The sequence below is a fragment of the Pristiophorus japonicus genome, chromosome 9 (genome assembly GCF_044704955.1).
Source record: "Pristiophorus japonicus isolate sPriJap1 chromosome 9, sPriJap1.hap1, whole genome shotgun sequence".
In the NCBI taxonomy this organism is placed as follows: domain Eukaryota; kingdom Metazoa; phylum Chordata; class Chondrichthyes; family Pristiophoridae; genus Pristiophorus; species Pristiophorus japonicus.
Window position 1 is genome coordinate 116,461,353 of NC_091985.1, and position 72,089 is coordinate 116,533,441.

At 45.4% G+C, this 72,089-nt stretch overlaps 2 protein-coding genes across 3 annotated transcripts; one reads left to right on the top strand and one right to left on the bottom strand.

Moving 5' to 3' along the window:
* Positions 1–2,311: 2,311 nt before the first annotated feature.
* Positions 2,312–13,783, top strand: pdcd2 (programmed cell death 2). Its single transcript, XM_070889730.1, has 5 exons — positions 2,312–2,839; positions 4,357–4,494; positions 8,007–8,122; positions 12,645–12,758; positions 13,310–13,783. The coding sequence occupies exons 1-5, from the start codon at positions 2,332–2,334 to the stop codon at positions 13,469–13,471; spliced, it is 1,038 nt and encodes a 345-aa protein (XP_070745831.1). The 5' UTR covers positions 2,312–2,331; the 3' UTR covers positions 13,472–13,783.
* Positions 13,784–14,170: 387 nt separating this feature from the next.
* nup133 (nucleoporin 133) lies at positions 14,171–53,860 on the bottom strand. Of its 2 annotated transcripts, none has more exons than XM_070889732.1 (26): positions 53,568–53,860; positions 49,658–49,776; positions 47,755–47,855; positions 44,495–44,593; positions 42,583–42,714; positions 41,800–41,970; positions 41,418–41,573; positions 40,484–40,554; positions 38,409–38,556; positions 36,781–36,928; positions 35,400–35,557; positions 34,875–34,966; positions 32,501–32,664; positions 30,633–30,727; positions 29,733–29,957; positions 28,589–28,711; positions 26,608–26,707; positions 25,250–25,501; positions 22,570–22,703; positions 21,520–21,678; positions 20,634–20,769; positions 19,379–19,497; positions 18,230–18,310; positions 15,517–15,593; positions 14,813–14,898; positions 14,171–14,452 (listed from the first exon to the last, which is right to left on the bottom strand). In XM_070889732.1, exons 1-26 carry the CDS (start codon positions 53,732–53,734, stop codon positions 14,316–14,318), a joined length of 3,450 nt encoding a protein of 1,149 aa, XP_070745833.1. In that variant the 5' UTR covers positions 53,735–53,860; the 3' UTR covers positions 14,171–14,315. The 2 variants fall into 2 exon arrangements, with proteins under 2 accessions (XP_070745833.1, XP_070745832.1); XM_070889731.1 differs by having other exon boundaries at positions 47,755–47,858.
* Positions 53,861–72,089: the final 18,229 nt, after the last annotated feature.

Consider the following 72,089-nt stretch of genomic DNA (forward strand, 5'->3'; position numbering starts at 1 on the left):
AAATACTGCGATACCTGCTCAAATCGGGGTCCATGAGGTGATCGAAGACTGGGTCACCGCTGCCATTGCAATGCTACACTCTCCTGCGGTAGAAAAAGCCATAAGACAGCTTAAGAACAACAAGGCTACGAGAGCGGATGGAATCCCTGCTGAGGCACTTAAGTATGGCGGAGAGGCGATGTTGGTGCGAATACATGACCTCTTTCTCACCTGGAAGGAGGAGAGCATGCTGAGGGATCTCAGCGATGCAGTGATCGTGATCATCTTTAAAAAAGGGGACCAGTCCGACTGCGGCAACTACAGAGGAATCTCCCTGCTATTAGCCACTGGGAAAGTTGTCGCTCGAGTCCTGCTCAACCGTCTTCTCCCTGTGGCCGAGGAGCTCCTCCCGGAGTCACAGTGCGGATTTCGACCCCTCCGGCACAACGGACATGATTTTTACAGAGCGACAGCTGCAGGAAAAATGCAGGGAACAGCGCCAGCCCTTATACATCGCCTTCTTCGCCCTTACAAAGGCCTTTGACGCTCAACTGAGAGGGTCTATGGAGCATCCTCCTCTGTTTCAGATGTCCCCAAAAGTTTGTCAATATCCTCCGCCAGCTCCACAACGACATGCAGGCCATGATCCTTACCAACGGATCTATCACAGACCCAATCCATGTCCGGACCGGGGTCAAACAGGGCTGCGTCATCGCCCCAACCCTCTTCTCAATCTTCCTCGCTGCCATGCTCCACTGCACAGTCAACAAGCTGGTGTGGAACTAAACTACAGAACCAGTGGGAACCTGTTCAACCATCGCCGTCTCCAGGCCAGGTCTAAAACCACCCCAACAGATGCCCGTGTCTGCACACATACAGAGGCTGAACTCCAGGACATAATCTACATATTTACTGAGGCGTACGAAAGCATAGGCCTTACGCTAAACATCCGTAAGACAAAGGTCCTCCACCAGCCTGTCCTCACCGCACAGAACTGCCCCCCCAGTCATCAAGATCCACGGCGCGGCCCTGGACAACGTGGACCATTTCCCATACCTCGGAAGCCTCTTATCAACGAGAGCAGACATTGATGATGAGATTCAACACCACCTCCAGTGCACCAGTGCAACCTTCGGCTACCTGAGGAAAAGAGTGTTTGAAGACCAGGCCCTCAAATCTGCCACCAAGCTCATTGTCTACAGGGCTGTACTAATACCCGCCCTCCTGTATGGCTCAGAGACATGGACCATGTACAGTAGACACCTCAAGTCGCTGGAGAAAAACCACCGATGTCTCCGCAAGATCCTACAAATCCCCTGGGAGGACACACGCACCAACATTAGCGTCCTTGACCAGGCCAACATTCCCAGCATTGAAGCACTGACTACACTTGATCAGCTCTGCTGGGCAGGCCACATTGTCCGCATGCCAGACACAAGACTCCCAAAGCAAGCGCTCTATGCAGAACTCCTTCACGGCAAACGAGCCAAAGGTGGGCAGAGGAAACGTTACAGGGACACCCTCAAAGCCTCCCTAAAAAAGTGCAACATCCTCACCGACACCTGGGAGTCCCTGGCCAAAGACCGCCCTAAGTGAGGAAGTGCAGCCAGGAAGGCGCTAAGCATCACGAGTCTTATTGCTGAGAGCATGCAGAAATCAAACGCAGGCAGCGGAAATAGCGTGCGACAAACCTGTCCCACCCATCCTCAACGATTATCTGTCCCACCTGTGACAAGAACTGTGGCTCTCGTATTGGACTGTTCAGCCACCCAAGGACTCATTTTAAGAGTGGAAGCAAGTCTTCCTCGTGCCGAGGGTCTGCCTGTGACACTCTGCTGAGGATCCCGTTGTGCTGAACTGCAAATCCACCGCAATTAAATTATTCATCACTTTTTAGAGCTGTGCTGAGAGGCGGAGGTGGGTGAGTTTCTCGAATACAAAGTCTGATCATCAAACACCCTGAAACACAGCAGGTCAGTCAGCATCTGTGGAGAGAACAGTTGAAGGATGAAATGTTAAATCCTCTGCTCTCCACAGTTGTTGACCAACTGACTTGTTGAATGTCTCCAACAGTTGCAGATAGCTGTGACCAGATAGATGGTTTATTAGCACCAGTAAACGAAATGTCGAAACTGAAGTTGAGCCCATTCCCCTTTGGTCAGAGGTTGAGGGACAGGACAGTGAATGAGCGGACCCCGGCCCGGGGACTCAGTGGATGGTGTTTCAACCGAAGGTCACCTCCTCGGAAGAAACGCATAGAAGGGCTGGGCAGAAGTGACGTAGATAAACGGGGCGAACGATACAATCACGGACAGGCGGAAGTGACGTACAATAACAGAGCCGGGCCCAGCGATGGCAGCGGGCGGCGAGGCCTCGAGCTCGGTTGAGTTGGGGTTCGCGGAGCGGGCGGCCCCGGCGCGGCTGGTGAGCTCGCAGTTCCCCAGCAAGGTGGGCGGCCGGCCGGCCTGGCTGAGCCTGCAGCTCCCGGGCCCCGAGCTGCTGCGGTGCGGCGGGTGCGCGCAGCCGCTGCTTTTCCTGCTGCAGGTGTACGCGCCGCGGGGCCGCGCCTTCCACCGCGCGCTCCTGCTCTTCTGCTGCGCGCTCCCGGCCTGCTCGAGCCGCCGCTTCGCCGTGTTCCGGAGCCAGCTGGGGCGGACCAACGACTTCTACCCGGCCGACCCCCCGCCCGAGCCCGGGTCCGAGCCCGGGCCTGCTTCCAGCCCCGGCCCCCGGCTGTGCTGCGTGTGCGGCGCCTCCGGCCCCAAGAGCTGCTCCCGTTGTCGCCGAGCCCATTACTGCGGGAAGGAGCACCAGAGCGCGGACTGGAGAGCGGGGCATCGAGCGGAGTGCGGCCGGCCGGGTGAGTGAGGGAGCGGCGTAGACCGACACCCGAGCCAGCGGATCACCGCCGCCAACCAGCAGCAAGTCACTAACTCACCGATAGCCTACCAGTAACTAGCGGTAATCCGCTGACCCGGAGATTTGCCCCCGCCCCCCGTGTGTCGCTCGGGACTGGCTGTTTCAGCGGTCCAGGTTTCCCAATACCGGGGGACCGTTTCCCCGAGTTGCCAACAGCTGTGCCTTGAGACCTTTGGCCCATTCCGGTAGACTCCCGCCCACAGCGGGAGGGTTGGAAACCCGAGTTCCCTCTTCTCTCTCTCCACCCCCAGGCTGCGGCCGGTTCTCCCTCCCCCCTTCCCCTTCTGCCAGAATAAGGGGCAGCCCATTTAAAACTGAGATGAGGAGGAATTTCTTCTCTCAGAGGGTTGTAAATCTGTGGAATTTGCTGGGATATTGAATAAATTTAAGACAGTGATAGACAACTTCTTAACTAATAAGGGAATAAAGGGTTTATGGGGAGCAGGCAGGAAAGTGGATCTGAGTTTATGATCGGATCAGCCATGATCGTATTAAATGTCGGAGCAGGTTCGAGGAGCCAAATGGCTTACTCCTTATCCTATTTCTTATGTTCTTATAACAACTGCACGGACAATTTTGTATCATCTGCAAACTTCTTAATCATGCCCCCTACATGATGTATACCACAAAAAGCAAGGGACCGAGTACTGAGCCCTCTGGAACCCCACTGGAAATAGCCTTCCAGTCACAAAACATTCACCGACCATTACCCTTTGCTTGCTGCCACTGAGCCAATTTTGGATCAAACTTACCACTTTCACTTGGATCCCATGGGCTTTTATTTTTCTGACCAGTCTACCATGTGAGGCCTTGCTAAAATCCATGTCAACTAGATCAAACGCGCTACCCTCATCACCTCCTGAAAAAATGTAATCTAACAAATCCACACTGACTGGCCTTGATTAATCCGTGCCTTTCTAAATGAAGATTTATCCTGTTCCTTAGAATTTTTTCCAACAATTTGCCCACTACCGAGGTTAGGCTGACTGACCTGTAATTACTCGGTTTATCCCTTTCTCTCTTTTTGAACAGCTGTGCAACGTTAGCAGTCCTCCAGTGGTTTTTTGGTTAAGTTAACCAATAAGGGGCTATGGAGAGCAGGCAGGGAAGTGGACCTGAGGCCATGATCGTATTGAATGGCAGAGCAGGCTTGAGGGGCCGTATAGAAACATAGAAAATAGGTGCAGGAGTAAGCCATTCGGCCCTTCGAGCCTGCACCACCATTCAACAAGATCATGGCTGATCACCCACCCCAGCACCTCCCCCCCCCCCCCCCCAGCCGCAAGGACCACACCCAACTCCCTCCCGAACACATCCAATGAACTGGCATCAACAACTCTCCGCGGCAGGGAACCTCACAGGCCAACAACTCCCCGAGTAAAGAAGTCTCTCCCAATTCCAGCCCCAAACAGCATGGCTTGCTCCTATTTCTTATGTCTTCCGGCCTTGTTTCTGCAGGTGATGCAGGCGGCAGTTTGTTGTCTCTCAACATCCTTTTCCCGGAGTTGGAGTTGGTGATGGAACTCGAGGACTCAGAGGGACAAAAGCTGGAAGATCTTACAGAGTGCTTGGAATCCTTGTCCGCAGCAGACAGTGGTAAGGACTGGATTAATAGCTAACTTGTATTAACTAATTCGTTTTGTACTTCTGTACTGTGCCAAGTTAATTATTTGAGTGCAGAATTATAAAGAATCCCACGCAAATCCTTTAAAATCAAAGATGGGAAACAGAAGTTAAGAAAACTTCAAGATTGGTTTCGCTGTAGTTGACTTGTGTTCTGAAGTCTCCAATCTATCTCTGACGATCATTCACTTTTCAGTGGCTGCTCCACTCCTTCGCGGAGTTTGCCAGCGTATGTAGTACAGGTTATTATTATTTACAATTTGCTCTCGATTGGTGCAGGTTTATGATTGAAATCCCAGCTCTCGCTTAACATGTTACGGCGGAACATGTAACTGACTAAGGATAAAACCAGTCAGGTGTAGATTCAAGAATGGGACAAAAATAAAAGGACAGTTATTCCCCTTTGCCCAAAACCTTCATACAAGAAACCCTAACATTCTTCTCCAAGCCCTGGGCAGCAAAGTAACTGCTCAGCTGGATTGTTTCTGTACAGAAGAAATAGGAGCAGGAGTAGGCCATTTGGCCCCTCGAGCCCACTCAGCCATTCAATAAGATTATGGCTGATCTGATCTTGGGCTCAACTCCACTTCGCTGCCCGCTCCCCATACCCCTTGACTCCCTTAACTTTCAAAAATCTGTCTATCACCACCTTGAATATATTCAATGACCCAGCCTCCACAGCTCTCTGGGGAAGAGAATTCCAAAGATTCACAACCCTCTGAAAGAAGAAGTTCCTCCTCATTTCCATGTTAAATGGGCAACCCCTTATTCTGAAACTATGCCCCCTAGTTCTAGATTCCCCCATGAGGGGAAACATCCTCTCTACATCTGCCCTGTCAAGCCCCCTCAGAAACTTAGAGGTTTCACTAAGATCACCTCTCATTCTCCTAAACTCCAATGAGTATAGGACCAACCTTCTCAACCTGCCTTCATAAGACAACTCCTTCATCTCCGGAATCAACCTAGAGAACCTTCTCTGAACTGTCTCCAATGCAAGTATATCCCTCCTTAAATGAGACCAAAACTGTACGCAGTACTCCAGGTGTGGTCTCACCAAAGCCTACAGTTGTAGCAGGACTTCCCTACTTTTATACTCCATCCCCCTTGCAATAAAGGCCAAAATTCCATTTGCCTTCCTAATTACTTGCTGTACCTGCATGCTAACTTTGTGTTTCATGTACAAGGACCCCCAGATCCCTCTGTACACCAGCATTTTGTAATCTCTCTCCATTTAAATTATTTACTTTTTTTATTTTTCCTACCAAAGTGGATAACCTCACATTTTTCCACGTTATTCTCCATCCGCCAAATCTTTGCCCACTCACTTAGCCTATCTATATCCCTTAGCAGATTCTTTGTGTCCTCCTCACAACTTGCTTTCCCACCTATCTTTGTATCATCAGCAAATTTGGCTACATTACACTCGGTCCCTTCATTCAAGTAATTAATATAGATTGTAAATAGTTGAGGTCCCAGCACTGATCCCTGTGGCACCACTAGTTAGTTTGCTAACCTGAAAATAACCCATTAATCCTGACTCTCTCTTCTGTTAGTTAGCCAATCCTCTATCCATGCTAATATAGTAACCCCACCCCCGTAACCTTTCATGTGGCGCCTTATCGAATACCGTCTGGAAATCTAAACACAATACATCTACTGGATCCCCTTTATCAACCCTGCTCGTTACATCTTCAAATAAATCCAGCAAATTTGTCAAACATGACTTTCCTTTCATAAAACCATGCCGACTCTGCTTGACTGCATTATGATTTTCTAAATGTTACTACTTTCTTAATAATGGACTCCAGCATTTTCTCAATGACATATCAGGCTAACTGGTCTATAGTTTCCTGCTTTCGGTCTCCCTCCTTTCTTAAATAGGGGAGTTATAATTGCGGTTTTCCATTCTGCTGTGACCTCTCCAGAATCCAGGGAATTTTGGTAGATTACAACCAATGCATCCACTATCTTTGCAGCCACTTCTTTTAAGACCCAAGGATGCTGGCCATCAGGTCCAGGGGACTTGTCCACCTTTAGTCCCATTAGTTTGCCTAGTACTTTTTCTCTAGTGACAGTGATTGATTCAAGTTTCCCCCCTCCCAATAGCCCCTTGATTATCCATTATTGGGATGCTTTGGTAGTGTCTTCTACCATGAAGAACAATACAAAATATTTGTTTAAAGTCTCTGCCATTTCCCTGTTTCCCATTATTAATTCCCCAGCATCATCTTGTAAAAGATCAATGTTTACTTTCGCTACTCTCTTCCTTTTTATATACCCGTAGAAGCTCTTACTATCTGTTTCATATTTCTTATAAATTATCTTCTCGTTCTATTCTTTTTTTTTATATAAAGTTGTCCTTTGCTGGTTTCTAAAATATTCCTAATCTTCTGGCCTTCCATTATTCTTCGCAACATTGTATGCCTTTGTTTTCAATTTGATACCACCCTTTACTTCCTCAGTTAACCACGGATGATTCATCCTTCTCTTAGTCTTTTTTTCTCACTGGAATGTATCTTTGCTGAGAGTTATGAAATAGCCCCTTAAATGTTTGCCACTGCTTACCTTTTAATCTATTTTCCCAGTCCACTTTAGCCAACTCTGCTTTGTAAAGACCTTTGTAATTGTCTTTAAGTTCAGGACACTAGTTTGAGACCTAGCTTTCTCCCCCCGCCCCCCCCCCCCAAAACTGAATTTGAAATTCTACCATGCTATGATCACTCTTCCCAAGAGGATCCTTTAGTATGAGATCATTAATTAATTAATCCAGACTCATTACCAGATCTAAAATAGTCTGCTCCCTGGTTAGTTCCACAATGTATTCTAAGAAACCATCCCGAATTCTATGAACTCTTTTTCAAGGCTACCTTTGTCAATTTGATTTGTCCAATCAATACGAAGATTAAAATTCCCCATGATTATTGCCGTACCGTTCTTGCAAGCCTCCATTATTTCTTGATATAGTGTGGCTACTGTTAGGGGGCTAATAGAAGGGTAGCGGGAAAGACTTGGATTTATATAACGCCTTTCATGACCACCGCACGTCCCAAAGCATTTTACAGACAATTAAGTACTTTTGGAGTGTAATCACTGTTGCAATGTAGGGAACACGGCAGCCAATTTGCACACAAGCAAGTTCCCACAAACAGCAGTGTGATAATGCCCAGATAACTTTTTAAATGTTTGATTGAGGGATAAATATTGGCCAGGACACCAGGGATAACTCCCCTGCTCTTCGAAATGGGATCTTTTACATCCACCTGAGAGAGCAGACGGGGCCTCGGTTTAACGTCTCATCTGAAAGACAACACCTCCGATAATGCAGCACTCCCCTGGAGTGTCAGCCTAGACTGTACTTCCTTTCTAGTTGTGATCTGGTGTTTGACAGTGTGCAGAAGTGCCTTACTGCACAGCTATGCTCTGCAGCACTTCAGGATGGAGGGTCGATGAGTTCTAGTAACAACTCACGTAGGTGTTGTGTTCAGATTGCGTGACTGAGGCCTTGGACGAGCAGGAATTGGAGGCCATGGCAAAACATGAGACGAAAGAAGACCGGATCTTCGCTCATTTCAAGAGGAGGATAGCACTGGCACCCGATCAGGTACATGACACGCCTGGGGGATGTGGTGGGGTAGGTAACCATCCTTAAAGGTTATGTGAACCATTTGGTTTTCTATGATAATCAGTTTTCATTGTGCATGCTGTTTTTCCTGTGACAGCCCACAAATTACCAATTTATTAAAATCAATTTCACAACTTGCCCTCATGGGATTTGAACTCATGACCTCTGGATTGCGAGTACAGAATCACTAGGTTCCTGTTCCTTGAATAATTTCACCGATCCTGACCAACCAATCCTGCAACCAGTAACTACTAAGCATGAAGGGTGAGTGGATTATCTGTTTCCCCATCTCGGTGATTAGTTGAATATTCACCACTGCCACGAAGTCAATAATTTGAATTATGCCATGTTTATGTGCACTAGCAATAGAATTAACTGACTTCTCCTATAATATGGGTGACAGATGACCTGTAACATTGTCAAAATTACTTCCAGGCTAAAAGTAACTACCGACTTTTATGATGCATGTGATGTTAGGATTTCGATGGATTTTGGGGGGGGGGAGGGGGGGGGGAAAGGGGGAGAGAAAGAGGAGAAAGGTGAGGAAGAGGTAGGTCATGCCTAACAAACCTGATTGAATTTTTTGAACAAAGTAGTGGACAGGGGATTGTCTATGGATGTTATTGATATGGATATCCGGAAGGCATTTGATGAAACCCACGGAATTGAGGGCAAATTATTGACCTGGTTAGGAAAGTGGCTGAGCAGTAGGAGACACAATAGGGATAATGGGTACGTACTCAAATTGCCAGGATGTGACCAGTGGTTTCCTGCATGATCTGTGTTGGGGCCTCAACTCTTCGCAATATTTATTAAGGACTTAGATGATGGCATAGAAAGTCATATCCAAATTTGCTGATGACAAAGATAGGGGGCAGTATAAATGAAAACATTACATTATAAAGGGATGTTGACAGATTGTGGCAAATGGATTTCAATGCAAGGTCATCCACTTTGGACCTAAAAAAACCCAGTACTTTCTAAATGGTGAAAAGCCAAAAACAGTGGGAGTCCAAAGAGACTTGATGTTGAGGTACATAGATCATTAAAAATGTCATGAACAGGTACAGAACATAATAAAAACAAGGCTAAGGGGATGCTGGCCTTTATATCTAGAGTACAAGGGGGTAGAAGTTATGCTGCAGCTGTACAAAACCCTGGTTAGACCACACCTGGAATACTGTGAGCAATTCTGGGCACCACACTACAGGAAGGATATATTGGCCTTGGAAGAAGTGGGTTTACCAGAATGATACCTGGACTTCAAGGGTTAAATTACGAGGAGAGATTACACAAATTAAGGTTATATTCCCTCGAATTTAGAAGGTTAAGGGATGATCTGATCAAAGTTTTCAGCATATTAAGGGGAACAGTTAGGGTAGACAGAAACTATTTCCACTGGTTGGGAATTCCAAGACAAGGGGGCATAGTCTAAAAATTAGGAAACACTTCTATGCACAAAGGGTGGTAGAAGTTTGGAACTTGGAATTGCAAATGTTACACCCCTGAAGGATAAACCAGCAACTATAGGCCAGTCAGTTTAACCTCGGTAGTGGGAAAGCTTTTAGAAACATTAATCAGGGACAAAATTGTCACTTGGACAAGTGTGAATTAATCAAGGAAAGCCAGCACAGATTTGTTAAAGGCAAATCATGTTTAACTAACGATGAGTTTTTTTGATGAGGGCAGTATGGTTGATGTGGTGTATATGGACTTCCAAAAGGTGTTTGATAATAGGCTTGCCAACAAAATTGAAGCCTATGGAATAAAATGGATAGTGGCAGGATGGTCACGAAATTGGCTAAGTGACAGGAAACAGTAGTGGTGAACGATTGTTTTTCAGACTGGAGGAAGGTATACAGTGGTGTTCCCCAGGGGTCAATAGTAGGACCACTGCTTTTCTTGATGTGGATCAGCGACATGTACTTGGGTGTACAGGGCACTATTTCAAAATTTGCAGACAACACACACAAACATGGAAGTATAGTGAACAGTGAGGAGGAGAGTGATAGACTTCAAGGGGACATAGACAGGCTGGTGGAATTGGCAGACACATGGCAGATGAAATTTTACACAGAAAAGTGCGAAGTGATGCATTTTGGTAGGAAGAATGAGATGCAATATGAACTAGAGGGTACAATCCAAAAGGGGGTGCATGAACATAGAGACCTGAGGGTGTATGTGCACAAATGTTGAAGGTGACAGGGCAGGTTGAGAAAGCAGTTAAAAAAGCATATGGGATCCTGGGCTTCATAAATAGTCAAGAGTACAAACGCAAGGAAATTATGATGAACCTTTATAAAACGCTGGTTCAGCCTCAACTGGAGTATTGTCCAATTCTGGGCACCGCACTTTAGAAAGGGCGCAGAAAAGATTTAGGAGAATGATTCCTGGGATGAGACTTCAGTTATGTGGATAGACTAGAGAAGCTGGGTTTGTTCTCAGAGCAGAGAAGGTTGAGAGGAGATTTAAAGAGGTGTTCAAAATCATGAAGGATCTGGACAGAGTAGATAGAGAGAGAAACTGTTCCCATTGGCCAGAGGGTCAAGAACCAGAGGACACAGATTTACGGTGATTGGCAGAAGAACCAAAGGCGACATGAGGAAACACACTTTTTTTTTTTAAACGCAGCAAGTGGTTAGGATCTGGAATTCACTGTCTAAAAGAATGGTGAAGACAGACTCAATCATGGCTTTTAAAAGGGAATTGGTTAAGTACCTGAGCAAATAAATTTGCAGGGCTATGGGGAAAGGGCAGGGAAGTGGGACTAGCTGAAGTGCTCTTGCAGAGAGCCAGCATGGGCTGAATGGCTTCCTCCTGTGCTGTAACCATTCTATAATTCTATCTTCCGTAAATGGCAATTGATGCAAGATCAGTTCATTTTAAATCGGTGATTGATAGCATTGTGTTAATTAAAGGATATGGCCCAAAGATTATGCAGTTAGATCAGCCATGATCTCATTGAATGGCCTACTCCTGTTCCTGTGTTCCTCTGAGCAAGGTGGAGAGGTCTTTATGGCAATTGAACAGCACAGAAGGGGTATTCAGCCCGTCATGTCTGAAATAGCTATCCAATAAGTCCCACTCCCCTGCTTTTTCCCCAAATAATGGTCACCATTTATTGCTGGTTCAAAATAAATAGAATATTTCATTTAGATTTTGGTAATTGCTTTTGGAATGTCACGGTGCTTCAAATGTTATCCTTATTTCTTACTGCAGAATTGATGTTTAGTCGTGCTTGACTAACTTGATTGAATTTTTCGAGGAGGTACCAGAGGGCAGTGCGTATGACATGCAAATGAATTTTAGCAAAGCTTTTGATAAGTTCCCACATGGCTGACTGGTCACAAAAGTAATAGCCCATGGGATCCAAAATTGGCTCAGAGGCAGGAAGCAAAGGGTAATGGTTGATGGGTGTTTTTGTGACTGGAAGGCTGTATCCAGTGGGGTTGCGCAGGGCTCAGTGCTGGGACCCTTGCTTTTTGTGATATATCAATGACTTGGACTTGAATGTTGGGGGTATGATTAAGAAGTTTGCAGATGACACTCAAATAGGCTGCGTGGTTGATAATTAAGAAGAAAGCTGCGGACTGCAGGAAGATTAACTGGTCAGGTGGGCAGAACAGTGGAAAATGGAATTCAATCCGGATAAATGTGATGTAATACAAGGCAAGGGATTACACATTAAATGGTACAACACTGAAGTGTAGAGGAATCAAGGGACCTTGGAGTGCAGGTCCACAGATCCCTGAAGGTAGAAGACGGTTAAGAAGACATATGGAATACTTGTCTTTATTAGTCGAAGCATGGAATACAAGAGCAAGGAGATTATGCTTGAACTGTATAAAACACTGGTTAGCAACAGCTGGAGTACTGCGTGCAGTACTGGGCACCGCATTACAGAAAAGATGTAAATCTCCTCTGCACCCTTTCCAGTGCAATCACAAGAATGTTGCTTGGATTGGAGAATTTTGGCTATGAGGAAAGATTGGAGATACTGGGTCTGTTTTCTTTGGAATAGAGGAGGCTAAGGGGAGACCCGATTGAGGTGTATAAAATTATGAGGGGCCTGGATAGAGTGGATCAGAAGGACCTGTTTCCTTTGGCAAAGGGGTCAACAACCAGTGGGCATAGATATAAAGTAATTGGAGGGAGTTATAGAGGAGATGAGGGGAAATGTTTTCACCCAGAGGGTGGTGGGGGTCTGGGACTCACTGCCTGAAAGGGTGGTAGAGGCAGAAAACCTCACCACATATAAAAAGTACTTGGATGTGCACTTAAAGTGCCGTAACCTACAGGGCTACGGACCAAGAGCTGGAAAGTGGGATTAGGCTGGATAGCTCTTGGTCGGCCGAAATGGCCTTCCGTGCTGTAAATTTCTATGAAATGGCATTTGCTCCAACATCTGTAAGTAGCTGTTCAGTAAATGTTAGGTTTGATATGAAGCTTTGTGTAGTGTGTGTGTGTGTATTCTGTACTCTCTCTACGGTTCTTCTTGTAGGTGCTGCGTTACTGCAGAGGAGGAAGCCCATTGTGGGTGTCTGGGGAGAACATTCCCTTGGATATAGATATTCCCAACTGCTCCTGTGGGGCCATGCGTGAATTTGAATTTCAGGTATGAATTATTCTCAGTTTAACTATAACTATAGCTGGATCAGAGTGCACAAGTTAATGGCCAACAAGTCAGTTGCAGCTCATTAAAGGCTCAGGAGTTTGTCTCTTGTACATCACAAGGATATAATGAAGGTTCTGCTCCAGAGAAAATTGTTACGGTTTATATTTTAAAACTAATTTTGTGCTCGTACCAAATAGACAGACTTGTGGCTTACGGTCTAATCTAGTCAGTAATAGTTTTTTGGGATGGTGATTTCACACAACTCAAACTCTATGCCCCAAACATGATTAATTTCTCATTGCCTTGCATACTATACAATCAAGCTTAACTAAACAATAAGGAGATATTGATTATAAGCTATATATAATGTTTCCTTTTATACAGGATTATTGCTGAACAGGGAATTTGTATCAGAAAAGGAGATATGCCTAATTTAAGTTTGCAGCATCTGTATGGCTAAAATCTACTAGAGGAAAAACTACAAAAAGCTTTATTGTGGATTGTTTGATCCAGTTGAATATTTGACGATGACCAAGTGGTTTTTATTTCAGGTGATGCCACAGTTGCTTAACCAACTGAAAGTGGATCGCCTTGGAGAGAGTTTGGACTGGGGAACACTTGTTGTGTACACCTGTGAACAAAGCTGTGACCATGGCAACGAGTACAGTCCAGAATTTCTCTGGAAACAGGATTTCTCTGCAGATCAGCTATAATTGTTCAAAAGGATTGACAAATGTTACAGCAATACCACAATTTTCAGACAGAAAATAGTTACTGCTGATTGGGGAGAGAGCTGGTATGGTGGAAGTGATCTCACTGGCCTTTTGCCCACATCTTACAATTTTATACTACAAGTTCTTTTCGCAATTCCTGCTGATTGAAATGTAAATATTCGATCCAAAGGGAACATTATTATCCTTTTAAGATCAATGAAGTTGACATTTACTATCTTGTAAAAAGCTGTGTTGAGAAAGGAAATTGTAAGATACTGTACAGACAAATAAATAAGTAACGTACTAATACAATTTGCTATGTCTTTTTAACCTCCGGTATTGTTGTTTTACGGGGATGTAGAGCGAGAAAGAAAACTACATTTTAAGTGGAGGGAACAGCCCTGTGCTTGGGGAAGGACGATAGGTCACAAGCTGCTCCCCCCGGAATGGACACTGGAGTGCAGTAGCAATGTGTCAAACAAAGATCAGCACTTTCAGGAGAGTAGCAGAGAACATTGTTGGGAAACAGAAAGGGCAATTACTTATCCACACATTACAGGTTATTCCCATTTATAGGGCATCTTTGTGAGCAGAGGGAAAGTTTTTTTGGTTAGAGTTTCTGCATGAAGTTGTGCACACAGGGCTGGTTACACCATACCAGAATCTGTGTCAAATCACCTACTGGTCAGCCAGGAAGCAGACAGTTCACTTAATTACTTTTATTGGAAACACAAGTTAATTCAGAACATTTTTATACAAAAGTTTAAACATTGCAGGTGGTGTATCTGAACTGCTGAGTGAAGGATCTTGAAAGGCAGCAGAATATGGAGAAACACAAAGGGAATCAGGATTGTGCTTTTAAGTAATGTTCGTAGTTTGCTTGCAGGAGGAATTCGAAGTATGAATTGGAGCTCAGGGTTACGAGATAATCTGACAGCAGCAAGTCTTTCACTTCTGGCAAATAGTATTTCAGCTGAACTTCTAAAGTGAAAGACATTTAAAAATAGTCAATGTAAGCACCAGTCACCTGACTACCAAGATCAATAAGTGGAGCAGGTGGGACGAGGAACAGTACTGCATCTCCTCCCCGTCATTCAGGACCCTGGCTAATTCGGTCAGTGCGTCATTAGAAAATTCAGTCATGGATTCAAGCCCCATTCGGGACACCTAATCCATACACACTCCTGTGTGGAAAGGGTGAGAAGGAATGTGCTCACATGTACTGTTTTATAATTCAGAGAGATTAATAAATAGTTAGGCAGGATCCTCAATAAAGCACACTGAGGAAAACAGGTCAAAGATCAGCATACGATCCAGCATTTTGCACCAGGCAACACTCACCTTCATCCATGAGCTTTACGATGACCTTTATCAGTATGGTCCCCTTCGCAGCTTCAACGGGATCATCCTTTGCGTCGAAAGACCAACTGAACAAACATAAGCGGAACATTCTCCAGTGAGTTTTTGTTTGAGTTCAGGAATCCCGCAGCATAGGCACCGATTGGCAAAGGGAATAAGTGGCCTGGTCCAACAGCCAGTGTGGGGACAATTGACCCCCTCACACCCATGAGGGACAGGTACAACCAGAGAGAGTCCAGTTTGTGCAAACTTAGCACATGTGTAAATCTATAAAAAAGTTGCATTTGAACCCTCTCTTTTCCCCCCTCCCCCACAATATATCACTTGGGGCAAGAAAGTCAGGTGCTACATTCCTTGACGGTCAGTTTCACGGAGAATGGGGCAACTTGCAGTAAAACCAACAGCCATGAAACAGGTGACTGGGACATTAAAGGTGCTATATAAATACAAGTTGTTGGTGGGGGAGGGAAGAGTGAGCAAGGTTATAAGATCAAAACTGGAAGACTAATATCCGCTTAAATTTAAAAGGCTTTTGTTGTATAATCTGATGCAAGGGTGGCTTTACACAACAGTGCAGGTGATGTTAGTTGTTATACTTGTGAATAGATAACCTTTCGTGTGTGTGTGTGTGTGTGTGTGTGTGTGGGGGGGGGGGGGGTAGGATAGAGAATCCAAACTGCACATACTCATCTCTTTGAATAGCTCGGCAGAAGATTTCCAGTTTCAGTGCATCGATGTCAATATCAGCGTTGCAATCCTCTTCCTTTAGAGCAACAGATAAAAAAACACTCAGCCTCCAAAATAATTTAACCAGAGACCGTTGTGAACTTGACTGGCCGCACGGTGCTGTGCTGGTGTTCATCCTCCACACCAGCAGTATCCTAATTTCATGTGCTAGCCCTATTCCAGTTTCTGCCTCGGGCACTAACTCAAGTACTGCATTTCATGGACTCATAACCCTAGTGTTAAGACACGGAGCAATATAAACTTATTTTAAGTCTCAATACATTTAATGTTATATCTCTACACCCTTCAACTGCTAGAATCAGTCTGTTTCTATTTACCCAGTCATTATTATTATAAACACCATTATTAAATTATCTTGCAATCAAAGACAACTTGAACTGAGGAAAATCATAGTTTGCTAAGTTTTCAACTTTCTAAAAGCACAGAATGTAAAACGGTGGTACATTAATGAGCAAGGACTTCTCCATTGGTAGGAGATGGGCACTGTGGCCAGGACTTGCCTCAGGACCCACAGTGTCGAGCAAAGAGGAAGCACATCCTCAGAGGGGGAAACAAACAGAGGGCAAGTTATCTGGTGCTGGGAATCATGAAACAAACTATGGGGAAAGTAGGAAGAGGTACAGATTGTATTCTACAGCATTACGATTGAGTACTGCTTCAAAAGAGGACTTTCAACTCATCAATGTCTGTAGTGTATGGGGATTACAGAACAAGGTGAGCAGCTGCAGGTTTGCATCAATTCAGGAAATCGCGGCCTTGTTTTCTCCCCTAAAGACACCCACACATAGTGTTGCAGTTCCCTGAGCACAGCCTCCCCTCTTCCCTATTACCTCAGTGACCATTCTTCACAAAAGTCTACACAGTAAACATGAGTACGGGGCCACCAGATCCTGCTCAGGCCTAAAAACTGAAATCAACTGTAAAGACAACCTAACTTGAACATGAGGCGTTTTGTTTTGTTGCAGTGAAACTTTTTTTTAATAAAGAGTTTCAATAAACCTAAGATGCATTTATGAAAAGCTATGAGGTCATGGCAAAGGACGAGTGAGATTCTGGGTAATGATTGGGTGAGCTCCAGGCAGCCCCAACCTCGATCACCTCAGAAGGGAATTTTAGACAGGTTTCCTCAATTGGCTGTGCGATTTCCCAGTGTCTGTCCCGGAAGTGGGAGGGAGAGACACAGGCGAGTTCAGTAAAGAAGTGGGGCAAATGCCTATGGACCTGATGCCTTTTCTGGTTCAGAGTGCATAACAAAATATTTTTGTGGTAGTATTACAAAAAACAGATACAATCAGCTACAAGGAAATACAGAATCTTTGTATCCAGAACACTAAGTTTAATTAGGGCAAAATCGGCTAAATAATTCTGGAAAGGACAAAACAAAATAAATGCTTACAGCTAACATTTTGGAATTAATCATCTTTTGGAAAGAGCAATTATCAGATTTAACCCTAAAATATAGAGCAAATATTACATTGTGAAATATCAACGAACGCTCATTATGGGCCCAAGTTTCCCCCCCCAAGGTTAGAACTGCACATCTCCGTGTGGTGTGCCGACTTTTTAAGAACAGAAACGGCACCTATTATTTACCTTGGTATTCTCTCCTCTGTCCGGTCGATCCAGGCCCTTGGTGCAGCACAGCAGAACACGCGGCGGGCGGAGCCAGGTCCCGGCGCTGAAAACAGTGCCAGGACCTCTGCACATGCACACTAGCTCCTCGCCCCCGAGGCTGCGTGGGAGGAGCCCGAAGCACACTGCCCCCAAGCCCTGGCCGAATGGGCTCACCGGGGCGGCGAAGATCTGACTCGGGCCTCCCTCCCTCCCGTTCGGCTCCTTTTGCCCCCTCCTCCCTTCCTCCAGTTCAGTCGTTCCTCCTCCCTCCTCCCCCTCGGCGGGGCTTGCCCACCATCTTGCTGGGGGTGGACCTCACCCAAAGTCTTCCTCTCGTCGGCGGGGCCCGTTCAGCCTCCCCATCTCCCCCCCCCGCCTTCCTCCCTTCTCTTTTTCCTCCCTCCCCCTCCTCTCCCTTTCCCCTCTCCAACCCTCCCTGTCCTCCTCCCACCTCTCCCTCTTCCTCCCCCCCTCTATCCTCCTCCCCCCTGCTCATCAGAAACACAGACACTGGCAGAGAGAAAGAGACAGACACTGGGGGGGGGGGGGGGTCCGTCCGAGCACGCTGTTGGAGGGCTCCCGGTGCTGCAGTCGGTGAGTAGAAACTTAATTTTTTATTGATTTATCATTTATTGATTTATCATTTATTATTGATGATGGCTCTTTATTTGTAAAAGTGAAGTGTTTAATGTTTGTAAACTCTTGCGCCCCCCCACTTACTCCATTCTAAGTTATTTTGGAGTAAGTTTTCGCTGCCTAAACTTGCAAAACAGGTGTAAGTGGCCGGACACGCCCCCTTTTGGAAAAAAAAAAAATCGGTTCTAAAATGGAACTAATCTAACTGACTAGAACTGGAGCAAACTAAATGCCGAGAATTGTAATTTCTAAGATGCTCCATTCTAAACTATTTGCTCAAAAAAAATAGGAGCAACTCAGGCCGAAACTTGAGCCCAAAGTTTCTACTCAGTTGCAACACTTGTGATTTGGTGTTGGCGTGCAAGGAAGTTTCAGTTCCAGTAATTGGAGTTTCCCCCGTACCTTCTCAACAAAGTTCAGTAGATCAAGCGCCTTCTTGAAATCGTATTCATTCGCGCTCCTGTTGTCATCACTGATGTAAAGCTGCAGAAATTGGATATTAATCTGAATTAATTACCGTTGAATTGCAAATTCTACCCAGGTGAAATGGAGGAGTATCGGCTTGGCTCAGTGGAAGCATTCTCACCCGAGTCAGCAAGTCATGTGTTCAAGCCCCAATCCAGGGCAGTACTGAGGGAGCACTGCTCTGTCGGAGGGGCAGTACTGAGGGAGCGCTGCACTGTCGGTGGGGCAGTACTGAGGGAGCGCTGCACTGTCGGAGGGGCAGTACTGAGGGAGCGCTGCACTGTCGGAGGGGCAGTACTGAGGGAGCGCTGCACTGTCGGAGGGGCAGTACTGAGGGAGCGCTGCACTGTCGGAGGGGTCTGTCAGATAAACGTTAAACAGTGGCTCTGTTCAGGCGGATACAAAAGATCCCACGGCAGGGAACTCTCCCAATGTCCTGGCCAACATTGCGCCAATAACCAACACCATGATAAACAGATTATTCTGGTCATTTGTCTCATTTACTGTTTGTGAGACCTTGTGCACAGATTCACTAATGAAACAGGGACTGCGCTTCAAAGTGCTTCATTGATTGTGAGGAGCTTTGGGACATCCTGAGGACCTTGATAAGTTCACATTCTTTCTCGCAGACAGACAAAACCTAACTGCAACCCCCAGCTGTTTTTATTCAAATTTAATTAACAGTGCATTCTATCTGTATTTAAACTTTATGTTACAAAGCATTCCATGCAATCCCCTGCATAAAAATAAAGATCTTTCTCCTAGTATCTTTCCTCACTACCAATTGATGACTCCCTGTCACTGACTCTGCAACCAGAAGAAATGATCTTTCCCTATACACGCGAGCAAAAACCGTAACATTTAAAAAATCTCTATTTATTCTCCTCTTACCTTTCTCAGCTCCAGTTCAAATAGTCCCAGTATCCATGTCACTCCCCATAACTAGTTTCCTATCCTCGTCACACTGCGCTATCTCCATAGTTTTAATGTCCTTTCTATAATTCCTTATGACATGTTACATATTCATGATTTTGGACATTTGTAGCAGTGTCACAGCCTCATGTACAAGCTGTCCACTGTACTTACACTAATCAGTTGTGAAGCAGCTAACACAGGCATGGTGTCTATGTTGAGCTGTTTCTTATCCAGCAACTCCATTGGCAGGGTCTCCTGGTGAAGAAGGTATCGCTCTTGCGCAGTCAGCTCTATAATAAAATGAGCACAATAAACTCTGCTTTAGAAAGAGGTGCAAGGCATCGGGAACATGAAAAGCTTTGTCAAACACCAATAACCAGCATCACTGCTGTGACCCAGACGCGATCTGCTTTTTGCAGCTTTATATTAGTGATAAATGTTTGTGCTGCAGAGGGTGAGCAGTCAGTTCTGGGCAATGAAACATTTCTAATTTTACTCTGTTAATGTCAAACAGTCCCAGATCAGGTGTAGCACAGTAAATATTTGCATTGCTACTTCAGACCCTACATTCAGCACGGCTTCATTCATTGACACCCTCATATACTTCCAGCCATGTTAGCGGGAGGGCCAGGGCGAGGAAACTAAAGCCATAGAAACTTGCAGCGCAGAAGGGGGCCATTCGGCCATTGTTGGCTCTAAGAGAGCTGTTCAATTTAGTCCCCACACCACAGCCTTTTCCCCCATAAACTTGCTAATTAGTCCTCCAAGTACACGTCCAATTGCCTTTTAAAAGTTCCTATGCAATCTGCTTCCATCACCCTTTCAATTGGTGCACTCCAGATCTTAACAAGCATCTGTGTGAAGACATTCCTCCTCATGCAGTAAGTTGGAATAGGAAAAGGAGAACTCCCCTAATGACAGTGAGTAACACCAACTCACATGGTACAAAGTCAAGGACCAGAAAGGCACAGATTTGACTCCCAGTTTAGACGGAGTTATTTGATCCCAGCAAAGATCTTACAGTGGGCTCCTGTATCCCAATAGGGTGGGAATGGGGGACTGCACCGAGAGAGAGAGAGAGAGACTGTACCCTGAGAGCGAGCGAGAGATTGTACCCCGAGTGAGAGAGAGAGAGAGAGAGAGAGACACAGAGACTGTGCCCCGAGAGAGAGGGGGGCTGCACCGAGAGAGAGAGAGGAAGGTGGGGTCGGTCTCAGCGATGGTTTCCGTTCCAGATTTGGTGTGTACATCCCGCTGGGCCCTCCGGATTGGAGAGTCCGCCCTTGGGACCCGAAGCTGCGTGGAGATGGCAAATGCAGCAAAGAGCTTGACCCTTGGCTACGAGAAACTCTGGTGTCTGCGAGAAACCACCACAAATCAACGGGAGAATGACAAAACAAGACAGGAATATTTAAGGGACATTTACCCTCCATCCTCTCTTGCAGAAGGTCCTCAGGGAGATCGGAAGCACACGCAGACAGTTTACTGAGGCTCAGGAGAGTTTTCTTCTTTGCAAAATATCGTGTCTCCAGGTTTGCCAGATTGAGTAATGTCCCGTGAGCCTGCAACAAGTGAAAATGATTCAGACTCTGGTACATGCAAGTGTGGACTGAATAATGGGCCGCAAACAACTCCAGCGTCAAAAGCAAAATGAAAGTTTGTTTTTAAATAGTCTTGTGTCGTTTCCTTCCCAATTCCCCCTTGGTTTTCCTCAAGACCATGAAATAGCCATGGCCAAGCGTGTAGACAAATCCAGAGCTACTCTCAGCCACTTGGTCGAGGTGCTGATTAGCAGCCTGGGGATAGTGCATTGGTGTCAAACAGAAATTGCTGGAAAAATACGGCGGGTCTATCAGCATCTGGAAAGAGCAAAGCTGGTTAACATTTTGGGCGTAAAACCTCACCATGCTCTCAGCCAGCACCGCGCAGCCCCATAACTTACACCAGCGAGAAGGACACAGCCCACAAGATCAGGCTAACACCTACAAGACACAGCTGCTGGTTAATATCCTGGAACCCTCCCCTCCCCAGCACCATCGAAGAGCGTTATCACATGACCCAGCACCACCATCTCAGGGCAACTAGAGACGGAAAATAAATGCCAAGCTTGCCAGCGACACCCACACCCTAAGAAAAAATAACCTGAGGGTCCCAATGAAGGATTTACACCTAAAATATTAACTTTTTCTGTTTCGGCCCCTATTCCCAGGCTTTACAGATTTTTCTTTCTAATTCTAAGATATCACATTAGTACATCTAAACAATGCAAGCTTCAAAATTAGAGAGCCACAAGACAAAACGAAATCCGGTACCTTTTCAAAGTTCTGCACGTTGATTTCATGAAGCCAGCTGAGGTGTTCGTGAGCCTGCAGGAAGCTGGCCAGCTGTGCATGCTGGGACACTGGCGGTGACAGAAGTTTCCCCCTTTTGCCCTTTTCCATGTACCAGCGGAACAGGAAGTCGGAAAAGTTCTGTTAAATAAAACAAGTGTTTGGATCAGTCTTTCCCCTTCTCGAGTAACCGATCTGGCTCGTATCGAACACAAGCAGGTTTTGGTTTTAAAGAAAATCTGTGACAGCCGTGGCTCAGTGGGTAGCACTCTCACCTCAGAGGCAAAAGATAGTGGGTTCAAGCCCCACGCCAAAGCCTTGAGCACATAATCGAGGCTAAGACTGCAGTGCTGCACTGTTGGAGCTGCCATCTTTTGGATGAGACATTAAACATAGGCCCCCTATGCCCAGCACTATTCAAAAAGTAGGAGAGTTCTCCCTGGTGTCCTGGCCAATATTTATCCCTCAACCAACATCACAAAAACAGATTATCTGTTCATGTATTTTACTGCTGTTTGTGGGAGTTTGCTGTGCGTAAATTGGCTGCTGCTTTTCCTACATTTACAACAGTGATTGCACTTCAAAAGTACTTTTGTTGACTGTAAAGTGCTTTGAGATGTCCTGAGGTCATGAAAGGAGCTATAGAAATGCAAGTTATTCCTTTATAGCAAAGTTACGAGTTTTGTTTTTAAAATATACAACTTAGAGGGTTGTATCTATGGAATTCTCTGCCCCAGAGAGCTGTGGAGGCTGAGTGATTGAATATATGTAAGGCGAAGATACAGATTTTTGAGTGATAAGGGAATAAAGGTTTATGGAGAGCGGGGAGGGACGTGGAGCCGAGTCCATGATCAGATCAGCCATGATCTTATTGAATGGCGGAGCAGGCTCGAGGAGCCAGGTGGCCTACTATTGTTTTTCTATTTCTTATGCTCTTAAAGAAATGTTGATGTTTCAAGAGGGCACAAATCAGAAACCAATCTATATGGACCATAATTCTATAGAACAGGAACACTGGTAGAAAGGTCCAACCTGATCTGCAAACTGGTTCAGGTAGCGCTGTAGCCTGGTCTGGTTGTCAGTCTGTTCACACAGTTGTATCAGGATGTCGAAGTCACAGTATTTCTCTGCCAGTGAAGCAGTCAACTGGTGCTGCCCAAGAGAAACTAAAAGCATAAACATTAAGGTCACACATTTTTCAAACAGTCTCCAAGCCCCGCATATCACATTTCTTCAAAATCTACCGCACAAGTCACACTTTCTCACAGGATACCACCTGAAAATGTGGGGCTGTGAATTGGGGAGAGCCATGGTTTGATAGAGTAGTCAGCCTCCGGTTAACTTGGCGCCCCTATTTCAGGGTTGGAGGGAAACTGCAAGGGTTAAATTAACAGCCAGTCGAGGTCTAAGACAATTACTTTGGAATTTGGGGGAGTGGGAGCCTCACTGATTACGGTATTCCCGTAACTGAAAAATTAAGCAACTGACCTTTATAAGGAAGTAATTCACACCCACCTTTTTGCCGCTCATATAAGTAGGGAAAATAAAGTTTACTGACTGAAGGGAATAAGATACTGAAATATTCTGTTTTCAATCGAAGGAGCTGAAGACACAAGAACATAGAAATAGGAGCAGGAGTAGGCCATATGGCCCCTTGAGCCTGCTCCGCCATTCGATAAGATCGTGGCTGATCTGATCCTGGCCTCAACTCCACTTCCCCGCCCGCTTGCCATAACCCTTATCGCTCAAAAATCTGTCTATCTCCACCTTAAATACAGGACTGGACAGGTTAGATGCAGGAAGAATGTTCCTAATGTTGGGAAAGTCCAGAACCAGGGGACACAGTCTTAGGATAAGGGGTAGGCCATTTAGGACAGGGATGAGGAGAAACTTCTTCACTCAAAGAGTTGTTAACCTGTGGAATTCCCTGCCGCAGAGAGTTGTTGATGCCAGTTCGTTGGATATATTCAAGAGGGAGTTAGATATGGCCCTTACGGCTAAAGGGATCAAGGGGTATGGAGAGAACGGAGGAAAGGGGTACTGAGGGAATGATCAGCCATGATCTTATTGAATGGTGGTGCAGGCTCAAAGGGCCGAATGGCCTACTCCTGCACCTATTTGCTATGTTTCAATGACCCAGCCACCACAGCTTTCTGAGGTAGAAAATTCCAAAGATTCACAACCCTCAGAGAAGAAATACCTCCTGATTTCTGTGTTAAATGGGTGACCCCTTATTCTGAAACTATGTCCCTAGTTCTAGATTTCCCCAAAAGGGGAAACAGCCTCTCTGCATATACCCTGTCAAGCCCAACCTGCTCAACCTTTCTTCATATGACAACCCCTTCATCTCAGGAATCAACCTCATGAACCTGCTCTGAACTGCCTCCAGTGCAAGTATATCCTTCCTTAAATAAGCAGACCAAAACTGTACGCAGTACGCAGTAATATCTGTACATTTTTCGAATCTAAAAATCTTAAGCATTGAAAATAATTCATCCTGCAACAGTCACTGACCATTTCACAAAGATCATTCTTTCAGTGCATCATATTGTGACAACATATTCAATGTTCATTGCAGATAGTTGAGAAGACTGTAGTCTTGTTGCAATCTTATTTCATACAGGAAGGGGTCTTACCAACACCCTTTACAGTTGTAGCAGGATTTCCCTACTTTTATACTCCATCCCCCTTGCTATAAAGGCCAACATACCATCTGCCTTCCTAACTACTTGCTGTACCTGCATGCTAACTTTGTGTTTCATGTACAAGGACCTCCAGATCCCTCTGTACCACAGCATTTTGTAATCTCTCCCCATTTAAATAATAATTTGGTATTTTTCCTACCAAAGTAGATAATTTCACATTTTCCCACATTATACTCCATTTGCCAAATTTTTGCCCACACATTTAGCCTATCTATATCCCTTTGTAGATTCTTTGCATTCTCTTCACAACTTACTTTCCCATCCATCTTTGTATCATCAGCAAGTTTGGTTACATTACACTCGGTCCCTTCATCCAAGTCATTAATATAAATTGTAAATAGTTGAGGCTCCAGCACTGATCCCTGTGGCACCCCACTACTTCTAGTTTGCCAACCTGCAAATGACCCATTTATGCTGACTCTCTGCTTTCTGTTAGCCAATCCTCTATCCATGCTAATATATAACCCCCAACCCCATGAGCTCTTATCTTGTGCAATAACCTTTTATATGGCACCTTACTGAATGCTTTCTGGAAATCCAAATAGACTACATCGACTGGTTCCCCTTTACCCACCCTGCTCGTTGCATCCTCAAAAAACTCCATCAAATTTGTCAAACATGATTTCCCTTTCAGAAAACCATGCTGACTCTGCTTGATTGAATCATGCTTTTCCAAATATCCTGCTACGGCTTCCTTAATGATGGACTCCAACATTTTCCCAATGACTGATGTTAGGCTAACTGGTCTATAGTTTCCTGCTTTCTGTCTATCTCTTTTCTTAAGTAGGGGCGTTACATTTGTAGTTTTCTAGTCCACTGGGACCTTTCCAGAAAACAGGGAATTTTGGTAGATTACAACCAATGCATCCACTATCTCTGCAGTCACCTCTTTTAAGACCCTAGAATGCAGGCCATCAGGTCCACGGGAGCTGTGGAGTTTGAAGAGTGTAGAGTTCTACTCTATAAGCTTAGAGAGAAATGTTGAAAAAGTGGATTGTAGTACATACGCAATTGTGATAGAAGATGTGAGCGTTTCTGAGTGTACTCCAAGTCCAGTTTATTGTATCTTTCCTGCTGAGTAGGTTTGTCCACTGATTTAAGTTGACATACGTAGCCATCCAGATAGAAATCGAGCAGGGCCACCAGTTGCTCCAGAAGGGTATTACGTAAAACGGTGTCGACTTGTGGGTGCACCTTGTTCAGAACAATATCGGTCTGCCGTACAATCACATTCCTCACACCAGTTGGACCACTGGATGCTTTAAAGAGGAAACAAAGAGGAAGATTACCGAAATTAGTGAGATGATGAATGCCTGAAATGCAAATTGTGTCACAATTCATTTATAAACTGAGTTATAAGCAATTGCAGAATTCCAAACACTGGTTCCACATATTAGATTCATTCTCTGCAGAGTAACTAAAGTTCATAGAATGATGCAGCCCAGGAGACCATTCAGCCCATCGTGCCTGTGCTGGGCTCAGATATCCAATTAATCCCACTCCCCTGCTCTTTCCCATAGCCCTGCACATTTTTCAGTTTCAAGTAATTATCCAATTTCTATTTGAAAGTTCTATTGAATCTGCTTCCACCACCCTTTCAGGCAATGCATTCCAGATCATCATAACTCAGTGTAAAAAAATTTAACCTCATCTTCACTTATGTCAAATATCTTAAATCCAGCCCTCCTCCCCTACCTGATGTTCTACCTCTCTGCTGCTCCATACGCTTGCACATCACCAAGTTCCAGTGACTCCTATGTAACAAACTCCTGAACTCAATATTGACAGGTGACAAGTAGAGTTTGTTACTTTCACACAGTGGAAAAAAAGCAGAGGGAGGTTCAAAGTGGCAACTCAAGGCTCCCAGTGATATTCAAAAACTGCACAGGCAGAATCAGGAAGCAGCTCCCCTGCATTCTTTCCCCAAACCCTCCCAAAATGATTGTGCATAGGGAGGGAGAGAGCGAGGGAGGGAATGAGTGGGGGAAGCAGGGATGAAGATGGAATGTACTGAATGAGCCCACCTTGAGCGAATGGCTCGAGAAAGGTGCAGAACTCACAATCACCATCTCTAGTGTGAATTATGAACAACGCACCCTAGTTTCACAACACTACTTGATAAACAGACATATTGCACTTGGATAGTTATCGCCTGCCACAGCAAGCTTGAGCTCAGTTCTAGATTAGAAGCTGAGATTAACCATTCTATACTAAGAAAAGAAACAAATCTTCACCTATGGTTCCAACTACAGACTGCAGCAGAGCTCGCACAGCATCAGACACATTCCAAACCACTGAAACCCATTGAATCTGATTAAATCTAGACACTGCCCAATGATCCTATCAGCAACAGAGTCCTTCTCACCTGTCCAGGGAATGTACTCCGGCTCCTGTTCAGACTCTTCTTCTGACTTATAAAATGAACTTTTATTATGTCGATGGTGGACAGCTACATGCAACATATCCTGCACAACAATTAAGGAGAAAGTTACATCACCCTCTAGTGTGTCACCAGGCCTGATAGCTCCTACAGACAAGAGACAACTGGACCAGTGCTATACAGGCCCAACATACTTGTACACTTCCACTCCATTGTTCCTAACATTTTATTAGCTTATTTAATTGCTTCACGATAATTATCTGATGAGTTTACTGTCACTCCCAGAGCTCTGTGTACTGCAGCAAGAGGCGAGTTACAGTAAGCTGGTGAAGATTTGGCCTCTCGCCCTGGGCGTAGGCTCGTGCCCTTTGATTGATGCCTCTATGAACTCATTAGTATTCCAATGCACTGGGCCAATGTATTTGTCATGACAGAGTAGACTTCTAGCTCACTGAACCGGCAGAGCCAAGTCTTACACACTGTTCACAGATTAAATAGCTTGTTGGGATGAATTGTACTTCCTCAATCGGTTTGTAGATTATTAGCTTGAATTACTACCCATATTGGCTGCAGACAATAGGGGAAGAGAACAGCTTTCTCAACATCCCATTCATGAAGATGTAAACAGCCAGTCCTGTGGAGGCCTTTGGTGGTTCCTGGGTCACACTATGAACAAAGTTATGGCTCCAAGGGCACAAGCAACCAGCCCTCCAATACCTCACCTCAAGAGCAGGGACTTTAGTCGATCATCCCCCCACCTGTATTATCCAAACTATAGTCGGCAGCACTAGAACTGTCTTCAGTTAGTGTGAGGGGAGCAGGGTGTAAAACCAGGGCTCCTGATCACCAGTATAACAAATTGGTGCATTTGCTCAACATGCAGGCTCACAGATTAAAAACAACATACTCTGTTCAAAGGAAGGGGCAGGAACAACGGGAATAGTTAAAACAAGATCTTATATTGGTCTTCCTCCTCCTGGGCAGCTCACAGCCTGAACCACACAGAGAGTCAGCAGCTAACTTGCCCCGGACCTCTGAACGGGCCGCACTGGAGCACAGAACCAATAGGCGAGAGACAGCTGGCTGAATGTGAGCAGGAGGTGGAGTCGGAAACACGGTACACCATTTCCATCCGATGATGCATGTGCTACCTAATCACAATGCAATTTACAGCTCGGCATTGAGAGCTCAAATCAACACTTGGATGAAGACAGTGGGCTACATTTTCCCCAGTCTAACGCACGTTTTAAACACGAATTATTCGCATTAAAGTGCTTTTTTTGTTCTTAACCTGAATTGCACAAAATTCCCCAAAACTTAGCGTTTTGACAATGTCGCCAAAAAGCGGATCACCAATATGCAACGCGAAAAAAAACGCACCGCTTAAGTTTGGCCATTCGGCGAATGTGTTTTTGGAAGAAAAAAACGCAAGAGAAAAGCAGGCGTTGCAGCCTCAGAAATATCGGTACGTAGGAAGACCTGCAAAAAGGGAAAGTTAAAGTTTTTATTTTTTTTTTTTAATTCTTTTGCAATTACTTAGTTAAGGGTCTTGTAAATGTTTTGTGATTTTTGGCAATTTTGTGTGTTTTCGCCCCCTCCAGGACCTGTATATTTCGTGTTGATAGGCCTCGTGCTAAAGTTGGCGACATCACGGTTTTTAACGCCAATCGTCGTGGAACGCCTTTTAAGAACCCCCGTATTTTGTGGCCAAATTTACCCCCTTAAAAATTAGCGAAATTTTTGCTCTTATTTGATAAATAACGACAAAATAGTGAATAACTAATGAGAGGCTGGGGAATTTCTAGCCCACTAGTTTCTCTTAAAATCTGAATGCCCCTTCTTATCCTCGTTTACATATAGATCAGATAACAGAACATTTCCCCCAGGTTTCTTACACAGTAGAGGTTCAGCAAACTGGCTGTGAGAACTTATAGGTTAAAAATTGTAAATTGGGAGAATGCTGTACCTTCAAGATGTTGTTAACATTTATAACTATCTGTGCCCACTCCAGACTTAGTGGATTGTTATCCTCCAAAAAATGTTCTTCTTCCTCTAACAAGCATTCGAATGCCACGTCAATCTGGGAGACCTGTGCAGAAAAGGTACATTGTGGCACCATGTTTACATACAAGTGATCTCCAGAATAACCTGTTGTCAGGTAAACTGTTGCGCATTGGGCTGAATGACTGCAATTTTAATGCAATTCAATAAAGCAATGTTTATTCTTACCCTTTTATGGCTGGGAAGACTGGCTGCTTTAGTTTAACTTTGGCATCTTTTAGTGAGTGACAAAAATTGTGTACTTCCCAAGAAAGTAGTACTTGAATTCAGTGTTCTGCAATGGTTTGCAATGACCCATACGGGCTCCATATGCAAAATGGCCCTTGCTAAGAAATCTCAAAGTCACCCCAGCCTAGAAAACCTCTAAATCTCAGCCTTGGCGCCAATGGAAAACTCTCACTTCAAAATCAGACGGTTGTGGTTTCTTGGGAGCTGCACCCTCGGAGGGGCAGTCTTTAAGATGAGACGTTAAACCGAGGCCCCACTTGTTCTCAGGTGGACGGAAAAGTTCCCATGGCACTATTCAAAGAAGAGAGTTCTCCCCGATGTTCTGGCCAATATTTATCCCTCAACCAACACCACTAAAACTCATTATCACATTGCTGTTAGTGGAAGCTTGCTGTGCGCAAATTGCTTGCCAGGTTTCCGACATTAGAACAGTAATTAAACTTTAAAATAGTATTTCATCGGCTGTAAAAGGCTTTGGGACGTTCCGACATGAAAGGTGCTATATAAATGCAAGCTCACTCACCCTTCCTACCCAATTAAGCTTCTTGTCAGGCTTTAATAGTGTGTTGAAAATCGTTACTTATGGTCATTATTGACCAATCTGCCAAAATCACAGACAACCGGGCAATGCAGGTCACAAGTTGTAATGTGTATAAAGTAAAAATGCTTTAGCACCAAACTTTCTCATTAATGTTAGAAATAAAACACAATTTCATCTTAAAAGGTTAATCTAGTACTTTTTTCAGATAGCAGTAATTGTTCCATCGATGTATTTCACATCCTCTAAACGCTGTAACCTAAACAGAGCGTTAAACCCGTACCTCCCTGAAGAAAACATCAGCTGGGGTCAGGTTCGGTGGAATGCCCTCATTCTGTTTGGTCAGAGCATAGTTAATCGCTGCATTTACAAGGTCGGGAAGCTTGGTGTGGTGGTTTTTCAGAACAATAGCGGCAGAGAGCTTCTCGGCATGTTCACAGAGCAAGAGGCGGGTTGCCATAGGGATTCCACGCACCACAACAGTCTCAAGGCGATTTAGTAATTCCACCTAAATTAAAAAAAAAGAAGAATCCATTCGGATCAACACATTCGATGCTAAACAGCATGAAAAATTTCTTCGAAGTCCAGTCATTCTTTAACTGAAATTATAACGCAGGAGACGACCATTCGGTCCATCATGCCTGTGCTGGCGCTAGCTTTTTAAACTGTAGTTATTTACTCTAATCCCATTCCCTTATCATTTTGTGTGTTTTGTCTTTGTTGGGGGAGACGACGGTGCAGGGAACACAAAATTCAAATGGATTTACTGTTGAAACTTTGCTTAATGTGACCGTGGCCCAGTGATGGCACTCTCACCCGAGTCAGCAGGTCATGGATTGAAGCTTCACTCCAGGACACGAGCAGTTTGGAGGACTGCAGTGTTAGAGATGCTGCTTTTTGCATGAAATGTTAAATCGAGATCTCGTACGCTGTTCATGTGGATGCAAGAGAGGAGGGAGGCAAAATGCCTGGCCAGCATTCCTCCCACAACCACCAAAATCGGAACAACTGGCCATATATCTCATTTGCTGTTTGAGGGATTCTGCGATGCCTAAATTAGCTTCTGCACTTGTCTACATAACAGTGGCTGGGCTTCAAAAGTAATTCAATAGTTGTGAAATGCTTTGGGACATGAAAGGCACTATATAAAAGAAAGTTCTTCTTTCTTTGAACTAAAACTTACATCCTGAAGAAATTCCATCAAACAGTAATGGGCCTTCATCTTATCTTCCAGCTGATGAAGCAGTAGCAGAGAGGTGTTGCTAAACCTACTTCCATCTGTGAAGAGAACACAATATACATACAGCTCATCAACCTTGCATTGCTCTAATAAATTAAGAGAAGCATCTCAAAGTTAAGCATCGTTCGCAATCTTCATATAAAGTGGTTATAATTCTGGTTTGCAAAAGATCTCCTCCAAGCACACAACCCGACATCATACCAAGAGAATTCAGCAGAAGAACATGCCGAGGAGATTGCACAATAATCGGAATCATTCAGGTTTATCTCCCTTCAATTCCTCACATCAGACAGGAAGCATCTGCCATTTACAAAGAATCTCCCACATCATACATTTTGGGAGAAAGAATGAGAGGAAATGTAAACTAAAGGGTACAATTCTAAAGGTGGTACATGAACAGAGACCCAGAGGTACACGTGCACAAATCGTTGAAGGTGGCAGGGCAGGTTGAGAAAGTGGTTAAAAAAGCTTACGGGATCCTGGGCTTCATGATTAGAGGCATAAGAGTACAAAAGTGTGGAAATTATGATGAACCTGTATAAAACACTGGTTCGACCTAAACTGGAGTACAGTGTCCAATTCTAGGCACCACACTTGAGGAAGGATGTGAAGGCCTTACAGAGGGTGCAGAAAAGATTTAAGAGAATGATTACAGGGATGAGGGATTTCAGTTACATGTATAGACTGGAGAAGCTGGGGTTGTTTTCCTTAAAGCAGAGAAGGTTGAGCGGAGATTTGACAGAGGTGTTCAAAATCGTGAGTGGTAGATAGAGAGAAACTGTTCCCATTGGCAGAAGGGTTACAACCAGAGGACACAGATTTAAGGTGATTGGCAAAAGAACCAAAGGCGACATGAGAAAAGTGAGTGGCTAGGATCTAGAATGCACTGCCTGAAAGGGTGGTGGAGGCAGACTCAATCACAGCTTTCAAAAGGGAGTTGGGCAAGTATCTGAAAGAAAAAAATTTGCAGCGCTACGGGGAAAGGGCGAGGGAGTGGGACACACTGAAGTGCTCTTGCAGCAGGCCGGCACGGGCTTGATGGGCCAAATGACCTTCTTCTGTGCTGTAACCATTCTGTGATCAGAGTCAGCAACAAGAGGTAAAGAAGGAGTGTTGATAAACAAAGCATTTAATTTGCAGAGTGATAATTACAGCAGTGAGAGAATTCTCTTCCGTCCTTTGCACTGGGCGTTCTTTCCTGTGGGCACAGGAGCAGAAAATATACCAGCAAGAAGTTCTATGGCAGAATCAGGAAGATATTTTGCCCATTCAAAATTCTGGGACCCACACAGACATTAGTCCAAACCCCACAAGCACAATGTGTTTCCCCGAGGAACGTGCAGCAACTGCAGCAAGCATGGAAACCCTGGGTAGAATTGAAGAGAGATGTGGTAGTTCACAGATCACGTTTTCAGCTGGGCTGTGGGGGAAGATAAAGGTACTCGCATCATTAAGTTTATTCAGGATCCCGGGACTGCGCTGACAAAAGTTTAAAGTCGTATTCCCTCTCCCAGCTTCAGGTCCTATGCCGCTGGAGATCAGAAATGTTTTGCACAAAAGAGGCGCACACCAACGATAATCTCACGAGACACTCGATGGGGCTGTAACCAGTCACTCAGTCATTGCAGCAGCAACGGAGAATTTATCAAGTGTGATCACACAGCAGTATGAGGGGATTGTGCGGCATCAGGGAAACAGTGGACAGGTTGGAGAGTTTATCAATACCCTGGTAACAGTATTCATGTTTACTTATCCGATAACCAGCATATTCCAACAAATCCATGGTGCAGCTTTCCAGTACAAAACCTTACCATTCGGTACAGATTCAGCCCAGCGTGGGTCACAGGCAGGATAATCATTGATCAGATCGAGACTGATCTGTGCCACAGCAATGTCCAGGTCAGAGTCTGGTCCCATTTCAGCATTGTATGGGAAGATTTCCTCCAACAAGGCCTGGGCACCAACAATATCCTTTCTGAAAGTTAAAATTATTAAAAAGTAATTCAAATTGCAGAATGAACAAGTGATTCCACAGTCTGATTTTTTTAAAATGAAACATATTCTATATTTCACAAACAAAGCTGATACGAGCAGTTATAATATTTGCACCCCCCCCAGTCTGAAACCAACAACCTGACTAACATTTAAATGTTCCATTTCAAAAGTACATAGGAACATCACCCCATCGAGCCTCTTCCAGCGTGCAGTTAGATCACGGCTATCTGTACCTCAACCCTATGGCCCCAAGTTTCCACATGATTTGCTCCTGATTTTTAGGAGCAACTGGTGTAGAATGGAGTATCTTAGAAATCGGAATTCTCCACATTTAGTTTGCTCCAGTTCTAGTCAGTTAGAACAGTTTCACTTTGGAACAGAATTTTTTTTCAAAAGGGGGCGTGTCCGGCCACTTACGCCTGATTTCAAAGTTTCGTGAGTGAAAACTTACTCCAAACTAATTTAGAATGGAGTAAGTGAAGATTTTTGTACGCTCGAAAAAACCTTGTCTACACTTTAGAAAATCAGGCGTCGGTTACAAATTAGGCGTAGGGAACGAGGTTGGGGGGGGGGGGGGGAGGGGAGGTGAAGGGAAGTCATTAAATTCTACAATCAATCCTTAGTTATACTTATACAAATATTATACAAATAAATCCAACCTGAATAAAAATTTATAAGCAAAGAAAAGATTAAATAAACCATGTTCCTACCTGTGTGAAAGTGCTTCAGGCAGGCCTTTCATGTTGGAGTCAGGCAGCGGTGTGGCGTCAGTGTCTCGACGGCAGCGGCAGCAAGCTTCGAGCTGAGCTGCAGTGCTTGAGGCAGGCCTTCATTCTCTTCGTGGCTGGCCGTGAAGAAGCAGCACCGGATGGACCCGAGGCCATTCGGCCATGAGATATCAGCGGCGTCAGTGGCTGGCCGGCAGCCGAAGAATCAGCGGACCGATGTGAGGCCATTCGACCATGAGATAGCAACGGCGTCAGTGGCTGGCCGGCAGCCGAAGACACACGCAGCTCATTAAGGTTCTTGAGGCCATTCGGCCACACTTTAGGGGTGGCGTCAGTGGCTGGTCGGCAGCCAAAGAATCAGCAGCGGACGGACGTGAGGCCATTTGGCCATAGGATATCAGCGGCATCAGTGGCTGGCCGGCAGCCGAAGATACAGCAGCAGCCTTCGAGCTGTGAGGGGGACTGAGGCCATTTGGACAGGGAGAGGCAGCCACATCGACAGTTTTATATTTAAATTTGCAGAATGGGTGCTGCATTGTGAACACCACGTATTATTGCAAAGTTGAATTGGCACTCTTATTTCTCCAAACACACAGTCCTTTAATTTGCATGCACCAATGCAGACCGGTTCTGCAAGTTTAGCAGTGAAAAGCTGAACTCACTGATTTCAGCAGGTGATTTATTCAGCAGTGCTGCTAAAAGCACTCCCTCACACACAGAAATATCAAAAAAATTTAATTACAAGCCTTTGCAGGGGTCCAAGAAACAAATCTTCATTTTTTCTGCAGTATTTTAAAAAATGGCCGAGTGCCAATGTTTGTGTGAGACTGCGCGTGCGCGCACACTCCAACACGCACGCGCAGGGTTGCCGGCACCATGAAGGCTAATTTAAATTGTACCCGACCCCGCTACTTAGAAAATTGGCGCGAGTGTTAGGCTCTGCCCCCTGCTGCGAAGAGCGCGCTGCGCCAAGCAGACATCGAGCTCCAAGGAGCTCGAAAATATCGGACTTTTTTTTTTTAGGCGCAGTTTTCGGCGCGAAAAACAGGCGCCCAGCTCGGAGGTGCGCCGTTTTCGCCTGGGGACGAAACTTGGGGCCTATATTTCTCGAGATGTTTACCTAGCCTTGAAAGGTCCAATTGACCCCCAGCATCAGCAGCTTTTTGGGAAGCATGTTCCAGATTTCCACTATCCTTTGTGTGAAAAATTGCTTCGGATTTCACTCCTGAATTTCCTCCACCAGAGGAAATAGTTTCTCTCTATCTACCGTATCGAATCATTTTAAACACCTCGATTAGATCACCCCTCAACCTTCTAAACTCAAGGGAATACAAACCAAGTTTATGCTACCTGATCTCATAATTTAACCCTCTGAGCCCTGGTGAATCTGTGCTGCACAATCTTTACAATCAATCTTAAAACATCTGTATTTCGCACCAAGATTCCCATCACCTGGTCTTACCTGCAATACATCACAAAGGCAGTTTTCAACATCTTAGTTTTATCCTCCTGTGGCTCCATCTCTGCTCTTTCAAATGGTTGTCTGACATCACACTTAGAAAAAAGATCAATTTTTAATCTAACTTGGCATTACATCACAGTAATTAACTGTGAATCTCCATCAATGCAACACCACCATGCAGACCAGTATGTGTAATGCATCCGGCGTGCCCGAGGGAAGGAAAGGGCTGCAACCAAAGTGGAATCAAAGAAAAAAAGTCATCCTAGAATTTATATTGTGTATTTTTAATCTTACTTATTCACAACTACACCTGCTTTCAAGCTTACTAGTCTTTATATCAAGTTAACCACTGCAAATTTCTATAACGCTAAAAGCTATTTTTGTGAAAGAAAATTTGAGGCACACACACACAGGCACCATTAGTTTCCACACATCACACTCACTGTGGTCACACTGTAGATCATACACAGCACATAATGGTGACACATGGCAGCTGTGCATTAACCAGGTTCCGTCACACCTTACCTGCACTGCTGCCTCAGAGGCCGATAAGGCCAGAGAATCTTCAATATTTTCAGGTAACATCGACGCACTTTCCTTTGGGCGAGCGGCAACCAAACCACTGTTCCTGCAGAAGAGGACGGGCGATCCGGCAAAACTTCCAGCACCCAGGATACCATCGCCTGCAAAATCAACAGTGACAGCATTCCACAATTAACATGCAAACCAATACATTAACATTAACCCACATACAAACCGATACATGAATCCACAGCTTTCTGTTCTTTACTGTAGAATCAATGATGCTTTGAGAGTTCACATCTCTTGGTAGTAAGGGCCAGGAAGACCTGGTCTGTGAACACCTCAATAATACCATTACAAAGGATTCAGCAGCATGCATGTTTGGCAATTTCAAAGGAATAATTTACACAATACACTATCGTATTCTACTTGATGCAGAAAGTTCAGTATTTTGATTAAGTGATTTGAGAGATGTTACTCATTAACTTCATCTCCCAAGCTCCACCCCACACAAACAGCCACTGTCCAAAACATTAAAATCCTCATCAAACCGTACACCGAATCCACATAGTCACAGGGAAACATTACAGTCCTGCTCTTCAAAATGCAACCGCTGAGATTCATTCACTGCCCACCTTTGCCGATCTCAGAGTTCCATCCTCACAACACACTAAATTCAATCATTCTTTTCCTGGTTTACAAACCCCTCTATGGTTCTGACACACCCTCCTAAGTAACCTCGCCAACCTCACGCCCATTGATCCTCAGACTATGGCTTCCTGTGCGTCCCCACTCGTACCACTCCACCATCGGCAGCTGTGCAGTCAGCTCCCTTGGCCCTACTGCCTGGGATTCCTCCCCACCTTAAAATTTTTCCAACCCTGCTTTCAGTCCTCTCTGAACTCTTCTACCAAGACTCAGACCAGTGTCTTCTTTAAAACACCTTGGGGATTTTTAATGTTAAAAGCATTATATAAATACAAGTGGCAGTTGTCTAATCTGGATACCCGAGTTTGGAATTGGGAGACTTTGCTCTGGAGTAGTTTGGCTTGATGGGTACAGATACAAGAGTGGGGTGTGGGGGGCCAGCCTGCACAATCCTCTATTCCTGTGCTCCCATGAAGAGACTCTATGCTGGGAGCAGAGTCTCAGTATATTAGGGGTCGAGCACCAACATTAAACACATTGAGATCATCAGCCAGCGAGTAAAACTCCTCTCATACTTTGGCCCACCCCTCAGAGAAGCTAGCAGTAGTGCCCCAGTGTGAATTTAATGTCCTACATCAGACATCTATGGAGCTTCCAAGAATTTGTCAATTTAGAACTGCTTTGCCCAAATATATTTAACAATGAGCCAGTGATTAACGTTTTGGTGAAATTATACCTGGCATATTCAGGGTAAGTTTCTCCTGGGGCAGACCTGCTCGTCCTGTCCCCGTGCAGCACGCAAACACCATATTGTGCGTGTAGAGGTATGCAGCTTGGCTCGAATAATCTGGTATCAAGAACCGCTGGCATGGCAGCTCATGTGGCTGAAATGAAGTTGTTCAAAGTTAGTCAGCGTTCGAAGTCGGCAGAGTCAGTCCAATACAAAGACAAGTATGTGAACAGCAGGGACATTCAAACACCACAATCGTCATAACCCTTCCTGCAGCTACAAGCGTTAATGCATGGTTTGAAACTCCAGCAATGCATCGAGTGGAAAGATCATTCTCAAATGTATACAGGTGCAGCGTCCAAAATCCGGAGTTCTGGAATCCAGACCGATTGGTGGTAGGGTCGTCCGGAATCCGGACCCGCTGACTGAGGTCCCGTCGCTGTCTCACCTCAGACCTCGACGTCGCTGCCCTTACCTCGGGGCCTCCTCACTGGCCCACCCAAACAGCTCCTCGGCAGCGGGGCCCCCGCCCGACCAGCTCCTCGGCAGCGGGGCCCCCGCCCGACCAGCTCCTCGGCAGCGGGGCCGGCGGCCCGAACAGCTCCTCGGCAAGCATCCCGCCCCCACCAGTTACTGAACTCATTGAATGGCGGTGCAGGCTAGAAGGGCCGAATGGCCTACTCCTGCACCTATTTTCTATGTTTCTATGATGTTGCAAAATCCGGAAATACCCGAACCTGGGCTCGGGTGTTTCCGGATTCGTGACATCAGAAAGATGTTCCAAAGTCCGGAAAAACGCGGAATCCGGAACAATGTCGGTCCTGGATTCTAGACGCTGCATCTGTATTGCCATTTTCTGATAAATACATTATATGTTGCCTCTACTTCACCTTCCCTCACTCAGTCTCACCACTTCCCTACGAGTACTTGGGGAAGGCTGTGTGTTCAGTCAGGGCACATCTCTCCCCCTCCCTCCCTCAGGCCACCTATCCTAATATTCCCGCACCCCAGACTACCTCACTTCTCCCCCGCACCTGCCACCATGTCCAAGCTGCTCATGCTGGTATCCACAACCAGCCCCCATCAGAGCTCGTCACTGCTCCACACTGAAGCACCAGTCATTATTTGGAAATCCATGTTGGGGATGCGACAGATTGCAATCCTGCAGAATCAGGTTGAACAAGTGAAATGTTCTAGTTCATTAGTTTTTAGAAAAATGGAATGGTAAATTTTAATTTTCTACATGCCAAAAAACTACAAGCACAGTCAAACAAAATGTCAATTTGATAATCTTCCTTTCGTGTTTTCTAAAAATGCACCCAGGCGATACCAATGTGTATTTATAACACCTTTAATGGAGAAATTCTAAGTTCTAAACCAACATACATAGACTTACATGGAATGTACAGCACAGAAATAGGCCATTCGGCCCGACTAGCCCACGTCAGTGTTTATGTTCTATACAAGCCTCCTCCCATCTTACTTAATCTATCCCGATCAGCATATCCTTCTATTCCGCTCACGTGTTTTTCAGCACCCTCTTAAATGCATCTATGCTATTCACCTCAACCAGTTCCTGTAGCAGTGAGTTCCACAATAAATGTATGAATACAAACACAGTATCCAAGTATTACCTGGTATACTGGACAATATTCAGTGACCTCCACTCTAATTTGATCGGATATGTGATAGCCATTATCCTTGACAGTGGCTAAAATGTAGTAGATTAAGCACGGAACGTCTCCATGGTTCCAGGCTGCTGTCAAAACCACCAGACCCTCCCTGGAAAACAAAGAGGTAACAATCTGAAGGCCAAACATCACCAGTTATTTTAAAATGAGAGCAATTATCAAACACCAGCCCTCAATCTACAGAAGCTGCCAGTCACACCCCCAACTGAATCAGAGGCTTTGATCATATAACACCTCCCCTTTCTGGGCTTGACAGCGAGCGAGCCCACCCGCTCTGGGCTCAAGAGTGAGTGAGATCCCCCCGCCACCGCCGGAGCGCGAACCCCCCCCCCCCACCCCCCAACTCCGTGCACGAGAGAGTGAACTGCCACCACCCCTCCGCCCACCGAGTACAAGAAAGTGAGCATGAGTGGAACACATGGTACAGAGCTGAAATCGTACCAACATAAAAGTTGAGGAGATGGAGAGGCAGAGCTCACCATCCATAATCTTCAATGACCTGCTGAACTGAACTGGCAGGATTCTCTGCAGGTGGGCCATTCTACATTGCTCCTTCAGTAGTTTAGTGCCTTTCACATCGACCATCACTCCCTCCCTCCCCACAGCCAAGATTTCTATTCTACCATCCAGGACAACAAGAAAAACTCTAAACTCAGCACAAATCGTGTTCTCCAGCCACCTTCCTTCACCCCACCTCATACACCAAATGTGTGGAGATCGTGTACTTTGGGTCCAAGATCAAGGTCAGCTGTTCAGCTGGTCCTGTCTTTGCATCCCCACCATCTCTCCCTTGTTGTCGATTAACTTCACTTCCACAAAGCCCACCATCGACCATTCCCATCTGCTCCAGCTTCCGTTACTCAGTGCCATGGTACTGACCAGCATCCTGTCCCCGTCCTCTGGCTCAGTTCCTACCACATGCTCTTCTTCAAAAAAATCCTATCCTCACCTGTTTATCCTCTCAAACTACAACCCCTTCTCCAACCTTCCCTTTCTTCCTGAAGTCCTGAAACACATTATCTCACAGACGACATGCCCATCTCATTCATAAGTCTTTGCTTGAAGCCTTCTGATCAGTCTTCAGGCCTGTGGACAGCATCAAACTCTCACTGACCAAAGTCAGTAAAAACATGTGGCAAGACAGAGTGTGTGGGTCACTGCCTCTTACAGCATGCAGAGACTGAGTGTGGGTCACTGCCCCTTACATCATGCAGAGAGAGACTGAGTGTGGGTCACTGCCCCTTACATCATGCAGAGAGAGACTGAGTGTGGGTCACTGCCCCTTACATCATGCGGTCAGACTGCGAGTGTGGGTCACTGTCCCTTACTCTCCTCGATCTCTCTGCTACCATCCACTTCACCCCCTCAAGAGGCTTCCCTCTTGGTCCCACTGCCATCACACTATAGCTCTATACTGCCTTCAATTTTACCTCCCATGCTCACGTAGTCATCTCTGGTGTACCTCCCAGTTCCATCCTTCACCTCCTCCTTCATACATTACCCATTAGTGATCCTATCTGGCATTAGTATACTGTTTTTACATGCAGCACATGGGCTCCATAAGCAATGAAGACTCATGGAAAGAGGAGTTTGACCAGCACCTGCACCTGGCTGGGACTCTTGAAACATCGTGTATGCAGACAACTAGGCAGAGTTGAATAATGTAGAATGAAAATTATAAATTGTAGTGCTCATAGCACGGAATATTCCACTTAATCACCACAGCTAGTCAGGATAAATGCCACTCTTCTTGGAAGTTGCAGATTTGAGTCTTTGCCTATCTCAGGAGATGAAACTGGGTCGAGTACACAACAAGGCTGGTTGCATCAGGTCTGCAGAAGAATGGGGCTTAATGGGCTGAAATGGTCTTTTTTCATTCCAAGGTCTTATGAGAATGATCTCACTTCCATGTTTCTACCATATTAGCTATATTTTCCTGAAGAGCTCAACAGCTGGGCAGAAGTCAATCTTACCAGACACACTCCAAATAAATGCAGTAACAAACACATTCCACTTACTTGCTCAGCTGCAAATCCAGATACTGCACATTGACTCCAGACTTAGTGGCTTCATAATTTTCATCAGCTCCCTAGGTTTAGTGAAAGTTCAAAGCACAGTTATCACTGCGATTATTGTGGGGGTGGAAGTTGACATTCTATTTTCAGTTTTATAGCCCTTCCCTGGTCTCCCTTCACTACCTGCGGTTGAGGCGGTGAGTCAGTGCCCAACTCTTGGGGGCCTATTAATGGATCTCTACAATCCTCCTAAAGATATGCAAAAAGCCCTAGAAGCAGTTACCTGATGGATCCACAGCCCACCCCTCCACAGCACGGAGGTACATCTTGGACCGGAAACTCCAGATATTAAACTCACCAATCAATATATTTGCAGGTTTATGGCAAATTTTATTCAGATCGATGATCATTACCCAAAAGATTTCCAGCTGGTTAGGGAGCCATCACCCACTTTGGACTCAGCTCAGCTTAGACATTTCACTGCCTGACATCATGTAGTTAGCTTCAGTCACCAGGGCAAAGTCATCATACAGCTCCACACGCCCAGATCCAGCCCCCGCTCCCCCCCACCCCCCACGCACACCTCCCCACCTCTCTCACACACACACACTTTGTATGCAGTGTTGATTAACGTTAAATGTCTCCAATCACTTTTTGCTTCCACTGCATTCAGTTTCATCGTTTTCAGAGCACCGAACTCATTACATTTCCCTCCTACAAACAGGAAATTAGGGAATACGATTGGGCAGAACCACCATAGTAGAGAGACCATGATAAAACTGCAAGGATTGGTTATCAAAGATTTATATCAGCTCATTTAAAAGAAATTTAGCAGAGGCGTTTCATCAAGGCACATCTTTCTGTACAGGTAAACCGCCTAAACTGTGCACACACTGCATGCAAAACGCTACTGGTAAGCCAGACTAATGCATCTTACCCAGATTGAATCCCCCAGATCTTCTTTCAAGGATCTGTTCAAGTCCCAGCTGAAAATATGCCGTTCAGATGTCTCATCCACTTCCCATTTATTCAGACTAGAATTAGTCAGCGTATAAAGACACTCATTGTCCTCATCCCACAATACAGAATTCAGCTGTTACAGACAGAAAAATAATGTCAGAGCTGAGAACATCCCACAACAAAGCAAACAGTGACAATTTACATTAGTTGCACCTTAACTTGCATTGGCAAAATAGTAAGTTTCTTTATGGGTGATAGTGGTCCTGGTTAACAAACTTAAATAATCACAGAGTCATCACCAGAATGAACCCAACACGTCAGTTAGCCGCATGTAGACCCAAACTGCCGTAAAGTCTTACCACAACGTCGGTGGTTGGTGTCAAAATGCCAAAGAGTGACGAGACCCTACGCCCCAGTCCCGACAGCATCCCCTGCCCCTGTTGCACGGGGCGGGAGCTCACTCTGCCCGAACCATCTGGTGTCAATCGCAGCAACTGGTTCTTCTGGGAAGCAAGAAAAAATCCACCTCCCTAAAAAAAAACAGAATCATTGGCTATAGCCCATTTAACAGAATTAGTGCAACGCTGAATGAGAGTCACGGAGGACGCAGACAAAAACCAGAAAATTTGCTTCAGTTACAGCCCATGGCACCACTTCACAAAGTGAAAGAACTCCAACCAAAGCCCAGACCCCACTCCAAAGTCCACCTGTTTTAAACCAATTTCAAGTTGGAGATGACATTTACTTCAGACTTCATCGTATCCTCAGTATTCGCAGTGTGGCTTTTTTGGCCAGAATTAAAAATTAAAGTTCTCTGTACATTAAAGGCTCTTCTCTCTGTCCTCAAACCCCCACCCCACCAAAAAAAAATTATCTGCAGATACACAGGGGAATAGGAGCTCTGTATTCCAGCCAGCCACAGGTGGTACATTTCGTATCACGGTACTGGAGTGATATAGTGTTACGCCCTTGACTATTCAGTAATACAGAAAACCCAGTGCCCACATTTGTTTAGTCAGGCTTGCAAAGAACGTTGAAATGGTGAGTTTACCCAACAAACCACTGCAATTGCATGGTTATCAATCACTGACCCTCACTTCACCCCTCTCGCCGCCGCCCCCCACCCCCCCAATGGGACTTACTATTACAGCAGTCAGACACTTCCACTCATTATTGCCAAACTCCACAGTGATTTCAGTGTAGGATTCCTCATGGACCAGGCTGGGCCAGTAACATACCGTTCCCTGTCTGGAAGCTGCCATCACTGACACAGACTAGAAGAGAAGGTGACAAAGAGACTGTTTTAACAGTGATTGACAACAGAATGTTTTGGTATCTTTATTCCTGATGCATACAATGGCATCGAACAAAAAGGAGAGAAACATGAAACTATAACCCCACATAATTGAGTATGTGAGCGATTAAAGAGCATTTTATACTTCACTATTGAGGATGATTCTCTAACTCAAAGTCAAAAGCTACACCCGCCACCATAAACAAGATCAAGTTATGGACTATTCATAGCAACAGTTTTATGAAGTCTAAAAAACAAAATTACGTGTACCCGCTATTAATGCAGCATAAGAGGAAAAACTTCAAAGGAAAATCGCTCATGTCCCCTAATTTTAGACCCCTCAATCATTGGAATCAGTCTGCTTCTATCTACTCTATCCCATCCTTTGAGATTTTCTTTTGCAAGTTTGTTGAAAACTTCGGAAAGGTCAGACTATTAAAAATAAGACAGCTGGCCCGAAATCTAGCCCTGGAGATGAAACATAATTCCTGAAAAAACTGCACCTCATTGAAACCTACTCAAATATCAACTTTTTGACTGAGCTTTCCATCCCCCTCCCAATCGCTCCTCCATGACTCAGCATCTACCTAGATGGTGGAGAAAGCACCCACAGAGAGTGGCAAGAACTTGGAATACAAGGAGTATTTGAGGCGAATTGCATCGATGCATTTAAGGATGTTGATAGGGTGAGATGAAGAGTGGGAGGAGGCTCATGTGGAGAATAAACACCAGCATGGACCAGATGGGCTGAATGGCCTGTTTCTGTGCTGTAAACGCCATGTAATTCTATGCCATTTCACTCCTCGCTTTTTGGAACATGAATGGACATCATTGAAGAGGTTGCAGGTTTATCGACAGATATGTAAATGATTAACAACATTACAGGACAGTGCTTTCTTCAAATCAGATTTCCACAGGATTTGTGAATGTTTATCAGCTGCCTTGGGTTTCTAACTGAAAGTTATAGAAAATGCAACTGAAATCAAAAGTAGCACCATCAGGAGGCCAAACAACATTACAATGATTTTGCCAAAGTTCCAGTGTTATATTGAAGAATGGGGAATGAGAAACACTCAGCTTTCAAGTGGCAATATCACAATGATCGAATCCTCAGGACAGGCACAAAACGTACCCCTCAATTAAATTTAACAGAAGAACACTTGCATTTCAATTGTTTCACATCCTATGGCCCTACATATCCTAGTCATTATTTTTAAAGCATACTGCTGTTATGTAGGCAAACAAAGCAGCCATTTTACCCAAAGTGAAGCCTCAAACAGCGAGCGGGGTGAATAACCAGTTAGTCTGTTTCTTGGTGTTGGTTAAAGGAGGATTGCTGGTCAGGATACCGAGAAAACTCTTCGAATCGGATTGATTGCGTTCACCCAAACACGCAGATCAGGTTAGACCTCAGTCTAATTGTGTTAACCAAAAGAAGGCATCTCCGACCACACAGGAATCTCTTCACACAGATTGCTGAGAGTGATTGAAGCAGAGAGAATTGACACCTTTAAGCGGAGGCTTGATGCATACGTGAAGGAGAAGGGAATAGAGGGATATGGGGACAGGGTGAGAAGTGGTATTAGAGTGGACTATAAACACCAGCATAGAACAGTTTCTTGGCTGTAAATTCTATGTGAGTATCCCTCGGGACTGAACTGCAACTATCAACATGGATTACGTGCTCAAGTCCCGGAGTGATGTCAAGTTTTCAGTGACTAAATCCACAACAGTTGCTTTCAGCACACGCAGGTACTCACCTGTAAGGAGCATTGTTCATTCAGATGAGATAAAGCGACCAGGTCTGCAATGTATGGGAGATCACAGGGCGGCAACTGGAACTCTTTACACACAGACAGCTGGCAGGGAAACAAAACTGTAGTGAAATTTCCAGAAATGTGCTGAGTGAAATCTGTCGTGTACAACAACCTATTTTTTGGTATTAAATGTTTTTAAATGAGATTTTTCTGGTAATATCTTAAAATTAATTCATAATTCATTTCCTTTTGTGCAACTTATTTGACTTGGACCAGTATTTGTTTCCTTTCCCTCCTTTCTACAACACCTTCCCTGAAGTAAATGTGAACAGCTCCTTAATCCACAATGATCACACTTTAGACAGCCTCATGGTGGCTTAAAGATGTAGCACAGTTATGAAAGACCGGGGAAGCCGTCTCCACACAAAAGGTGTCGGCAAACCCTAGACACAACACAAGAACATAGTATAAGATATAGGAGCTGGAGTAGGCTATTTGGACTTTCGAGCTTGCTCCGCCATGCAACAAGATCATGGTTGATCTTCTACCTCAACTCCACCTTCTTGCACTATCCCCATATCCTTTAATCCCCTTAGGTCCTCTGTCTTGAATATACTCAACCATGGAGCATCCACAGCTATCTGGGGTACCGAATTCCAAAGATTCACCAACCTCAGTGAAGTTTTACAACCCTTTGAGTGAAGAAATTTCTCCGTATCTCAGTCCTAAATGGTCAACCCCTTATTCTGAGACTGTGAGCCTGTGTTCTAGATTCCCCAGCCGGGGGAAACATTTTCTCAGCATCAACCCTGTCAATTAGATCACCTCTCATTCTTCAAAACTATAGTGAATATAGGCCTAGACTCGATCTTTCCTCAGAGTAATCCCCTCATCTCAGGAACTAGTCTAGTGAACCTTTGCTGCACTCCCTCAAGTATTCCTTAAGTAAGGAGATCAGAGCTGTACACAGTACTCCAGGTGTGGCTTTACCAATGCTCTATAAAATGCAGGGAACAGCGCCAGCCCTTATACATGGCCTTCTTCGACTTTACAAAGGCATTTGACACCGTCAACCGCGAGGGTCTATGGTGCGTCTTCCTCCATTTCGGATGCCCCTAAAAGTTCGTCACCATCCTCCGCCTGCTCCACAACGACATGTAGGCTGTGATCCTTACCAACAGATCCATCACAGACCCAATCCACATCCGGATCAGGGTCAAACAGGGCTGCGTCATCGCCCCAACCCTCTTCTCAATCTTTCTCGCCGCCATGCTTCACCTCACAGTCAGCAAGCTCCCCGCTGGAGTGGAACTAAACTACCGAACCAGTGGGAACCTGTTCAACCTGCGCCGTCTCCAGGCCAGGTCCAAGACCACCCCAACCTCTGTCGTCGAGCTACATTACGCAGGCGACACCTGCGTCTGCGCACATAGAGGCTGAACTCCAGGACATAGTCCACGTATTTACTGAGGCATACGAAAGCATGGGCCTTCGCTAAACATCCGTAAGACAAAGGTCTTCCACCAGCCTGTCATCACTGCACAGCACTGTCCCCCAGTCATCAAGATCCACGGTGCGGCCCTGGACACCGTGGACCACTTCCCATATCTCGGAAATTCTCAGCCTTCTATCAACAAGAACAGGCATCAACAACGAGATCCAACACCGCCTCTAGTGCACCAGTGCAGCCTTCGGCCACCTGAGGAAAAGAGTGTTTGAAGACCAGGTCCTCAAAACTGCCACCAAGCTCATGGTCTACAGGGCTGTTGCAATACTCGCCCTCCTGTATGGTTTAGAGACATGGACCATGTACAGTAGACACCTCAAGTCACTGGAGAAATATCACCAACGATGTCGCCGCAAAATTCTACAAATCCCCTGGGAGGACAGGCGCACCAACATCAACGTCCTCAACCAGGCCAACATCCCCAGCATTGAAGCACTGACCACACTCGATCAGCTCCGCTGGGCAGGCTACATAGTTCGCATGCCAGACACAAGACTCCCAAAGCAAGTGCTCTACTCGGAGCTCCTTCACGGCAAACAAACCAAAGGTGGGCAGCGGAGACATTACAAGGACACCCTCAAAGCCTCCCTGATAAAATGCGACATCCCCACTGACACCTGGGAGTCCCTGGCCCAAAACCGCCCCAAGTGAAGGAAGTGCATCCGGGAGGGCGCTGAGCATCTTGAGTCTCAACGGCGAGAGCATGCAGAAATCAAGCGCAGGCAGCGGAAAGAGCATGCGGCAAACCAGTCCCACCCACCCCTTCCCTCAACGACTATCTGTCCCACCTGTGACAGGGACTGTGGCTCTCGTGTTGGACTGTTCAGCCACCAAAGGATTCACTTCAGGAGTGGAGGCGAGTCTTCCTCGATTCCGAGGGACTGCCTATGATGATGATGATGATATAATTATAGCACACCTGCTGACTCTACCCCTCATTCGTGTTATCTGCACTCTAAGAGAGAAGGTGCTTGCCTCATTTCTATGCCCCCGCCTTTTCTCATGATGCATTATTCAGATAGATTTTTCCTCCTCCTACCTTTCAGGACTATAGATACACTAACTAAAGTCATTGATACAACAGGACTGATGAACTTAGCTGGTCACTGTAGGACCGTTGTTTACTGTGCATTAAAGTCACATGAAGAATGTTTTACGGCTAGGTAGCGGTCTGGGTCAGGAGGCAACCCTCCAGCTTTGGGACCAGGGTTTGAATCCAATTCAGACTGCCAATTTCCTTCCAAAGAGTTAGTGGCACCTGGATTAAGAGATGGAAACATTCATACTGTTCTCTCCTGGGTTAAGGCACATTGTTAGATTAGGAGCTTCATTCTGCATCTGGCCAAACCACAGCTGGCATGGGAGATCTAGGTACCGACATAGCTCAAGATGGGGAATGCGCACATGAAGATTTATGGCTACGAACCAGATTCCTACAGCAAGATGGCTACGAACCAGATTCCTACAGCAAGATGGCCACGAACAACAGAGCTCTCCAGCACGCTAAAGTCTATCGCTTTAAAATGCACATATGGACACAATAATTTCTCTTCGAAACATAAAAGACAAATAAAATATTAAACCAGTCAGAAACATATTGAAACCATTGAAATTTTTTGGGTGTGCGGCCCATTCAAAATACTGCGCACGCGCGCTTTTCTTATTTATAAGCCGGTAAGCCGGCTGCGCGGAAACTGCGCGGCCGGACAGCTTAAAGGGAATGTTGATTGAAACATTAAGTGTCAGTGCTTGTTACCTTAGCAATGGGCATCTGGCCAATCTTCCAGACAATCAGTTTTTCACCACAGACTAGCCACGCCCATCCATTTTCACTTATTTTAACACTCAATAGCTCATCTGCTAAAATAAAAAGTAATGATCAGTAGACAAAAGAACTTCAATGCCACTTGGGACAATTTCACACAAATATGTCCACTACAATAACCAGAGCAGCACCGCTCTCCGTAAACCTCTCCATCAGTAAAAACTTCCTGGAAACCCAGCTCTTTGACCAAACTATTGCTCACCCCTCCTAATCTCTCTCTCCATGACTCAGCACGATATTTCCTCATGCCCATCTGTGAAATGCCTTGGGATATTTTTTATGTTGAGGAAACTATATAAATGCAGCATTGTCTTTTCATCACAATAAATTCTTTAGTTGCACACAAGTGTCAAAACCAGGTGAGGCAGGATTAAAGACAGGGGATAACTGGCCCAGGGCGCAGAGCTAGAACTCAGTCTCCATGTTAAAGTCATACATCCAGTCCTTTTTATATTAATAGATGCCCATTGTTAAGTTGTGGAAACTGCCGATGTAAACTTGTCACACTAATTACACCCTCCCACTAACGGTGGCACAAATAACAGGACTGTGTAATTAGTGTGACACTTTCCAACACAGGGAGCTTCCATTATATAGTAGACAAAGAGTATGAAGACACGAGATGTTTTAAAGATACTTCTTATGACTCAGTAAATTACCACCACCTCCTCCAAGCTTCAAATATTAAGATTCTGTGATGATGCTTTTACCCCAATGTCAATGGATTAGAGAAGATACCTTCAACAAGCTCCTCGTCGAATTACAGTTTATCCTCAACAATGATTTGTCAAAGATGTCCAATCGGAACAAGGAATTAATTTCTGTATTAAGACTGTCAATCAGTAGGCACATACTACACTAGTGTTAGCCACATCTGTAAATTGGGAATCCAGATGTATGTAATTCTATTTGATTAATAAATAAAAATTGACTAAAAGCCACCACGTGATCTCAATACTCATGAATATGGCATATGCACGTGAACTTTAACCTCAGAATTTGTTGGTAAATTGGCAAGATGGAAAGCAGAGTGCATGTGTTTTTTGATTGTTGCGGCTGCTTTACTTCCTTTGTCACTGAATGGTGGCAGATGTTTGTTAAGTAAATATCCATGTATGGAAGACATTTACTAGTATTGTGTGTGCATCATGTTTTCTACTAAATTAGTGCATGCGGCTAAATCAATGTCACCGCAGTCACACCTGTGGTCAGTCAGTCGTTTCCATTGGACAAACACTGTACTAACCATTGCCATGACCCTGTGGCATCCCCAGTTCCTGGGGATAATGACTGTACTGAGATGCCCCATTATCCCAGTGTGATACCTATCGTGACCTGTGCTGTTCAGTTACTCTCATTACTAAAGTGCATGATGTGGAATGCACCATTCGTATAGAGCTGCCCTCGTGTTGTAGCATGTTCCACTTCAGTAACATCAGGGATGGAGACTAATGTCTTCACAACGTCATTTAAAGGGTGTTATAAACATTGTGTCTGTACCCAGGTTGCCTCTGACCAGCAATTCTAAAATGCACATTACTAGCATGGGACAAAGAAACAGCAATAATATAGGTGCAACGCAGCATCTTCAGGACAGTGCAGCAATTCAGTAGAAAGTACAGTATCCCTTTAAAAAGCTCGAAAGGCAGAAAACTAAGCAAGGGTTAACTTCTTTCGCTTTAAGGGCAGGGATGGGGAAGCACAGTTTACTGCCTCACTGAGAAGACACATTGGAAATAATGCACTTAGCAATGAAAAAGTTCCAAACTCCGTACACAGCACAGAGTCAATGTTTATGCACCAATTAGTTGCTTAGTAACAAAAAGAAAGTTACCTTCAGCTAGTGTTATAGCCTCCATAACCTTAACAGGAAGAGAAGATCCAAAACTCCTGATTTCATAGTTGAGGGTCTCGCCAACTGTTTGATACTGTGCTCCTCTGGTTGGGGTTGAACTTAAAGAAAATAAATAATTCCAGTTAAAACTCACAACAGTGACTATATTTAAATCTCAAAATCAATGTCATCATACTCTAAAAAATATATTCCAACTGCTCATGGATTTAGCAAGTTTGGGGCGAAAGCAAAGGTTCCACTCAGGTGATCAAAACAGAATCTTTCCTTTCAATATTCATAGTGCCAAAGAAATTTGCAGTCTTACAGTTTAATTTCTTTATGGTGAACTTTAGATGGTTTCAATAATGACCAGCATCTGTGTAATTCATGATGCAATACAAACAGCGATAAGAGGCAATGGCAGAGGTGGGAGAAGGGCAAGAGACATCATGAGCTATGGAGAACGGAAGGAAGCTGAATCTCCTATACTCTATAGAATTGAGATGAACGAGAGATGATCTCACTGAAACATACATCATTCTGAGAGGGCTTGAAAGAGTAGAATCTGAGGCGCTGTTTCCCCTGGCTGGAGAATCTAGAACCAGTCGTCAGTCTCAGGATAAGGGATTGACCATTTAGGACTGATGAGGAGTCTTCACTGAGGTTTGTGAATCTTTGGTATTTTCTACCCCAGAGAGCATGGGGATGCTCAGTCGATGTCTATATTCAAGACTGAGATGGTTAGATTTTTGGACTCTAAGGTAATCAAGGGATATGAGGATAGTGGAGTTGAGATAGAAGTTCACTCATGATCTTATTAAATGGCAGAGCATTTATGTTATGTTCATTTACAGAACAAACTAAGACGAGAACATGATTCAAATTTTAAGAAATAAAATAGTAAATTGATTGTCAATATTGACACAGAGATATAGGACTGTATTTCCTTGCCATTTAACTATGAATGACCAGTAAATCTAACCGAGAGGCGTTTTGTAAACAATAGAATAGAACCAGAGAAGGTTATCTATAAACTGAAGCAGCTATGAAGTAAACATGAGGGATCACTCTGAACTTCAAGCTATACATCTGTGGAACAGCCTGATACCAGTCTGGCTGAAACTTTCACACAGGATTTCATCAATCTGTAAGAAGGCAGAGAGCAGAGGAAATGGGTTTGCGTTGACAAAATAAAGAAGTGTCAACATGGAAACCAGACCTGGGTAACTACGTTGAGCAGGCTGAATGCTTTTTTCTCATTCCCACTTCATCACCAGATGTTAAACGCAAGTTCTTAATTATAGCTATAAATCAGGATATATTCAAATGTTCTCTAAAAGTATAGCATCAGCCCCATTCACCAGCTCCCCCACATTCTGAAAGGATTCAATTTATTTCCTTCGGGACATACACAAGTTCATACGTTGCATTGCCCTCCAATACCCTACTAAACTCCTTATTTTAGAATCAATCCCATTCATGTTCCCACTGTAAATATAAAGCTAACTAGTACTTGTAACCTTTGAAAACTGAGCTCGAGTTCACTTTCCAGTTTTCTGGTATCAATCAAGCAACAATATCACAGGTACTGGTATCCTTTCCCTCTGTGATTATACAGATACACTAACTGAAATATTCAGATCCTGCTGAGTGTTAAAATCCCACTCACCACTTTGCTCCAAACTGGTTTTCATTTCAGATTGCTTAGTTCAATGACTGACATGCACATGGATGCACATTGCAGACATCTGCAAAACTCCACAGAAATTGTTAGACAATAAACGACCAAGGTCCATCTGGTTTGCGTTCACTCATCCTGGTAGTTGCTTTATACTATGATAATGGAATTGTTGACAAATCATAACAATCAATCACTATTGTATCATGTCTCAAATTACTCTCATACTGTAACCCAAAATATTACTTTCTGAAAGAAATCTACCTAATTTGCATTTGAATGAACCAGTACTAACTGCTTCCACCGTTTCCCAAGGAGCTGTTCCATAGATTGACCACTCACTCACTGGCATTGTTTCTGTAGATTCGTTTTGAATTCTTCCCCGCCCCCCAACCCCACCTCACTACCCCCACCGTTCAAGCGCAGGCCATGTCCACTGGCTCTACTATTCTGGACAAGGTGAAACATCCTGTCATGGTCAACATTATCTTAGAATCCTAAAACAGCAATAAATCCTATTACCCCCTGACCTTCTCTTTACCAGTGAGAACACACTCAATTTACATAATCACTTCTCATACTCCAATCCCTCCATCCCCTCAATCATTCTGGTAGTTCTCTTCTGTATCCTTTCAACAGCCTCAGTATTTTTTTGTACTGTAGCGACCAGAACTGTGAATCCATTGGCAGGATTGGTATACCAATGTCAGTGTTCTCTCTCAGGCCAACATCGAGGCATTGATCACACTCAATCAGCTCCGATGGACGGGCCACATTGTCTGCATGCCTGATACAAGACTCCCAAAACAAGTACTCGACTCTGTGCTCCGTCGTGGCAAGTGAGTCCCTTAAGGGCAGAGAAAACACTTCAAGGCCACTCTCAAAGCCTCCTTGAAAATATGTAATATCCCCACTGACTCTTGGGAATCCTTGGCCCAAGACCGCTCAAAGTGAAGGAGAAACATCCGAGAAGGCGCCGAACACTTCGAGTCTCTTCGTCAGGAGCACGTGGAAGCCAAGCACAAACAGCGGAAGGAGCGTACGACAAACCAAGCACCCCACCCACCCATCCCATCAACCACCATCTGCCCCACCTGTGACAGAGTCTGTAGATCCCACATTGGACTCATCTGTGTGGAAGCAAGTCATCCTCGACTCCGGGCGACTGCTGAAGACACATTATTCTTAGTGCGGGTGCACCAATGATTTATAAAGTGGCAGGATTACCTCACTATTTCAGTTTCATATTGACCTTTTAAAACAACCCAACATTTGATTTGCTTTATTCACCGCCACCGTACATCGTTGCAGTAGCTTCAACTTATTGTCAATCATGACGCCCTGATCTCTTTCATTTTCCATGCACATTATTTTCTTTCCATTTAAGTAATAACCCATTAATTTGAATTTTTTGTGTCCCGATGCAAATCACTTTGCATTTCTCCACATTGAATTTCACTTGCCATCTGTCTGCCCAATTTCACAAGTGTATTCAAATCCTCCTGAGCTTTGTATCACCTTCAAATTTAGCCACTGTGCTTCAGAGTCCTAGCTCCAGAATATTTCTGACGATATTAATCAAGAGGTCCTAAAACAGACCCCTGTGGGACCCCTCTGGTAACATTCTCCCAGGCTGAGGACAATCCCTGTCCTACTCTTTAGGTTCTATCGGTCAACCAATTACATAACCATTAAAACATATTTCCACTGATCAGTCGTACCCTCGCTTGAGTCAGTTTGAGTGCCACTACAGAGACTTGAGCACAAAATCCAGACCAACATTCCCAGTATTGTATTAAGGGAGCGCCGCACGGTCGGAGGGCCAGTGCCGAGGGAGCGCCGCACTGTCGGAGGGCCAGTGCCGAGGGAGCGCCGCACTGTCGGAGGGCCAGTGCCGAGGGAGCGCCGCACTGTCTTTCGTTTGAAATATCAATCTAAGGCCTCTCAGGTGGACATAAAGGATCCCATCCTAATTCGAAGAGCAGGGGAGTTATGCCTGGTGTCCTGGCCAATATTTATCCCTAATCAACATCACTGAAACAGATTATCTGGGCATTATCACATTGCTGTTTGTGGGAGCTCGCCGTGCGTTTCCTATATTGCAACTGACTGCACTTCATTGATCGTGAGGCACTTTGGGACGTCCGGAGAATGTGAAAGGCGCTATATAAATGCAAGCCTTTCTCTATTTTCAGAATCAGCCTCTCCACGGGAAGCCACATCAACACTCACCGGCCGCACAGGGAGGACCGCCAGGCGGGGGATAAAAGCCCCGGACCGCCGGCCGACACGCTCCGCCGGCCCTGCACCGTGAAGCCGCCACCGCTCCGGGTCAGTGGGGACCCGAGGCAGCCTATCTGGGACCTTTTGCCGCCGGCAGGAGTCCGCGGGGAATACATGACGAAATGGCCGCACACTCTCAGGCCTCGGCCGTGCTCTGGGTCTGCCGCTCCCTCAGTCAGAGCTCGCGCTCTCGCAGGCCTCAAAACCCAGCACACGCCAGACCGCGATAACACTGCGCCTGCGCGAACGGCCAACCCTAAGGCACTGTGATTGGGCACTTTAAAGTGAGGACATTGTCAGCATATTCCTAATTGGCTATAATTATGCGGTTTGTTGTAACGGCGCTCCTGATTGGTCAATGCTGGTTATAAACAACCCCGCCTCCGGCCAAAATGGCGCCTTTTCAGTTCCACCCTCCAGCGGAGAAAATCAGCGCTGCACCGGCCTCCAGGCCCCGCCCTCTGCTCCAGGCCCGCCCCATGTGCTCCAGGCTCCGCCCTGCTGCCCGTTGCACCCTTGGGCTGAATTAGTGATTTTGCTTCTAAACCAGAAGCGTTCTTCCTCTCATCCCATCCTGTCCCAGGGCCTCAACATCAGGTGCCTTTTTACCCCATCCCCTTCGTCCCCTCAAGTCGCCCTTTCCCCCATCCCTTCATTCCCTTTACCGGCCAGTTCCCATATCCCATTCAGCCCCCTGTGGTTCATCTGTCTTAGCCATAGTTTCATTTATTGAGGCACACATTAAGGACACCGAAGCAGGCAGGGCCCACTGGAAGGAGCACTTCGAAGATCCCCTGAACCGAGACTCTGCCTTCGACACATGTGTTTTAAACTCCATCCCGCCACCATCTCAGCAAAACCCCAGTGCTGCACGAGATAGAAATGGGGATCCGTCAACTCAAGAGGCATAAGGAGCAGATGGAATCCCTGCTGAGGCACTAAAGTTTGGTGGAGAAGCAATATTGGCACAAATACATGACCTCATTTCTCTTATCTGCAAGGAGAAGAGCATGCCAGGAGATCTCAGAGATGCCATAATCATGGCCATCTTCAAAAAAGGGGACAAGTCCAACTGCGACAACTACAGAGGAATCTCCCTATCGGCCACTGGGGAAATCATCGCAAGAATCCTCCTCAACCGTCTTCTCCCTGTGGTTGATGAGCTCCTCCCAGAGTCACAATACAGATTCCATCCATTACATAGAAACATAGAAACATAGAAAATAGGTGCAGGAGTAGGCCATTCGGCCCTTCTAGCCTGCACCGCTATTCAATGAGTTCATGGCTGAACATTCAACTTCAGTACCCCATTCCTGCTTTCTCGCCATACCCCTTGATCCCCCTAGCAGTAAGGACCTCATCTAACTCCTTTTTGAATATATTTAGTGAATTGGCCTCAACAACTTTCTGTGGTAGAGAATTCCACAGGTTCACCACTCTCTGGGTGAAGAAGTTCCTCCGCATCTCGGTCCTAAATGGCTTACCCCTTATCCTTAGACTGTGACCCCTGGTTCTGAACTTCCCCAACATTGGGAACATTCTTCCTGCATCTAACCTGTCTAACCCCGTCAGAATTTTATATGTTTCTATGAGGTCCCCTCTCATTCTTCTGAACTCCAGTGAATACAAGCCCAGTTGATCCAGTCTTTCTTGATAGGTCAGTCCCGCCATCCCGGGAATCAGTCTGGTGAACCTTTGCTGCACTCCCTCAATAGCAAGAATGTCCTTCCTCAGGTTAGGAGACCAAAACTGTACACAATACTCCAGGTGTGGCCTCACCAATGCCCTGTACAACTGTAGCAACACCTCCCTGCCCCTGTACTCAAATCCCCTTGCTATGAAGGCCAACATGCCATTTGCTTTCTTAACCGCCTGCTGCACCTGCATGCCAACCTTCAATGACTGATGTACCATGACACCCAGGTCTCTTTGCACCTCCCCTTTTCCTAATCTGTCACCATTCAGATAATAGTCTGTCTCTCTGTTTTTACCACCAAAGTGGATAACCTCACATTTATCCACATTATACTTCATCTGCCATGCATTTGCCCACTCACCTAACCTATCCAAGTCGCTCTGCAGCCTCACAGCATCCTCCTCGCAGCTCACACTGCCACCCAACTTAGTGTCATCCGCAAATTTGGAGATACTACATTTAATCCCCTCATCTAAATCATTAATGTACAGTGTAAACAGCTGGGGCCCCAGCACAGAACCTTGCGGTACCCCACTAATCACTGCCTGCCATTCTGAAAAGTACCCATTTACTCCTACTCTTTGCTTCCTGTCTGACAACCAGTTCTCAATCCATGTCAGTACACTACCCCCAATCCCATGTGCTCTAACTTTGCACATCAATCTCTTGTGTGGGACCTTGTCGAACGCCTTCTGAAAGTCCAAATATACCACATCAACTGGTTCTCCCTTATCCACTCTACTGGAAACATCCTCAAAAATTTCCAGAAGATTTGTCAAGCATGATTTCCCTTTCACAAATCCATGCTGACTTGGACCTATCATGTCACCTCTTTCCAAATGCACTGCTATGACATCCTTAATAATTGATTCCATCATTTTACCCACTACCGATGTCAGGCTGACCGGTCTATAATTCCCTGTTATCTCTCTCCCTCCTTTTTTAAAAAGTGGGGTTACATTGGCTACCCTCCACTCCATAGGAACTGATCCAGAGTCAATGGAATGTTGGAAAATGACTGTCAACGCATCCACTATTTCCAAGGCCACCTCCTTAAGTACTCTGGGATGCAGTCCATCAGGCCCTGGGGATTTATCGGCCTTCAATCCCATCAATTTCCCCAACACAATTTCCCGGCTAATAAGGATTTCCCTCAGTTCCTCCTCCTTACTAGACCCCCCGACCCCTTTTATAACCGGAAGGTTGTTCGTGTCCTCCTTCGTGAATACCGAACCAAAGTACTTGTTCAATTGGTCCGCCATTTCTTTGTTCCCCGTTATGACTTCCCCTGATTCTGACTGCAGGGGACCTACGTTTGTCTTTACTAACCTTTTTCTCTTTACATATCTATAGAAACTTTTGCAATCCATCTTAATGTTCCCTGCAAGCTTCTTCTCATACTCCATTTTCCCTGCCCTAATCAAACCCTTTGTCCTCCTCTGCTGAGTTCTAAATTTCTCCCAGTCCCCAGGTTCGCTGCTATTTCTGGCCAATTTGTATGCCACTTCCTTGGCTTTAATACTATCCCTGATTTCCCTTGATAGCCACGGTTGAGCCACCTTCCCTTTTTTATTTCTATGCCAGACAGGAATGTACAATTGTTGTAGTTCATCCATGCGGTCTCTAAATGTCTGCCATTGCCCATCCACAGTCAAACCCTTAAGTATCATTCGCCAATCCATCTCAGCCAATTCACGCCTCATACCTTCAAAGTTAGCCTTCTTTAAGTTCTGGACCATGGTCTCTGAATTAACTGTTTCATTCTCCATCCTAATGCAGAATTCCACCATATTATGGTCACTCTTCCCCAAGGGGCCTCGCACAACGAGATTGCTAATTAATCCTTTCTCATTACATAACACCCAGTCTAAGATGGCCTCCCCCCTAGTTGGTTCCTCGACATATTGGTCTAAAAAACCATCCCTTATGCACTCCAGAAAATCCTCCTCCACCGTATTGCTTCCAGTTTGGTTAGCCCAATCTATGTGCATATTAAAGTCACCCATTATAACTGCTGCACCTTTATTGCACGCACCCCTAATTTCCTGTTTGATGCCCTCCCCAACATCACTACTACTGTTTGGAGGTCTGTACACAACTCCCACTAACGTTTTTTGCCCTTTGGTGTTCTGCAGCTCTACCCATATAGATTCCACATCATCCAAGCTAATGTCCTTCCGAACTATTGCCTTAATCTCCTCCTTAACCAGCAATGCTACCCCACCTCCTTTTCCTTTTATTCTATCCTTCCTGAATGTTGAATACCCCTGGATGTTGAGTTCCCAGCCCTGCTCATCCTGGAGCCACGTCTCCGTAATCCCAATCACATCATATTTGTTAACATCTATTTGCACAGTTAATTCATCCACCTTATTGCGGATACTCCTTGCATTAAGACACAAAGCCTTTAGGCTTGTTTTTTTAACACCCTCTGTCCTTTTAGAGGTACAATGGACATGATCTTCACCCCGCAACAACTACAAGAGAAATGCAGAGAACAACACCAACCCTTGTACATGCACTTCTTTGACCTCAACCAGGCCTTTGATACTGTCAACCGTGATGGACTATGGAGCGTCCTCCTCTGTTTCGGCTGCCCCCAAAAGTTTGTCACCATACTCCATCTGCTCCACGACGACATGCAAGTCATCATCCTGACCAACGGATCCACCACAAAACCCATCCACATCCAGACCGGGGTCAAGCAGGGCTGCATCATTGCACCAACGCCCTTTTTGACCTTCCTTACTGCAATGCTCCAGCTCACTCTCAACAAGCTCCCTGCTGGAGTGGAACTAAACTATAGAACCAATGGGAACCTGTTCAACCTTCGATGCCACCAGGCTAGATCCAAGACCGTTCCATCTGTCATTGAACTGCAGTATGCGGATGACACTTGCGTCTGCGCACAGAGGCTGAACTCCAAGCCATCGTCAACATCTTCACCGAGACATACGAAAGCATAGGCCTTACATTAAACATCCGTAAGAAAAAGCTCCTCCACCAACCTGACTCCCCCACACAGCACTACCCCACCCCGGTCATTAAAATCCATGGCACAGCCTTTGACAACGTGGACTATTTTCCATATCTCTCGAGCCTACCATCAGCAAGGGCAGACATCAATGACAAGGTCAGAGACCGCCTCCAGTGTGCCAGCGCAGCCGTCGGTCGCTTGAGAAAGAGCGTGTTTGAAGACCAGGACCTCAAATCTGGCACCGAGCTTATAGTCTACAGTGCAATAGTGATACCCACCCTTCTATATGGTTCAGAGACGTGGACTATATACAGTAGACACCTCAACACGCTGGAGAAGTACCACCAGCGCTGCCTCCGCAAGATCTTGCAAATCTACTGGGAGGATAGACACAGCAACATCAGCGTTCTCACGAGGCCAACATCCCCAGCATCGCAGCACTGACCACACTCGACCAGCTCCGTTGGGCGGGCCACATCGTTCGCATGCCCAACACGAGATTCCCGAAGCAAGCGCTCTACTCGGCACTCCTACACGGCAAGCGAGCCTCAGGTGGGCAGAGGAAACGTTTCAAGGACACCCTCAAAGCCTCCTTGATAAAATGCAATAACCCCACTGGCACCTTGGAATCTCTGGCCCATGGCCGCCCAAAGCAGAGGAAGAACATCCGAAAGGGTGCTGAGCACCTCGAGTCTCGTCGCCAAGAGCATGCAGAAATCAAGTGCAGACAGCGGAAGGAGCGTGCGGCAAACAAGACTCACCACCCACCCCTGCCTTCAATCACTGTCTGCCCCACCTTTTACAGGGACTGTAATTCCCACATTGGACTGTACAGTCACCGGAGAACTCACTTCAAGAGTGGAAGCAAGTCTTCCTTGATTTCGAGGGACAAAAAGGAAATAATCTTGAGGAGATAGAGTGTACAACTGAGGTACTGAATGAGTACCTGGCATTTGTCTTCACAAAAGAGGATAAAGTTAATGCTAGAGGGGAGGGGGGTGGCAGTGAAGTAGAAATATTGGATAGGATAAAAATAGATACAAAGGAGGTGCTAAATAGGTTGGCATCACTCAAAATCAACAAATCATCTGGTCCAGATGGGATGCCTCTAGGTTGCTGAGGGAAGCAAGGTTGGAGATAGTAGAACATAAGAACATAAGAATTAGGAACAGGAGTAGGCCATCTAGCCCCTCGAGCCTGCTCCGCCATTCAACAAGATCATGGCTGATCTGGCCGTGGACTCAGCTCCACTTACCCGCCCGCTCCCCATAATCCTTAATTCCCTTATTGGTTAAAAATCTATCTATCTGTGACTTGAATACATTCAATGAGCTAGCCTCAACTGCTTCCTTGGGCAGAGAATTCCACAGATTCACAACCCTCAGAGAAAAAATTCCTTCTCAACTCGGTTTTAAATTGGCTCCCCCGTATTTTGAGGCTGTGCCCCCTAGTTCTAGTCTCCCCGACCAGTGGAAACAACCTCTCTGCCTCTATCTTGTCTATCCCTTTCATTATTTTAAATGTTTCTATAAGATCACCCCTCATCCTTCTGAACTCCAATGAGTAAAGACCCAGTCTACTCAATCTATCATCATAAGGTAACCCCCTCATCTCCGGAATCAGCCTAGTGAATCATCTCTGTACCCCCTCCAAAGCTAGTATATCCTTCCTTAAGTAAGGTGACCAAAACTGCACGCAGTACTCCAGGTGCGGCCTCACCAATAACCTATACAGTTGCAGAAGGACCTCCCTGCTTTTGTATTCCATCCCCCTCGCAATGAAGGCCAACATTCCATTCGCCTTCCTGATTACCTGCTGCACCTGCAAACTAACTTTTTGGGATTCATGCACAAGGACCCCCAGGTCCTTCTGCACCGCAGCATGTTGTAATTTCTCCCCATTCAAATAATATTCCCTTTTATTGTTTTTTTCCCCCAAGGTGGATGACCTCACACTTTCCGACATTGTATTCCATCTGCCAAACCTTAGCCCATTCGCTTAACCTATCTAAATCTCTTTGCAGCCTCTCTGTGTCCTCTACACAACCCGCTTTCCCACTAATCTTTGTGTCATCTGCAAATTTTGTTACACTACACTCTGTCCCCTCTTCCAGGTCATCTATGTATATTGTAAACAGTTGTGGTTCCAGCACCGATCCCTGTGGCACACTACTAACCACCGATTTCCAACCCAAAAAGGACCCATTTATCCAGACTCTCTGCTTTCTGTTAGCCAGCCAATTCTCTATCCATGCTAATACATTTCCTCTGACTCCGCGTACCTTTATCTTCTGTAGTAACCTTTTGTGTGGCACCTTATCGAATGCCTTTTGGAAATCTAAATACACCACATCCATCGGTACACCTCTATCCACCATGCTCGTTATATCCTCAAAGAATTCCAGTAAATTAGTTAAACATGATTTCCCCTTCATCAATCCATGCTGCATCTGCTTGATTGCACTATTCCTATCTAGATGTCCCGCTATTTCTTCCTTAATGATAGTTTCAAGCATTTTCCCCACTACAGATGTTAAACTAACCGGCCTATAGTTACCTGCCTTTTGTCTGCCCCCTTTTTTAAACAGAGGCGTTACATTAGCTGCTTTCCAATTCGCTGGTACATCCCCAGAGTCCAGAGAATTTTGGTAGATTATAACGAATGCATCTGCTATAACTTCCACCATCTCTTAATATCCTAGGATGCATTTCCTCAGGACCAGGGGACTTGTCTACCTTGAGTCTCATTAGCCTGTCCAGCACTACCCACCTAATGATAGTGATTGTCTCAAGGTCCTCCCTTCCCACATTCCTGTGACCAGCAACTTTTGGCTTGGTTTTTGTGTCTTCCACTGTGAAGACCGAAGCAAAATAATTGTTTAAGGTCTCAGCCATTTCCACATTTCCCATTATTAAATCCCCCTTCTCATCTTCTAAGGGACCAACATTTACTTTCGTCACTCTTTTCCGTTTTATATATCTGTAAAAGCATTTACCATCTGTTTTTATGTTTTGCGCAAGTTTACCTTCGTAATCTATCTTTCCTTTCTTTATTGCTTTCTTAGTCATTCTTTGCTGTTGTTTCAAATTTTCCCAATCTTCTAGTTTCCCACTAACCTTGGCCACCTTATACGCATTGGTTTTTAATTTGATACTCTCCTTTATTTCCTTAGTTATCCACGACTGGTTATCCCTTCTCTTACCGCCCTTCTTTTTCCACTGGAATATATTTTTGTTGAGCACTATGAAAGAGCTCCTTAAAAGTCCTCCACTGTTCCTCAATTGTGCCACCGTTTAGTCTGTGTTTCCAGTCTACTTTAGCCAACTCTGCCCTCATCCCACTGTAGTCCCCTTTGTTTAAGCATAGTACGCTCGTTTGAGACACTACTTCCTCACCCTCAATCTGTATTACAAATTCAACCATACTGTGATCACTCATTCCGAGAGGATCTTTTACTAGGAGATCGTTTATTATTCCTGTCTCATTACACAGGACCAGATCTAAGATAGCTTGCTCCCTTGTAGGTTCTGTAACATACTGTTCAAAGAAACAATCCCATATGCATTCTATGATTTCCTCCTCCAGGCTACCCCGTGCGATTTGATTTGACCAATCGATATGTAGGTTAAAATCCCCCATGATTACTGCTGTTCCTTTTTCACATGCCTCCATTATTCCCTTGATTATTGCCCGCCCCACCGTGAAGTTATTATTTGGGGGCCTATAAATTACGCCCACCAGTGACTTTTTCCCCTTACTATCTCTAATCTCCACCCACAATGATTCAACATTTTGTTCATTAGAGCCAATATCATCTCTCACAACTGCCCTGATATCATCCTTTATTAACAGAACTACCCCACCTCCTTTCTCTTCTTGTCTATCTTTCCGAATCGTCAGATACCCCTGTATGTTTAATTCCCAGTCTTGGCTACCCTGCAACCACGTTTCTGTAATGGCCACCAAATCAAACCCATTTGTAATGATTTGTGCCGTCAACTCATTTACTTTATTTCGAATGCTGCCTGCGTTTAGGTAGAGTGTTTTAATACTAGTTTTTAAACCATGATTTAAACCAAGCTTATGGAAACATCATTGGTGGTATTTCTCCAGCGAGTTGAAGTGTCCATTGTTTACAGGAGGGCGGGTATCACTACAGCCCTGTAGACCATAAGCTTGGTGACAGGTTTGAGGGCCTGATCTTCAACCACTCTCCTCCTCAGGCGGCCGAAGGTTGCGCTGGCGCACTGGAGGCGGTGTTGAACCTCATCGTCTATGTCTGCCCTTGCTGATAATAGGCTCCCAGGGTATGGAAAGTGGTCCACGTTGTCCAGGGCCGTGCCGTGGATTGTGATGACTGTGTAGTGGGGGTCAGGTTGGTGGAGGACCTTTGTCTTACGGATGTTTAGTGTAAGGCCTATGCTTTCGTACGCCTCAGTGAAGATGTTGACGATGACTTGGAGTTCAGCCTCTGAATGTGTGCAGACGCAAGCGTCATCCCCGTACTGTTGCGGAGGATGGAGAAATACCAACGCAAGATCCTGCAAATACCCTTGGAGGACAGATGCACCAATGTTAATGTTCTCGAAAGCACTGACCACACTCGACCAGCTCCGTTGGACGGGCCACATTTGTGTCGGGCATGCGAACAGACTCCCAAAGCAAGCGCTCTACTTGGAACTCCTACACGGCGAACCTCAGGTGGGCAGAGGAAACGTTTCAAGGACACCCTCAAAGCCTCCTTGATAAAGTGTAATATCCTCACTGACACCTGGGAGTCCCTGGCCAAAGACTGCCCTAAGTGGAGGAAGAGCATCCGGGAGGGCGCTGAGCACCTTGAGTCTCGTCACCGAGAGCATGCAGAAAATAAGCGCAGGCAGCGGAAGGACCGTGCGACAAACCAGACTCCCCACCCACCCTTTCGTCCAACGACTGTTTGTCCCACCTGTGACAGAGACTGTAATTCCCATATTGGACTGTTCAGTCACCTTAGAACTCACTTTTGGAGTCTTCCTCGATTTCAAGGGACTGCCTACGATGATGAATAGAAGCTCTGGCCATGTAATAGAGTTCTACCTAGTGGCCTACTGCTCCAGTTCGTGGACTACTGTGGTAATGCAACTGCTGATGTAAATAAAAACTTCAGGATACAACTTGACAAGTTCCTGTAGAGCCATCTTGTATGCGTGTGTTTGTGATGTCGTAAAGAAGATAGATTGACGAACAACGATAGGATAGTCGGATTCCCTGGCTGAAATTTATGTTGGTGGATGATTCCACCCAATAACAGAGTCTTTGAGGAGGTTCTTTGTTTTGCAGCACAGCTAAAACTCCAAGTGAAATTTCAAGTACAAAAGCAAAATACTGCAGATACTGGAATCAGAAATAAAAACAGAAAATGCTGGAAATCTCAGCAGGTCAGGCAGCAGCTGTGGAGAGAAAAACACAGTTAACATTTCAGGTCAATGACCCTTCGTCAGAACATTTCAAGCACACTTTTGACATTACATAACATATGAAATAGGAACAGGACTAGGCCATACAGCCCCTTGAGCTTGCTCCACCATTCAATAAGATCATGGCTGATCTGATCATGGACTCAGCTCCACTTCCCCGCCCACTCCCATAATCTCTTATCCCCTTATCGTTTAAGAAGCTGTTTATTTCTGTCTTAAATTTGTTCAATGTCCCAGCTTCCACAGCTCTCGGAGTCAACGAATTCCACAGATTTACAACCCTCAGATGAAATTTCTCCTCATCTCTGTTTTAAATGGGCGGCTCCTTATTCTAAGATTGTGCCCTCTCGTTCTCGTCTCCCCCATCAGTGGAAACATCCTCTCTGCATCCACCTTGTCAAGCCCCCTCATATTCTTATACGTTTCGATAAGATCACACCTCATTCTTCTGAATTCCAATGATTAGAGGCCCAACCTATCAACCTTTCCCCATAAGTCAACCCCCTCATCCCGGAATCAACCTAGTGAACCTTCTCTGAACTGCCTCCAAAGCAAGTATATCCTTTCATAAATATGGTGTTATGTTCAGAATAAATCCACAGGACTATATCGCAAGCTCAAACTGTTGTGACCTTGGTCTGTTTATTCAGACTCGAGTGAAGCAGCAGCATGGTGAATCACCTGTTATACCTGCTTGCCCCAGGGTGCACAGGTGACCCTTGGGTCTCCCACACGTGTGCCCCCTAGTAGCAAGTCTTACATTTTAGTAAGGTTTACATACATAACATCCCCCCACCAAAAAGTCTTATGTGCAAGATATTTGCAAGTTGAGGCAATCTGGCGCCCGGCGACCCCAGGTCGATCGCCTGGTGGGTTCATCCTCGTGGTTGACGGCGAAGTTGATCGTGTTAGTGGGTCGCTGGGGGCCAGGTCCTTTCACAGTGGTTCCTGGTTATCTGTAGGTCACAATTTGGTCTTGTCGTTAGCCCGGTACATGGTTTCACAATCAGACGCTCCGTTTTCATCACATACACTCCATTCCCCCACTTGGCTAATGCGGTGCTAGTGGCCCAACTCGGGCCCTGAACATGGTCTACATCACTTATTCTGATGACGGGTGGAGGGGCCATGCAATTATGGTACATTCTATGCTGATGGCATACGGAAAGCTCGGTTCTGAGTGATTCTGTCTGGTGACTGCGTAGTACCCAGGATAGCCAGCTCTGTAGGGAGTCTACTGTGACTCACGTGGGTAGGTTTAGTGATTTGGGCTGCTTGCTCCGGGCTATTGTCGCTGACCCAGAGGTCTGGCAAGCCCAGGATGGCCGCAATGACTTGGAGACTTTCGGTAGTGGCAGGAGGCCTAGTGGTCCACGTGGACCTTGGGCTGTTGTATGGGGGCCCTGGGCCACTGACTGTGTGCAGCCGCCCTGCCTTACTTTGCAACATTGGGATGGGTCTTTTGTCTCTGCGATGGATAGGTTGCCACATCCCATCTAGCAGTTCACCTTTGGCAGGCATTAACATGGGATCCTGGCTGGTTCAAGTCCTAAGCTGGGGGGCTGTTACAGTCGACCCCCCACTTTCTAGCACTTCCACGACCACGAGCGGGTCTGCAGGCTGCACCGTTTCCACCCCGGTCGTGGTCAACGTTCGCCAACTGAGGGCATTGGTGCCACTCTGAGTGCCTGGCCCGTGGCGGATCATGTTACAGTGCACAGTGTTAGACATTCTCGAAACAACGCATCGATACTGGTGCCTCTGCTCTCTCAAGCTTGTGGGATGAGCAGCTTGTCTGACTCAAGCACATGTTGGGACACTCTTTGGTACGTCTCTTTAGTCCCGTAAATACAGGCTGCTGTTTTGTTTAACTTATTGGATACGTGTTCAATCGTTTGGGGCTCGCCCGCTACTTTTGATTGCTGCACAACACTCCCAACCCCGTGCAGTAACATCTCACTTGCAACAAATACTTTGTTAGATACATATACGACTGGTTAGTGTTCGCCCGCTACTTTGGCTTGTTGTAAGATACCCCAACCCCATATAATGGTACATCATTGGCCGCTCACAAGGGTTACATAGTGCACACAATTTATTGGAGTGTCGTGGGTTCCTGGCCTTTCCCATTGCCCCAAATCCAGTCGTCTTCCTTGCTGGACGACACATTCCTCAGTTCCGTTGCAGCGACCTCCCGTAGTCTGGATGCCCTCTCGTCCGTGTCAGTGATGCCGACTGCCGTGATCTTCCTCCACAGATATTTTGCCTCCGGCATCGGGAAGATGCATTCGGATCGTTTCGGCCAGAGTCCCACTCCGCATGGTCGACCAGGAGCTTCTTCCATCGTCGTGAAGAGGTCGTCGGCTTCGGGTGGTGGGTACCGCGCCTGTACCACTGCTCGGTTGAACTTTACCTCCTCGTGGTTGTGATGAGTGATCTGTGCCTCAGGGATTTGCAAATGGATCTGCACTTCGATGCCTGGTTCAGCTGAAGGTGGGGGTTTGCTTAGCCTTTGAGAAGGGGAGACCTCTTTCACCAGAGAAGATACGCAGAGGTCTTCCTAGTTCCATCAAATCTTCCCCATCCACCTCTTGCCAAGCAGCAATCCAGTGGTAAATCATGCACTGCTCCCTCATGGAATACTCTTATGTCCACAGTACCAATAACTGGTATCAGTTCCTTGGTGTAGGTGCGCAGTTTTGCCTGAAAGCGGGATCAGCTCAGATTGCTGTGCTTTGTCGCTCCACAGCCTCTCGAAAACCTTCTGGCTCATAACTGATTGACTCGCCCCCGTGTCTCATTCCAAGGAGACTGGCGTGCCGTTAAGTTCAATTTTTAACATTATTGGAGAGCTTTAGGTGGTGAAGATGTGTATCCCATATACTTGGTCTTCATCCTCAGGTTCAGTTGCCTCTCCTGTTCGTTCATCGTGATCCTCGCTGGATCGGTCGTCCTCTCCCGACTCTACCATGTGATGAGTCAGAGATAGTTAGCACATTCGCTGAAGGTGCCCCATTGTTCCATAGCCCTTGCACCCATAGGGCTTGAATCGACATTGATGAGCTCTATGACTGCCCCCGCAGCGCCAACATGGTGCTAATGGATACGCATTCACACCCCCCGGTGGACTCGGAGTCACTAAAGGCCTCGGTCTGGTCTCTGCAATCGTGTGGGCCCTGCCCTGTGCCGTTCTGCCTACTGAAAACATTATTTTGTGCACTGTGCTTGCCGGTGAGCTTCGATTCTGTGAAGATATCTGTTTCGTGTTATCGCTGGTGGATATGAAGGCTTGGGCTATCATGATGGCCTTGCTCAGATCTCGGGATTCGGCAGACAGCAGGATGACCTCGTGGCCAATTGCAAGCACAAAAAAGTCCCGCAACATTTCCCCCAAGGATCCTGAAAATTCGCACTGCCCCGCACGGCGTCTTATGTCGGTGACAAAACTCGCCACGTTCTGGCCCCCATGAGCGATAGTGCGTGTAAAAGTGGTACCTGGCCATCAGGATGCTCTTCTTTGGCTTGAGGTGTTCCCTAGCCAGCGTACACAGCTCTACGTAAGATTTGTCCGTTAGTTTGACCGGTGCCAGCAAATTATTAAGGAGCCCATATACCGATAACCCACATGCGGTGAGGAGAATCGCCCTGCGCTTGATCTCTGTTTCAGCCGTGTCCAATTCGTTGGCCACAAAATACTCAACGATCATCTGTGCACCCTGGGGCAAGTCTTAACATTTTGGCTTCCCAATCATCACCCTCAACAAATCTCTCAAGAATACCAATGGCAGCCATTACCGCGTGAACATTCGTGATCCGTTACTCGTCGCCACTTTGTTATGTTCAGAATAAATCCACTGGACTATAATCACAAGCTCAAACTGTTGTGACTTTGGTCTCTTCATTCAGAATCGAGTGAAGCAGCAGCATGGTGAATCACCTTTTATATCTGCTTGCCCCAGGGTGCACAGGTGACCCTTAGTTCTCCCACAGGTGTACCTCCTAGTGGCAAGTCTTGCATTTTGGCAAGGTTTACATACACACATAACATATGGAAACCAGAGTCCAGATGGCCGCACCTATGGGAATAATTGGGCACTTGAGCGAGTTCCATCGCGACTGAGAAACTGTTTGTGGGGCAGCGAAAAATGTTTTTCACCGCTAATAGTATTATCGAAGTCCCCGTTGATGAAAACCATAACTGGGTGGTGTTAGAAAGAAAACGGGCTATTTTTCTGACTGAAGCAGGCCCTGAGGTATAGGAAACCCTGAAAAATGTGCTTCTTCCTGCCAAACCAAAGGATATGCCACTGACAGAACAGCTCTACAGTCCAGAGCTGAATTGCTGAAAGTTATCGTTCTGGAATACGAGATCAATTAATTGACGAGAGTATCAATAAGTACATTGTAGCTATAAAAAACTATCACTGTCATTTTGGAAACTTTCAGGACCGAGCATTGCACGACCGCTTTGTTTGTGGGATGAAAAATGAAGCAATCAAAAGTTGTTGACAACCCCTAACTTGACTTTTGATTTAGCTTTGTCAGACAGCTGTGTCAATGGATATGGCCGACCAATACTCTCAAGAATTTCATGCCATTTCCAGTCATCAGACAACCGAGGTGAATCACCTGCAGGTAAAAAGTAAAAGGCAGTTGGGCCCTAAGGCCTCAGCAACTGGCCAAGGTAACAATACATTGAAGTTATGCTATCGATGCCTGAGACAACACATTGCTCAAAGCTGTCCATGTGAAGGCAGAATATTTCTTCTGCAAGAACAGGGTATCTTGCAAAGGCTTGCTGACTGAAGAATAAACCGATGTTCAATGCTACAAGTAGAAATTGACAGAGACTACATGGCATTGAAGAGAAGCAAAAAGATGGAGGTATTAGAGATAAGTCATCAGGAGCGCGAGGGTACCTAACAACGATTCACGAAGTATCATCATCCAAGTAAACGTTGCAGGAACCAGGAAACCCATGGAAATCGACACTGGTGCATCTGTGAGTGTAGTACCGGAATCGCTATATCTCGATAAGTTGAGTGATTTTCCATTGGCGAAGTGAAAGATAGAACTGCAAGGCTACTCAGGAGAGCAAATCAGAGTGGTAGGACATATCACCGTACTGATGAAGTACAAGGATCAGTTTCAGAGCTTGCCTCTTTTAGTAGTGGCAGGAGACAAGCCTGCTTTAATAGGTAGAAATTGGTTGGGATCACTGAAGCTGAATTGGAATGAGATTGTGTATGGGGAACTGATATTTGTATCAAAAGATAATGTCATCAAACAGTATCAAAAGGTGTTCCGTGAAACAGGCAGTCCGATCCAAGGCTTCGAGGTGGATGTCAGAGTACAGAAGGACACTAGACCAGTTTACTGCAAACCACATACTGTATCATATGCACTCAAGGAGAAAGTTGAGCAAGAACTCAAAAGACTAGAAACTGAACATTATCTCGAAGATAGATCTAAGTAATTGGGCTACATCCATTGTTGTTGTATCTAAGTCAGATGGTAAGGTCAGGTTGTGTGGCAATTGTAAAGTAACCATAAACCAGGTTCTAGAGGGTAATCTCCCCAATATAGTGTCAAATGTAGAAGATTTGTTCACAATGCTGACAGGTGGTCAGATTTTCTCAAAGTTAAATCTCACAAATGCCGACTTACAACTTCAACTAGATGAGAAGTCCAAGTTATGCTTGACTATAAATACTCATCTGGCCTATATCAATTTAATAGGCTACCATTTTGGAGTGTCTTTCACCCCCGCCATATTCCAAGGGGCAATGAACCAGATTTTGCAAGGCCTTGAATGGAAGGGGGAAAGGAAAGGGAGGGGGGGGGCAGGGATGGAAAGGAAAGACAGAAAGATTTGCATTTTTATAGCACCTTTCATGATCACCAGACACCTCAAAAGCACTTTACAGCGAATTAAGTACTCTTTAAAGTGTAGTCACTTTTGCAATGTGAGAAATGCAGCAGCCAATTTGCACACAAGCAAACTCCCACAAACAGCAATGTGATAGTGACCAAATAATTTGTTTTTATGTTGATTGAGGGATAAATATTGGCCAGGACACCAGGGATAACTTCCCTGCTCTTCTTCGAAATAGTGTCATGGGATCTTTTACGTCCACTTGAGATCAGACGGGGCCTCGGTTCAATATCTCATCCGAAAGACAGCACCTCCGACAGTGCAGCGCTCCCTCAGCATTACACCGGCATGTCAACCTAGATTTTTGTGCTCAAGTCCCTGGAGTGGACTCGAACCCACAACCCTCCGACTCAGAGGCAAGAGTGGTACCCACTGAGCCATAGCTGACATGCTAAAGTAAATATAGATCTGAAACCCAGGCTGAATTTCATCGTGCAGCTTGTTTTATCACCTTGACTGATGCCCCAGATCAGTTAACTCAGCACAGACCATGGACTGAATGTGGAACTTTCCTGGTGTGTCTGACAACCAGGCCATTAACCTACTCAGCAAGTAAGGCACATACTTCATTTCACCTCATGGCCTTTCAATAACAGGAGATTTGCAGTTTAATCAGTAAATGGTATTGTAAATGCCAACCACAAGACTAAACAATTGGGTAGCAAAGGTATAGGATTGTCCAAAAGTGGATAAGTATGCATTAAGAGTTCGCCGGTGTACAATTACTATCAAAGGCTTGAGAGTTGAAAAAGTTTTTCATAGTTAGGTTCGATTGTCAGCTGGCTAGAGGACAAAAGCAAACAATTGTAGGACCAAAGTTATGTAGTATGTTATTTAGATGATATGCTCATTTCAGCACCAAATAGGCAAATCTATAACATACTGAATGAAGTGCTCATACGGCTAGAGAAGCACAAAGTACCAGTGACTGCAAACAAGCAGGAGTTATTTCAAAATTCAGTGGAGTACTTAGGGCATCATCATCATCATCATCGTCGGCAGTCCCTCAGAAATTGAGGAAGACTTGCTTCCACTCTTTAAAAAAAAAAGTGAGTCCTTAGGTGACTGAGCAGTGCAATACGAGAACCACAGTCCCTGTCAGAGGTGGGACAGATAGACATTGAGGGGAAGGGTGGGTGGGACAGGTTTGCCGCACGCTCTTTCCACTGCCTGTGCTTGATTTCTGCATGCTCTCGCCGATGAGAGTCGAAGTGCTCAGTACCCTCCCAGATGCACTTCCTCCACTTAGAGCGTTCTTTGGCCAGGGACTCCCAGATGTCAGTGGGGATGTTGCACTTTTTCAGGGAGGCTTTGAGGATGTACTTAGGCCACAGCGTAGACAAAGATGGTTTACAGCCAACCAAGGGAAAGCTGGATGCAATCAAAAATGCACCCACTCCCAAGAATGTTCCTGAACTTCGATCATTTTTGGGACTTTTGAACTATTATGGGAAGTTACTACCAAATTTGGCTAGTGTTACATCCACTGAATGAGCTGTTGTAAAAACAGGTCTATTGGAAGTAGTCAGAAGAATGCGACACAGCACTCAGAGTATAAAAGCCAGATGTTAGTTCACTATGACGTATCTAAGGAGATCAAGCTACCATGTAACACCTCTCCTCTCCGTATGGAGTTGGAGCAGTGATCCCTCATATACTCGCTAGTGGGAAGGAGACCAATTGCTCTTGCTTCACGCACTCAGCGCCAGTGAGTGTAATTATGCGCAAATCAAAAGAAAAGCTTTGGCATTGATTTTTGGGGTCAAGAAGTTCCACAAGTACTTGCATGCTCATAAGTTTACCATCGTTACCGACCATAAGCCCCTGACAGCAATCCTCCATCCAAAGTCTCCAATTCCAACATTAGCTGCAGCCCAAATGCAGAGATGGGCTTTGATTTTGTCAGCATATCCCTATGACATTGAGTAGACGATCAGCTGATCACAGTAATGCTGATGCTATGTCTAGGTTGCCATCCCCATCACACATTACACCCAAATGGGGAAGTGTTCTATTTTTCATACATTGATGAACTGCCAGTCACAGCTGAAGAGATTGGTAGAGCAACCAAACATGAACCAGTTATGTCAAAGGTGTATGATTACATAGCAAATGGATGGCCAAACCAGGTAACAGAGGAAGATAATCATCCATAGTTCATTCATAGGAATGAATTATCAGCGGATAAATATTGTACCATGTGGGGTGCAAGAGTAGTTATCCCAAATAAGTTCAGATCCAAATTATGAGGAGATCTTCATGACCAGCACCTGGGAGTGTGCGTGACCAAGAGTTTTGCATGCAGTTAGTTACGGTGGTTAGGTCTAGATAAAGATATAGAGTACATCGTTTGACATGTTGTACACTGACTATCAGTAAGCAAGAAACCACCATCAGTACCATTACA

Coding starts and splice junctions, on each gene's coding strand:
- nup133 (XM_070889731.1), bottom strand. CDS start 53,734: ATGTATTCCCCGCGGACTCCTGCCGGCGGCAAAAGGTCCCAGATAGGC. Junction 15,594..18,229: donor TACTGAACTTTGTTGAGAAG/GTACGGGGGAAA, acceptor GTTGCTCTAAAG/GAAGAGGATTGCAACGCTGA. Junction 14,453..14,812: donor CGTAAAGCTCATGGATGAAG/GTGAGTGTTGCC, acceptor CTTTCACTTTAG/AAGTTCAGCTGAAATACTAT.
- pdcd2 (XM_070889730.1), top strand. CDS start 2,332: ATGGCAGCGGGCGGCGAGGCCTCGAGCTCGGTTGAGTTGGGGTTCGCG. Junction 2,840..4,356: donor AGCGGAGTGCGGCCGGCCGG/GTGAGTGAGGGA, acceptor TTGTTTCTGCAG/GTGATGCAGGCGGCAGTTTG. Junction 12,759..13,309: donor TGCGTGAATTTGAATTTCAG/GTATGAATTATT, acceptor TTTTTATTTCAG/GTGATGCCACAGTTGCTTAA.